This window comes from Bos javanicus, chromosome 29 (assembly GCF_032452875.1).
Source record: "Bos javanicus breed banteng chromosome 29, ARS-OSU_banteng_1.0, whole genome shotgun sequence".
Taxonomy (NCBI): domain Eukaryota; kingdom Metazoa; phylum Chordata; class Mammalia; order Artiodactyla; family Bovidae; genus Bos; species Bos javanicus.
In genome coordinates, this window is record NC_083896.1 from 3,682,256 (window position 1) to 3,754,344 (window position 72,089).

At 37.5% G+C, this 72,089-nt stretch overlaps 1 long non-coding RNA gene across 2 annotated transcripts; it reads left to right on the forward strand.

Moving 5' to 3' along the window:
- Positions 1–24,883: 24,883 nt before the first annotated feature.
- Positions 24,884–45,066, forward strand: LOC133241006 (uncharacterized). Of its 2 annotated transcripts, none has more exons than XR_009734478.1 (3): positions 24,884–25,049; positions 42,951–43,038; positions 43,797–45,066. It is a non-coding gene; the product is annotated as an uncharacterized LOC133241006 (long non-coding RNA). The 2 variants fall into 2 exon arrangements; XR_009734477.1 differs by lacking the exon at positions 42,951–43,038 and adding an exon at positions 37,911–38,164 and having other exon boundaries at positions 43,797–45,065.
- Positions 45,067–72,089: the final 27,023 nt, after the last annotated feature.

Genomic DNA, 72,089 nt, shown 5'->3' on the forward strand with positions numbered 1-72,089 from the left:
GTTAGATAATTTTTTATTGCCATATCTTTTCATTCACTCACACTTGTAACATCTAATCTGCTATTAATCCCATTTAATGCCTTTTTCATCTCAGATATTTTTGTTTGTATTTTCTTGAAGTTCTATTTGGATCTTTTCTTTTTAAGTATCTTCCATGTCTCAACCTTTCATCTAGCTTCTTAAGCAGATGGAATGCAGTTACAGTGATTATCTTAATACTTTTTTCTACTAGTCATATCACCTGCCATTTGTTTGGGTTTTGATTGAATTTTTCTCTTATATAAGGGTTGTATTTTCATACCTCTTTGCATACCTGGTAATTTTTTGTTGCTAAATATTGTAAATTTTTGGGTGCTTTATAATTTTGCATTCATCAGCTATTCTTGGCTTTTATTTCTGGAATTCCATTTAGTTACTTAGAAACACTTTCATCTTCTTGGGTCTTGCTTTTTAGTCTTCTAGGGAGAACCAGGGTAACATTCAGTTCAATTCAGTTCATTTGCTCAATCGTGTCTGACTTCTTTGCAACCCCATGAATTGCAGCATGCCAGGCCTCCCTGTCCATCAACAACTCCCAGAGTTCACTGAAACTCATGTCCATCAAGTCGGTGATGCCATCCAGCCATCTCATCCTCTGTCATCCCCTTCTCCTCCTGCCCCCAATCCCTCCCAGCATCAGAGTCTTTTCCAATGAGTCAGCTCTTCGCATGAGGTGGCCAAAGTATTGGAGTTTCAGCTTTAGCATCATTCCTTCCAAAGAACACCCAGGACTGATCTCCTTTAGAATGGACTGGTTGGATCTCCTTGTAGTCCAAGGGATTCTCAAAAGTCTTCTCCAACACCACAGTTCAAAAGCATCAGTTCTTCGGCACTCAGCTTTCTTCACAGTCCAGCTCTCACATCCATACATGACCACTGGAAAAACCATAGCCTTGACTAGATGGACCTTTGTTGGCAACATTAGTTAGGGCTAATTTTGCTCCAGTACTGTGGCAAAATCTTTCTGAGTACTAAACCCAATGTCTCATCAATTATATGATTTTCCACTACTGGTGTGATCAGGTACTATTACCAGTCATATGTGAGTGCTGGAAATGGTTTCCTCTAATCTTTCCAAGAGATTCCTTCTTGGGTAGAATCCTCACACAAATGCAGTGATTAGTCCTGAGATGAAGATTCTGCAGATCTCCAAAATTCTCATTCTGCACTGCAGTCTCCTCCCTGATACTCTGCCCTCTCAGCTCTTGCCTATTTTCTCCTAAACTCAGGGAAACTGACTGCTGGTTCCTGACTCAGGCCTCCAACTGGGTTCTACTTCTCCATGCCATTACTTGGCAACTGTCTCTAGGTAACAAGTCAAAGCAATCTAGGACTTATCTTCACATATCCTATTTTTCAGAGATCACTGTCCTTTACTTCCATATACTCAATGTCTTAAAATCTGTTGTTTCACACAGTCTGTCTTGTTTGTTCAGCTATTTCAGGCAGAAATATCCTTGTGAAAAGATTTTAAAATGTCACAATTCTGTGTAATAAAAATATTAATATACAGGTTATGTAGAAAAACTCCTACTTGTTATGAGGTTTCTTGCTGTTAAGCAATGTATGTTAACACTGAGGTCAGCATATCCTAAAGTGTAATTTGTTTCAGTTGCCCCAATCTCAAAATAAACTTGAATTTTCCACCACAATTTCTCCTCTTTCAATTTTCTTTCTAGCACAGGAAAAATTTTATCTTTGCCAGACTGGTTCCTAGAGCCTCTGTAATATAAAATTACAATTCATTCATTCATTTCTTCAACAATATTTATGAAGTACTCATTTTATGCTAGGCACTGTTCTGGGTATGTGAAACATACCAACTGAACAAAAGAGAAAACATTCCTGCCTTCACAGAATTTTTATTCAGCAAAGAGAAAATAGCACTACTCTATTAACATAGAAAATAAGTAAATTTTTTATCATAGAGGAAGAAAATGTGTAGATCAGAGAAAAAAGAAGAAAAGTCAAAAGTGACAGATCAACATGTTTAATAAACAGTTGGAAAAGAAGGGAGTAAAAGGAATAATTGTCTGGAAAAGGTTGAGAATTTATTGTGAGGGAGGTTCTTTACCTATTCAGGTATATAAACAAGATGTGCAAAAGAAAACAGAGACTGCTAAGAAGAGTTAGTGGATGTTATAAACTAGAATTACCTGAAATTCTCTCTGAAAGATTAAATATTGAATATTACATTAAATATTAGAAGGAGATGGATACCCATGCCAGTATTTTTGCCTGGAAAGCTCTATGGACAGAGAAACCTGGCAGGCTACAGTCCATGGAGTCACAAAGAATCAGACAGAACTGAGCGACTAACACTTTTTATGTTCATGATCTTTGAAATATTGGAATAATCTTCCTTGAAAGTTATATTATTTTCAGGAAAATGGAGGGCCCTATTTCATGTACAGTATACAAACGTGTTGCCATCATTCTTAACTTTTAAATAGTATGTTTTATTTTTGTTTTATAGATGAGGGAACTAAAGGTCAAAAATTAAAAAAAAAAAAATCTTGTTCAGCTAGCAAATAATAGCAAGAACTGGAGTCCAAGTTGGCCTGTTTCAAAAATCAATACATATGTTTGTACAAAAACTACTCTATAACCTTATTTATGATGTAGCAAAGGTACATTAAAATGGAAGATGTACAAACAAGTGCTTAAATAATGTTTTCATGACCTTTGGTCTGTCTCAGAGAATTATCTAGACCACTTCCCTGGCTAAGCATCTCTAAAAAATTTGTTAATTTTATAGTTTAGAACTTTTAGGTGTAAAGTCATAATTTTTAAGAGATTAAGAAATAGAGCAGAGGTCTGATAACTGTAGCTAATGGTCCAGAAATTAGCCCATCATATGCTTTTGTAAATAAATTTTATAGGAATGCAAGCTTGCTTATTTGTTTTATTATTGTCTATGACTACTTTCAGTAGACAATGATAAACATGAGAGCTGTAAAAAAGACTCTGTAGGATGAAGCCTAAAATATATACTTTTTTTTTAAACAGAAAAATTTGCTTAGCCCTGAATAGAAGATCTTACTTCTGTAAAGTCTTAGTGGTTCTTAAATGTGGGACATCAGATCTGTGCTGATCTTCAAGTCTGGAAGATTAATTACGTAATTTCCTTACTGCTACATCTTTTTATATTAATTTTATTGAAGTATAGTTGATTTACAATGTTGTGTTAGTTTCAGGTATACAGCAAAGTGATTGTTATACATATACATCTATGCATTATTTTTTGGATTCTTTTCTTTTATAAATTGTCCGAGAACATTGAATAGCGTTCCTTATGATATATAGTATGATCTTATTGGTTACTATCTTATATATAGTAGTTTTGTATTTTCATCCCTAGTTCCTGATTTACCTTCTCCCCATGTTTCCCCTTTGGTAATCATAAGTATTGGGCTTCCCAGGTGGCTCAGTGGTAAAGAATCTGTCTGCCAAGCAGGAGATACGAGTTTGATACCTGGGACATGGAGATCCCCTGGAGAAGGAAATGACAACCTCCTCCAGTATTCTTGCCTGGGAAATCCCATAGACAGAGGAGCCTGATAGGCCACAGTCCATGGGGTTGCAAAAAGAGTAGGCATGACATAGTGACTAAACAACAACAACAGCAACCTTAAGTTTGTTTTTGAGATTTTTAAGTTTATTTCTGTTTTATAAATGAGTTCTTTTGTGTCATTTTTTAAACTAGACTCCTCATATGAGTTATAGTATATATTTGTATTTCTCTGTCTGACTTACTTCACTTAGTATGATAATCCATAGGTCCATTCCTGTTGCTGCAAATGGCATTATTTCATTCTTTTTTATAGCTGAGTAATATTCCATGTATATATGTACCACATCTTCTTTATCCTCTCCTCTGTCAATGGACATCTAGGTTGCCTCCTTGTCTTTTTTATTGTAAGTAGCACTGCAATAAACATCATGGTGCGTGTTTCTTTTTTGGATTATGGTTTTCTCTGGATATGCCCAGGAGTGGGATTGCTGGATCATATGATAGTTCTATTTTCAGCTTTTTAAGGAACTTTCATACCATTCTGTATAGTGGTTATACCAATTTACATTCCACCAATAGTGTAAGAGGGTTTCATTTTCTCCACACCTCTCCAGCATTTATTGTTTGTGTACATTTTGAAGCTGGCCATTCTGGCTGGTGTGAGGTACTACCACGTTGTACTTTTGATTTTTATTTCTGTGATAATTAGTGATGTTAAGAGTCTTTTCATGTGCTTTTGGCCATCTGTATGTCTTCTTTAGCAGTCTTACTGCTACATCTTGAGGAATAAGAATTCTTGCAGCCCATCCTCAGAGAGATTATCAGCAGAAAATCCCCTGCAGCGTTCTTTCTTGAGGAAGTATTGCTCAGCCAACTGGCCAGTTGGCACATAATCTCCCCTGTCTTAATGATAGAGGTTTGAGAAGGCAGTCAGAGGCCTGCAAGTCTTTCTTACTATTTGTTCCCTAGTTTCTAGTATATCCTTTATTGAATGAAGTAACTTTAAGAATGACAATTCCATGGTTTTCAAAATATTTGGAACTGGACTTTTAATAACATCTGAAATTAAAACAAAGAATAGAGTCACTAATCATTTTATGTTGCTAATCATTTTATTACCTCATTTAAATAGCACATTCTGGTAAATAAAGAATTTGCATGAATAGCAACATAGAATTTTGTGTTGTGATTTTGGCATTTTAGAAAATAATACAGACTGGCTGTATGCAAATGTTGATATGTCATTACAGGATTGGGAAATGCTCATTTAAAGAAAATGCCCTTAAAAAAAAAGTCCATCTATTTTTAAAAACTATTTTTTAAGCTTCCATTTTCAATAAATTTTAGATTTATACAAAAGTGACAGAATAATGCAAAGGTCTTATATTCCCCCACTCAGCTTTTTCTAATGTGAAGATTTTACATAGCCATCATACAATTATAAAAACTAGTAATTAACATCTGTATAATGCTATTATTAACTTTATAATTCATTCTAATTTCACTAATTTTTTTTTAAGCAAAAATCTCTAATAAGAATCTCTTTTTTGTTTCCAGGATCTGATTTTGCATTTAATCCCCTTAAATCTGTGTCTGGTTTTTCATATCTTTCACGATCTTTACAATCTTGAAGAGTGCTGGTCAATTATGTTGACATATTTGTTTTCTTTTGTAATGATGGAAATCTGAAGTTCCTCCCCACAGGCAAAGAAATAGCCTGCAGATCTTTGGGGAGTTCAGATAGCAAGTAACTAAGCTCTTTAGCCCACTGGCTATGTCTGGAGGCTCTTCTCCCAAGCGGATCAAAATGGGAAGAGACAGGAAAGCTGAAGTTCTTGCTAATATTTACTCTGACACATTCTCCAGTATATTAAGATGGTAAGTCAGAAACTGAGCTATTTTCTACATCTGAGTTTAACATCTCAGTACCTATCTGAATAAAAAGTGAATAACATACACCTAAGCTGAAATGTAATAATTAATCTACTCAGAAAGCCTTTCTTTCACTTGAAATTAAGTTTAAAATGCATATGAAGATAATATGTTTACTTGTTCAGAGAATGACCCATCTTATTATATTCATAAGTCCCAAATAAATGATAAAGTTATATAAACCACTATCCTTTCAAGATTGAGATTTTAAAGATAACAATAATGATGAAGTACAGAGAGGTTTCCTCAAAGTATTGTAATCATATTACTATTGAGATAACATTTATTAAAAATAAATAATAGTCATAGAGTTTAAAACATATCAATTAGAGAAAGACTATTTTGTAGAAAAGAGACTATTATAAAAATACTTTTAAGGAACTTTCTCCCTTGAGTTAGTAGAGTAAATTATTATCCCATTGTTAACTATCTTTTGAGATAAAGCCTAAACAATTGAAGGAGGAAACAGACAGAAGAGGCTCCATCTTGAAAGCTGGACTCCATCTTGGGCCGGGCTGTGGACTTTGAGCTATATGCCCAGTATCTATGGAAACGACATACCAATTGGAAAACCAGACCTCCAGGATGGAAGAGCCCCAGGGCTTCTAAAAGCCTCTGCTGCTGCTGCTGCTGCTAAGTCGCTTCAGTCATGTCTGACTCTGTGCGACCCCATAGATGGCAGCCCACCAGGCTCCCCCGTCCCTGGGATTCTCCAGGCAAGAACACTGGAGTGGGTTGCCCCTAAACACTCCTAAAAGAATACCTTAATTATCTGTGTAACTGAATAGAATCATAAATTCTATTATGCTTATTGGGGTATGACCACAGGCCTATTGATAATTGTCCACTGTTAACTACCTAGGCTTAAGGCATATGAATCACGGTTAACTTTGATTATATCATTCTTTTCCTTTGTTCAGACTAGTTTCAGGGAATTTGGGGAGGTGAGTTTGGGCACATACACTTAGGGTATATAAGGTTTTCACAAAAACTGGTCAGGATCCTTGGTTAAGAGGAAACTCTGCCTTAGGCCCACTGGTGCAATAAACTGTGCTTCACTATCTGCATTGTCCTTCTGAGTGAGTTTGTTTCCCCGGAATGCTTGGCTACAACACAGTAATGTTTTCCCTAGCTTAATATAAAATAAATTGTTGCCTGAGGAAGCCTTTTTGCCTGGTAACAAACACTTTGCATTTTGTGTAATTAATCTTAATCTGTCAGGTGGGCCAAATTTCTTAGCCATTTTCCTACAGGGGAGCTGTAGGTGAAGAGAGAAACAACAGGATAATGTCACATCTCTCTCATTAATTTGCATTCCAGGTTGTCTGAAGAGAGATGCAGTAGAAAGCATAAAAGAAGTGTCTTGAAGATAGATTTTGTTATTTTATCCTACCCTCCCCAGTGTTGGTCACAGACAATAAACACATTTCTAAAAAGCTGTTGCCCCAGGCAATTGACAAATGTGGAACTTTCCCTGCTCTCGTGGCAGCTATAGTCAAGCAGGGGACACAGAATTTAAACCGATATGTTAAAATCTAAAAAAGAGGTGAGCAGTGTGATAAAGGAATACATGTTGGTTATGAGGAAAACTAGAGATTTCATCTCCAGATGGAATGAAATAGGGAAGGAATGCAAATGTGGTCAGGGGACACGGTGAAAGAACTCTGTCCTGAGCTCATGCATATGTATTTCTAGAAGAATAAAAATTTACTTATCACCAATGTTTAATTAAGAAGTCAAAATTTGTCAATGTCATGTTGACGTGGTTTGAATGAAATGTGATAAAATATTATCTAACGTTCTTTAGTGATCATAGCAGAACAGCCCAAACTTTAAGTTAAATAAAGATTTTGAAAAATCCCCAAACATCATCTAAGTGAGAACTCAAAAAGATTAAGAAATTTGTGAAAAAGTGAAATATATATTTAAACTATGTTAAAATCTAATTTGTCATGAGAGATTTAAGGTGTTAGGGGATTTTTTAAATACTCATTCAGAAAATATTTTTTAAAATAACCAGATTTAAAGCTGAAGGAAACACTGCTAAATATATTTGTGTAAAACCATTCTACCTAGCACTAATTACTATAGGAGAAAAGTCTAAAATAGAGAGAGAACATGTGCTCCTAGGTGAGCCTGTCATGCTAGCATCTGGAGGCAAAGAACCAAAAGCCGAAATCTTTAAATATTTTAATGAATTGATGGGCACTTAAATAGGCTCATGAAAACTCATAGTTTCTTCAAGTTGTATGTTCCATGTAGAGGATATGTTAATAGATTTCCCATAGAAATAAGTAATCTCTGATAGATAAGCTAGCTGGTCTTTATAAACATTTTGTCTATCACTAACATATGTAAGTTCTTTCAGAGCGATTGGCAAAGGTTTTTCGTCACTTTACCAAAGAGATTCAATCATCTCTATGACAGCAAATCATAAACTTTCTGCCTTTAACTAGTTTCTCAGTTTCTTGAGAATTTAAGCTTGTACCATACCTGTTTACGAGGTGTTACTAGTAGAAGGAAGATTACAAAACCAACTAACGCAGTTACAGTTTAGCAGTGCAATTTATAACCCATCTGTCTAAATGAGCCAACTGATATCCAAAAAATGGCTTCAAGGATAACAAAAGCTTGTTTTCTTTTCCAAAACAAAGTTGTGTTCAATCAAGAAAGGCATTGTGGCTCATTTCCTGAATAAATATTGGAATTCTGTGTCATATAGAATATAGCAGGACCATGTGTAGATTCTTTTGTCTATTTCCCAGGATTGAAATAATTACTTCAAGGGATATTAAATCAGTTCTTCAGTGACAACAAAAAAAAATTAGTTCACCTAATTATGCTATCTTAACTTCCTAACAAGTGCCAGGCGCATATCAGACCTGGGGATAGGAAGAAATTAATATATTAACCTTGTCTAGCAAACACTCTGTTTACTTCATACCTGCAACATGAGAGACTAAGTGAAATATTTTGTTAACCCAATTATATAGTGAAGGAAAAGCTATTACATCAATTTCTTAACCTAAAGGTATAGTATCAGATTTTAATGGCATGTTATTATCATTTTGTGAAGCATATTGCATGATCTTGATATGCAAAAGTCATGGATAAATATGAATCTATGTAATGATTATACATTACATATATTATATGCTGGGCTGGAAGAAACACAAGCTGGAATCAAGATTGCCGGGAGAAATATCAATAACCTCAGATATACAGATGACACCACCCTTATGGCAGAAAGTGAAGAGGAACTCAAAAGCTTCTTGAGGAAAGTGAAAGAAGAGAGTGAAAGTTGGCTTAAAGCTCAACATTCACAAAACGAAGATCATGGCATCTGGTCCCATCACTTCATGGGAAATAGATGGGGAAACAGTGTCAGACTTTATTTTGGGGGGGCTCCAAAATCACTGCAGATGGTGATTGCAGCCATGAAATTAAAAGATGCTTACTCCTTGGAAGGAAAGTTATGACCAACCTGCTGCTAAATCACTTCAGTCGTGTCTGACTCTGTGTGACCCCATAGACGGCAGCCCACCAGGCTCCCCCATCCCTGGGATTTTCCAGGCAAGACCACTGGCATGGGTTGACATTTCCTTCTCCAATGACCAACCTAGATAGCATATTAAAAAGCAGAGATATTACTTTACCAACAAAGGTCCATCTAGTCAAGTCTATGATTTTTCCAGTGGTCATGTATGGATGTGAGAGTTGGACTGTGAAGAAAGCTGAGCACCGAAGAATTCATGCTTTTGAACTGTGTTGGAGAAGACTCTTGAGAGTCCCTTGGACTGCAAGGAGGTCCAAGCAGTCCATCCTAAAGGAGATCAGTCCTGAGTGTTCATTGGAAGGACTGATGCTAAAGCTGAAACTCCAGTACTTTGGCCACCTCATGCGAAGAGTTGACTCATTGGAAAAGACCCTGATGCTGGGAGGGATTGGGGGCAGGAGGAGAAGGAGACGACAGAGGAAGAGATGGCTGGATGGCATCACCGACTCTATGAATATGAGTTTGAGTGAACTCTGGGAGTTGGTGATGGACAGGGAGGCCTGGCGTGCTGCGATTCATGGGGTCGCAAAGAGTCGGATACAACTGAGCCACTGAACTGAACTGAACTGAATGATTATAATTAGTGACATAGTGGGACTATCAATGTTCGAGAAATGAAAATGGATCAATCCCTTCATACTTCTGTAATTTCAGGGGGTACTAAGGCCAAGTGCATAAAAAATCAGAGCAAAGTTATTAGTATTTCTAATATGGTACATTCTTAAAGTTCAAAATTTCATCACAAGTTTTGAAATTGGTCCATATCTTGTTTCCATTAATATCTTTCACACTTGAAAAAAAAAAAAAAACAACCTGTCAATGCTACCTAATCTTGCCAGAATTCTGCCTCATGTCCTCACTTTCTAAACTTTGGTTTGTCAGAATAGATCATGTCATTCACTAGCTTTTACTGAAATCCATTGCACATCTTTTCCTTTATTTATTATTTTGTATATAGATGGTGTCTGGCTTTAAGTTTTCATGCTACTTTTTGGGAATGTTTGCTATCACTTATAAAAGTTTTAAACATAGGATATTTAAGTCATTTTAGAAAGGCTACTTTAGGGCTAGTCTTAGAAATAACCTCTGAAGTAGTATTATAGGCATTGTTTAATGTTTCCAAGACCTCTATAGAGTGGAAATACTACAATCATGTAGTCAAGAAATTGATGCTTTTGAACTGTGGCACTGGAGAAGACTCTTAAGAGTCTCTTGGACAGCAAGGAGATCAAACCAATCAATCCTAAAATAAATAAATAAATAAATAAAACCTGAATATTCATTAGAAGGACTGATGCTGAACTGAAGCTCCCATACTTTGGCCACCTGATGTGAACAACTGACTCATTTGGAAAAGACCCTGATACAGGGAAAGATTGAAGGCAGGAGGAGAAGTGAGGAACAGAGGATAAAATTCTTGGGTGGCATCACCAACTCCATGGACATGAGTTTGAGCAAACTCTGGGAGATGGTGATGGACAGGAAGGCCTGGCGTGCTGCAGTCTATGGGGTTGCCAAGAGTCAGACATGACTTAGCCACTAAACAACAAAGTCAAGAAACATATAAAACATCTAATAAAATGGTCCTTTGTATACCTAACACTGTAGAGAGAGTGTGTGTGTGTGTGTGTGTGTGTGTGTGTGTGTGTGTACACATTTCTGAAACTTAGGGAATGGAACAAGAAGACTACACCAAGGAAATGTCACTCCTCATCTATTTTATCAAGAGATTTTAGGTAACAGAAATATATTCAAGAAAAATACAGGGAAAGAGAGCACAATCACCAGGTTTTTATTTAAAAAAAAAAAAAAAAAGATGACTTCGAATGCTGCTCTGGCTACATCTAGTATGAATAGTATGCTGCTCCTGCTGCTAAGTCGTGTCCGACTCTGTGCGACCCCATAGACGCCAGCCCACCAGGCTCCCTGGTCCCTGGGATTTTCCAGGCAAGAATATGGAGTGGGTTGCCATTTCCTTCTCCAATGCATGAAAGTGAAAAGTGAAAGGGAAGTCACTCAGTCATGTCCGACTCTTCACGACCCCATGGAGTACAACCCACCAGGCTCCTTTGTCCTTGGGATTCTCCAGGCAAAAGTACTGGAGTGGGGTGCCATTGCCTTCTCCATGAATAGTATAGTCAAGCACTAGTTAAGAAAACAGAACTGTAGGAGGAAACAAAATAATGGTAGTTAGGCTTTTTTTCCCTTTATCTTTCTCTTCTGCCTTATTATTACTAAATTTTCAAGTTACAATGAAAAAAATCACTACATTAATGACTGAGAAGTCATTGTACTGTGGTGATGTGATAACCTTGGAGTCAGACAAATCTGAGTTCAACTTGAACTTTTTGTATAACTGTGGTGTGATGCCACATTGGAGATCTTCAATGAGCATATTATTCACATCATTGTGTAGTTCTTAATTACATTATCTCTAGGCATGTTCTGATCATGTGAGTTGTCTTTGCCAATGGAATATTAGCAAGTGTGATAAAAGAAGAGTTTTTCATAAGCCCTTGCATACTGAGGATTTTTCCCTCTGAAATACAAATCCCTGCAAGGGACATGTGTGAAAACCATGTGGATGTCCAGCCCCATATGGCATCTGATTATAAACATGAGACCCCAAAGAACAGCAGAACTGTCCTTTCCCAAGGCACAGAAACATGAGCACTAAATAAATAACTGTTATTTTAAGCCACAACGTTTGGAGCTAGTTTGACAGGCAGCAACATATAATTTAAGTAGTAGCCTAGATCAAATGACTTAAGTTCAACAAGTAGGCCTAGATTATGGCTTTACATTTAACAGATGAGGAAGAAAACAAAGCTGAGCCTGAATTACCTTGTCTTAAATTATATCACTGTTTTTTTCTTTTTTTTTAATTGAAGAATAATTGCTTTACAGAATTTTGTTGTTTTCAGTCAAACCCAAACATGAAGCAGCAATACGTATACACTTATCCTCCCCCTTTTGAACCTCCCCAACCCTCCAGGTTGATACAGAGCCCCTGTATGAATTTCCTGAGCCATACAGCAAATTTCCATTGACTAACTATTTTAAATATGGTAATGTAAGCTTCCATGTTACTCTTTCCATACATCTCACCTCTCCTCCCCTCTTCCCATGCCTATAAGTCTATTCTCTATGTCTGATTCTTCATTGCTGCCCTGCACATAAATTCTTCAGTACCATTTTTCTAGATTCCATGTATATGCATTAGAATACAATATTTATCTTTCTCTTTCTGACTCACTTCACTCTTGTATAATAGGTTCTAGGTTCACCCACCTCATCAGAACTGACTCAAATGCATCCCCTTTTATAGCTGAGTAATATTCCATTGTGTATATATTCCACAACCTCTTTATCCATTCATCTGTTGATGAACATCTAGGTTGCTTCCATGTTCTAGCTACTGTAAATACTGCTGCAATGAACAATGAGATAAACATGTCTTGTTCAATTTTGGTTTCCTCAGGGTATATGTCTAGGAGTGGTATTGCTGGGTCATATGGTAGTTTTATTCCTAGCTTTTTAAGGAATCTCTATACTGTCTTCCGTAGTGGCTGTATCAATTTGCATTCCCACCAAGAGTGCAAGAATGTTCCCTTTTCTCCACACACTTTCCAGCATTTATTTTTTGTAGACTTTTTGATGATGGCCATTCTGACAGGTATAAGTGAAATCTCTTTGTAGTTTTGACTTGCATTTCTCTAATAATGAGTAATGTTGAGCATTACTTCATGTATTTGTTATGCATCTGTATGTCTTCTTTGGAGAAATGTCTATTTAGGTTTTTTTCCCCCACTTTTTGATTGGGTTGTTTGTTTTTCTGGCATTGAGTTGTATGAACTGCTTGTATATATTTTGGAAATTAATCCTTTGTCAGTTGTTTCATTTGCTATTATTTTCTACCATTCTGAGTGTTGACTTTTCATCTTGCTTAGAGTTTCCTTTGCTGTGTGAAAAGTTTTTAAGTTTAATCAGATACCAGTTGTTTATTGGTATAAAAGGACCTACAAGATCTTTTAGAACCAACATCCAAAAAAGATGTCCTTTTCATTATAGGGGACTGGAATGCAAAAGTAGGAAGTCAAGAAACACCTGGAGTAACAGGCAAATTTGGCTTTGGAATACGGAATGAAGCAGGGCAAAGACTAATAGTTTTACCAAGAAAATGCACTGGTCATAACAAACACCCTCTTCCAACAACACAAGAGAAGACTCTATACATGGACATCACGAGATGGTCAACACCGAAATCAGATTGATATTCTTTGCAGCCAAAGATGGAGAAGTTCTATACAGTCAGCAAAAACAAGACCAGGAGCTGACTGTGGCTCAGACCATGAACTCCTTATTGCCAAATTCAGACTTAAATTGAAGAAAGTAGGGAAAACCACTAGACCATTCAGGTATGAACCTAAATCAAATCCCTTATGATTATACAGTGGAAGTGAGAAATAGATTTAAGGGCCTAGATCTGATAGAGAGAGTGCCTGATGAACTATGGAATGAGGTTCGTGACATTGTACAGGAGACAGGGATCAAGACCATCCCCATGGAAAAGAAATGCAAAAAAGCAAAATGGCTGTCTGGGGAGGCCTTACAAATAGCTGTGAAAAGAAGAGAAGTAAAAAGCAAAGGAGAAAAGGAAAGATATAAACATCTGAATGCAGAGTTCCAAAGAATAGCAAGAAGAGATAAGAAAGCCTTCTTCAGTGATCAATGCAAAGAAATAGGGGGAAATAACAGAATGGGAAAGACTAGGGATCTCTTCAAGAAAATCAGAGATACCAAAGGAACATTTCATGCAAGATGGGCTCGATAAAGGACAGAAATGGTATGGACCTAACAGAAGCAGAAGATATAAGAAGAGGTGGCAAGAATACACAGAAGAACTGTACAAAAAAGATCTTCATGACCCAGATAATCACGATGGTGTGATCACTGACCTAGAGCCAGACATCCTGGAATGTGAAGTCAAGTGGGCCTTAGAAAGCATCACTATGAACAAAGCTAGGGGAGGTGACAGAATTCCAGTTGAGCTATTCCAAATCCTGAAAGATGATGCTGTGAAAGGGCTGCACTCAATATGCCAGCAAATTTGGAAAACTCAGCAGTGGCCACAGGACTGGAAAAGGTCAGTTTTCATTCCAATCCCAAAGAAAGGCAATGCCAAAGAATGCTCAAACTACCGCACAATTGCACTCATCTCACACGCTAGTAAAGTAATGCTCAAAATTCTCCAAGCCAGGCTTCAGCAATATGTAAACCGTGAACTTCCTGATGTTCAAGCTGGTTTTAGAAAAGGCAGAGGAACCAGAGATCAAATTGCCAACATCCACTGGATCATGGAAAAAGCATGAGTTCCAGAAAAGCATCTATTTCTGCTTTATTGACTATGCCAAAGCCTTTGACTGTATGGATCACAATAAACTGTGGAAAATTCTGAAAGAGATGGGAATACCAGACCACCTGATCTGCCTCTTGAGAAATTTGTATGCAGGTCAGGAAGCAACAGTTAGAACTGGACATAGAACAACAGACTGGTTCCAAATAGGAAAAGGAGTACGTCAAGGCTGTATATTGTTACCCTGTTTATTTAACTTATATGCAGAGTACATCATAAGAAACACTGGACTGGAGGAAACACAAGCTTGCCGGGAGAAATATCAATCACCTCAGATATGCAGATGACACCACGCTTATGGCAGAAAGTGAAGAGGAACTCAAAAGCCTCTTGATGAAAGTGAAAGTGGAGAGTGAAAAAGGTGGCTTAAAAGACTCTGATGCTGGGAGGGATTGGGGGCAAGAGGAGAAGGGGATGACAGAGGATGAGATGGCTGGATGGCATCACTGACTCGATGGACGTGAGTCTCAGTGAACTCTGGAAGTTGGTGATGGACAGGGGTGCCTGGCGTGCTGCAGTTCATGGGGTTGCAAAGAGTCGGACATGACTGAGTGACTGATCTGATCTGAATTGTTTATTTTTGTTTTTATTTCCGTTACTCTAGAAGGTGGGTCTTAGAGGATCTTGCTTTGATTTATGTCATCAAGTGTTCTGCCTATGTTTTCCTCTAAGAGTTTTATAGTTTCTGGTCTCACATTTAGGTCTTTAATCCATTTTGAGTTTTTCTTTGTGTATGGTGTTAGGAAGTGTTCTAATTTCATTCTTTTACATGAAGGTGCCTAGTTTTCCCAGCATCATTTATTAAAGAGGCTGTCTTTGCCACATTGTATATTCTTGCCTCCTTTGTCAAAGATAAGGTACCCATAGGTGCATGGGTTTATTTCTGGGCTTTCTATCTTGTTCCATTGGTCTATATTCTGTTTTTGTGCCAGTACTATACTGTGTTGATGCCTGTAGCTTTGTAGTATAATCTGAAGTCGGGAAGGTTGATTCCTCTAGCTCCATTCTTCTTTCTCAAGACTGCTTTGGTTTTTTGGTGTCTTTTGTGTTTCCATATGAATTGTGAAATGTTTTGGTCTAGTTCTGTGAAAGATACTGTTGGTAATTTGATAGGGATTGCACTGAATCTGTAGATTGCTTTTGTTAGTATAGTCATTTTCATAGTATTGGTTCTTCCTACCCAGGAACATGGAATATCTTTCCATCTGTTTATGTCATCTTTGATTTCTTTCGTTAGTGTCTTATAATTTCCCATGTTCAGTTCTTTTGTCTCCTTAGGTAAGTTTCTTCCTAGATATTTAATTCTTTTTGTTGCAATGGTGAATGGGATTGATTTCTTAATTTCTCTGATTTTTCATTGTTGGTATATAGAAATGCAAGTGATTTCTGTGTATTGATTTTGTATGCTGAAACTTTGCTAAATTTAGTAATTCACACTAGTAATTTTCTGATGTTATCTTTAGGGTTTTCTATGTACAGTAACATGTCATCTGCAAACTGTGAGAGGTTTAGTTCTTTTCTCTTCTGGATTCCTTTTATTTCTTTTTCTTCTCTGATTGCTGTAGCTAGGTCTTCCAGAACTATGTTGAATAATAGTGGTTAAAGTGGATACCCTTGTCTTGTTCCTGATCTTAGGGGGGATGCTTTCCATTTTTCACCATTAAGAATAATGTTTGCTGTAGGCTTATTATATATGCCCTTTACTATGTTGAGGTAGGTTCCTTCTGTGTCCATTTTTTGAACAGTTTTAATCATAAATGGGTGCTGGATTTTGTCAAAGGTTTTTCTGCATCTATTGAGATTATCATATGGTTTTTATCTTTCAATTTGTTAATTTGGTGTATCACATTGATTGATTTGCATATATTGAAGAATCCTTGCATCCCTGGAATAAACCCAACTTGATCATGGTGTATGAGCTTTTTGATGTGTTGCTGAATTCTGTTTGCTAAAATTTTGTTGAGGATTTTTGTATCTATGTTCATCAGTGATACTGACCTGTAGTTTTCTTTGTTTGTGTTGTCTTTGTCTGATTTTGGTATCAGGGTGATGGTGACCTTGTAAAATGAGTTTGGAAGTGTTCCTTACTCTGCAAGTTTTTTAAAGAGTTTTAGAAGGAAAGGCATTAGCTCTTCTCTAAATGTTTGATAGAAATTTCCCGTGAAGCCATCTGGTCCCAGGCTTTCATTTTTGGGGAGATTTTGGGTCACAGCTTCAATTTCAGTGCTTGTAATTGGGTTGTTCATTATTTATATTTCTTCCTGGTTCAGTCTTGGAAGATTGAACTTTTCCAAGAATCTGTCCACTTATTCCAGGTTTTACAATTTATTGCCATATAGTTGTTCACAATAAGTAAGTAAGTGTTAGTCACTCAGTCATATCTGATTTACTACCCCATGGACTGCAGCCCATAAGGCTCCTCTCTCCATGAGACTTTCCAGGCAAGGAGACTGGAGTGGGTTGCCATTTCCTTCTCCAGGGGATCCTCCCAACTCAGGGATCAAACCCAGGTCTCCTGCACTGCAGGCAGTTTCTTTACTGACTGAACTACAAAGGAATCCTTTGTATTTCTGCATTGTCTGTTATAACCTCTCCTTTTAAATTTCTAATTATACTGATCTGATTCTTCCTCTCTTTTTCTTCTTGATGAGTCTGGCTAAAGGTTTGTAAATTTTGTTTATCTTCTCAAAGGACCAGTTTTTAATTTTATTAATATTTACTATTGTTTCTTTCATTTCTTTTTGTTTATTTCTGCTCAGATCTTTATAATTTCTTTCCTTATACTAATTTTAAGTGTTTTTTTTTTCCTTCTTTTTCCAGTTATTTTAGGTGTAAAATTATGTTGTCTAGTTGATGTTTTTCTTGTTTCTTGAGGTAGGACTGTTTTGCTATAAACTTCCCTCTTAGAACGGCTTTTGCTGCATCCCATAGGTTTTAGTAGTCATGTTTTCATTGTCATTTGTTTCTAGAAATTTTTTGATTTCCCCTTTGATTTCTTCAGTAACTTGTTGGTTATTTAGAATCGTGTTGTTTAATCTTCATATGTTTGGGTTTCTTACAATTTTTTTCTTTTAATTGATATCTAGTCCCATAGTATTGTGGTTAGAGAATATGCATGATATGATTTCAATTTTCTTAAATTTACTAAGGGTTGATTTGTGACCAAAGATGTGGTCTATCCTGGAGAATGTTTTATGTGCACTTGAGAAGAAGGTGTATTCTTCTGCATTTGGATAGAATGCCCTGAAGATATCAATGAGATTGATCTTATACAATGTATCACTTAAGATTTGTGTGTCCTTATTAACTTTCTGTGTTGATGATCTGTCCACTGGTCTGAGTGGGGTGTTAAAGGCTCCTACTATTATCATGTTACTGTCATTTCTTCTTTTATGTCTGTTAGTGTTTGTCTTATGTACCGAGGTGTTCCTTTTTGAATGCATAGATATTTACAATTGTGCTGTCTTCCTCTTGGATTGATCCCTTGATCATTATGTAGTGTCCTTCCTTATCTCTTATATTCTTCTTTATTTTAAGGTCTATTTTGTCAAATATGAGGATTGCTACTCCAGCTTTCTTTTGCTTCCCATTTGTATGGAATATATTTTTCCTTCCTCTCACTCTCAGTCTGTATGTGCCTTGAGGTTTGAAGTGGGTTTCTTGTAAACAGCATATATATGGGTCTTGTTTTTGGATCCATTCAGCCAGTCTGTGTCTTTTTCTTGGAGAATTTAATTCATTTATGTTTAAAGTAATTATTGATATATATGTTCTTATTGCCATTTTCCTAATTGTTTGGGGTTGATTTTGTAGATCTTTTTTCTCCTCTGGTATTTCTTGACTATATAAGTCCCGTTAACATTTGTTGTAAAGCTGGTTTGGTGGTACTGAATTCTCTTAACTTTTGCTTGTGTGAAAATCTTTTTTATTTCTCCATCAATTTTGAATGAAATCCTTGCCTGGTACAGTGGTCTTGGTTGTAGATTTTCCCCTTTCAGCCCTTTAAATATGTGCTGCCATTCCCTTCTGGCCTGCAGAGTTTCTGCTGAAAGATCAGCTGTTAAACATATGGGGTTTCCCTTGCATGCTACTTATTGCTTCTCCCTTGCTGCTTTTAAGATTCTTTATGTTTAATCTTTGTTATTTTGATTAGTATGTGTCTTGGTGTGTTGCTCCTTGGGTTTATCCTGTATGGGGCTCTTTGTATCTCTTAGGCTTGATTGACTGTTTCCTTATCCATTGGGGGAAATTTTTGAGTATAATCTCTTCAAAAATTTTCCCATACCTTTTCTTTTTCTCTTCTTCTTCTGGGACCCCCATAATCCAAATGTTGGTGCATTTGATATTGAACCAGAGGTCTCTGAGCCTATCCTCAGTTCTTTTAATTATTTTTACTTTATTCTGTTCTTCAGAAGTTATTTTCACCATTTTACCTTCCAGCTCACTGATGCGTCCTTATGCTTCAGATATTCTGCTATGATTCCTTCTGGAGTATTTTTAAATTTCGGTAATTGTGTTGTTTGTCACTATATGTTTAATTCTTCTAGGTCTTTGTTAATTGATTCTTGCATTTTCTCCATTCTGTTTTCAAGGTTTTTTATAATCTTTACTATCATTATTCTGAATTCTTTTTCGGTTAGTTTGCCTATTTCCTCTTCATTTTTTGGGACTTCTGTGTTTCTAGTTTGTTCTTTCATTTGTGTAGCATTTCTCTGCCTTTTAATTTTTTTTTTAAACTTATTGTGTTTGAGGCTTCCTTTTCCCAGGCTTTAAGGTTGAATTCTTTCTTCCTTTTGGTTTCTGCCCCTCTAAGGTTGGTCCAGTGGTTTATGTAAGGTTTGTATAGGGTGAGATTTGTGCTGAGTTTTTGTTTGTTTAAACCAAAATTAAAAGACGTTTACTCCTTGGAAGAAAAGTTATGACCAACCTAGAAAGCATATTGAAAAGCAGAGACACTACTTTGCCAACAAAGATCCGTCTAGTCAAGGCTATGGTTTTTCCAGTGGTCATGTATGGATGTGAGAGTTGGACTGTGAAGAAAGCTGAGCGCCGAAGAATTGATGCTTTTGAACTGTGGTGTTGGAGAAGACTCTTGAGAGTCCCTTGGACTGCAAGGAGATCCAACCAGTCCATTCTGAAGGAGATCAGCCCTGGGATTTCTTTGGAGGAAATGATGCTAAAGCTGAAACTCCAGTACTTTGGCCACCTTGTGCGAAGAGTTGACTCATTGGAAAAGACTCTGATGCTGGGAGGGATTGAGGGCAGGAGGAGAAGGGGACGACAGAGAATGAGATGGCTGGATGGCATCACTGACTCGATGGATGTGAGTTTGAGTGAACTCCAGGAGTTGGTAATGGACAGGGAGGCCTGGCGTGCTGCGATTCATGGGGTCGCAAAGAGTCGGACACGACTGAGCGACTGAACTGAACTTTGTTTGTTTGCTTGTTTTTCTTCTGATGGGCAAAGCTGAGTGAGGTGGTAATCCTGTCTGCTGATGATTGGGTTTTATTTTTGTTTGTTTGTTGTCTAGATGAGGATTCCTACACAGGGTGCTACTGATGGTTAGGTGATGCTGGGTCTTGTATTCAAGTGGGTTCCTTTGTGTGCATTCTCACTATTTGATACTCTGTAGGGTTAATTCTCTGGTATTCTAGGGCCATGGAGTCAGTTCTCCCCCTGCAAAGGCTTAGGGTTTGATCTCCTACCTGTGTTCTTCTGTTTTCCAGTAGGTGGCTCAGTAATAAAGAATCCACCTGGGAGGGTTGTTGCACAGGTCTCACAGTTTCATCCAGGAAAGCACTTGGAACAGTGGCCTCAGCCCCTGTGGCTCCTCCTTCAGCTCCTGCACAGCACTAACCACCAGGCATCCCAGTGGTGCAGGATGTCTATGTCACTGTTTTGTCATGCCCACTGTTCTTTCACTGTTTGGAGAAATAGAAATGTGAATAAGAACTCACCTTGGGACCAGTTTTTTCTTCTTCTTCTTCTTCTTTTTTCTGATGATTTTCTTGAGATATTTACTTGCATTCTGTAATCTGAGTTGAAAGCATTTAAAAATATATATGTATTTACTAAGTCAACATTTGTTGATGAAGTTGTCAGACATGGCTCCTGCCCTTATAGGAATTTGTAATCTATCAAGAGAGATGAATATTAAAGAAAAATACATACTATTGTGTATATTGTATATACACAATACTTTACTGAATGGGCAGATCTTGGTTGGACACATTAGAGTATAGCTTTATTTTTCTTTCACTACTGACATTAAACATATTCTGATGAACCAAACTTCCTCAGTCATTGATAAGAACATCTCAAGAAGATCCATAAATTTCACGTCTCTTTGAGCTAGAATAGTCTTATTTTATACATTAGAACATCTGATCCAGTCAAAATCTCAGATTCAGTTCAAATTCTCATATCTAATATTACAGGTAATAAAATATTTCTCCTTTTTTTTTCACTCGTGCTTTATTTTTAAAGTTTCCTCTTCTGCTTCTGGATCCTCTCAGGCCTAAACTAGGGAAAAGAGAATTTGAAGGGGAGGATCAACATCTTCAGTGACTACAGCTATCATAATTGAGCCTTTGGGATCCTCTCCCTTGTGGATTAGTGGTAAAGAACCCTCCTGCCAATGCAGGAGACTCAACTTCCACTGCTGGGTCAGAAAGATTCCCTGGAGGAGGGAATGGCAGCCCACTCAAATATATTTGCCTGGGAAATCTCCTGGACAGAGGAGGCTGGTAGGCTGCAGTACATGCAGTCACAAAAGAGTCCTGCATGACTTAGCATGCACATCATGGAGATTGTTTCTGGCTGTTTGTGACCCTATGGACCATTGTACACTAGGCTCCTCTCTCCATAGGCTTCTCTAGGCAAGAATATTGGAATTGGTTGCTATGCCCGCCTCTTATATCTCTTGCATTGGCAGGTGAGTTCTTTATCCTTAGCTCCATCTGGTAAGCCCAGTTTATGGAGACACTTTTCCCCAAAGAAGATTTTGCTTGCTTCTTCCAGGACAGTATAACCAATACAGGACTTCTTGAGCTCCTTTCAATGTTAAAAGTGTCAGGTTTAGCTCATTTGGCTTTCAGAGGCTTTTTAAACACCACCTGTAATTCTGATTTCAGCTCACATTATTTTCTGTTTGTTTCATTTGTTTGCTATTAGATATAGGTCTTATACCCCAATGTTCATTGCACCACTGTTTACAATAGCCAGGACATGGAAGTAACCTAGATGTCCATCAGCAGACGAATGGATAAGAAAACTGTGGTATATATACACAATGGAATATTACTCAGCCATTAAAAGGAATGCATTTGAATCAGTTCTAATGAGGTGGATGAAACTGGAGCCTATTATACGGAGTGAAGTAAGTCAGAAAGAAAAACACCAATACAGTATACTAACACATATATGTGGAATTTAGAAAGATGGTAACAATGACCCTATATATGAGACAGCAAAAGAGACACAGATGTAAAGAACAGTCTTTTGGACTCTGTGGGAGAAGGTGACGGTGGGATGATTTGAGAGAATAGCATCGAAACATGTATATTATCATATATGAAATACATTGCCAATTCAGGTTCAATGCATGAGACAGGGTGCTCAGGGCTTTTGCACTGGGATGACCCTGAGGGATGGGATGGGGAGGGAGGTAAGAGGGGGGTTCAGGATGGGTAACACATGTACACCCATGGCTGATTCATGTCAGTGTATGGCAAGAACCATAACAATATTGTAAAGTAATTAGCCTCAAATTAAAAAAAATAAATTAATTTAAAAAAAGAATGTTACATAAATGGGAAAAAAAAAGAAAAGCATTTTTTAAGTGTATTTCATTAATGATTCATTTGTATTGCAGTACATGTTGCCTTCTAAGTATATAATTTCTTTAATCTTGGAAATCATCAAATGATCTTTTAACTCCACATTTTGACTTGGAATTATGGAAAAACACTACTCCTTTACAGAGAAGGAAGAAAATCTATGCTCATTGGGTCTTAAAATATTTCCCCCCCCCTTTATTTCTTTTCTTCCTCTACTTTTTGCCCCTAGAGTTTGGTGAAAAATGTTGATGGCTGAAGAACTAATATTAATATTTTTAATATGTCCTCCTTTCCTTTAGAATGTAAGGGTACAGTACCCTATGTTCATATCCAGGCTTCAACTGAAACTTCATGGTAAGTACCATTGAATATCATTTTATATTTTAATGTCACAAAGGTTCTGTGAAATATTGTAATGAGAAAGATTTAATTTACATTGTGAGGCTAGAAAAAGACTTTCTCAAGAACTAACATTTGATTTGAGAGATGAAAGGTGATTTAGAGTTATCTGGGGAGTCTAGTCAAGGCTATGGTTTTTCCAGTGGTCATGTATGGATGTGAGAGTTGGACTGTGAAGAAGGCTGAGCACCGAAGAATTGATGCTTTTGAACTGTGGTGTTGGAGAAGACTCTTGAGAGTTCCTTGGACTGCAAGGAGATCCAACCAGTCCATTCTGAAGGAGATCAGCCCTGGGATTTCTTTGGAAGGAATGATGCTAAAGCTGAAACTCCAGTACTTTGGCCACCCCATGGGAAATGTTGACTTATTGGAAAAGACTCTGATGCTGGGAGGGATTAGGGGCAGGAGGAGAAGGGGACGACAGAGGATGAGGTGGCTGGATGGCATCACTGACTTGATGGACATGAGTCTGAGTGAACTCCGAGAGTTGGTGATAGACAGGGAGGTCTGGCGTGCTGCAATTCATGGGGTCGCAAAGAGTCGGACACAACTGAGCGACTGAAATGACTGAACTGACTGAACTGACTGAAGGAGTGAATGGGAAGAAGAGATTGACTACACAGGGGAGTTGTAATGTGGGAGGAAAGAGTGATATGAAAGATAATTTTTAAAAACAACTCAGGCTGCTAAGTGCAGAGGGAATGTAAGCAGTATATCCAAATAGGAAGCTTTTCTAATCATCTAGATTAGAAGTATAAAAGGTGTAGGTACAATGGAGGCTAAGACAACTGGTTAGATTCAAAAATATTTTTCATGTAGAAATGAAGAGAGATGCAGTGGAATGGATGTGGGGCATGAAAAAGGATGTATGCTAGGATAACACCCAGATTTCACAATTTGACAATGGGTAGATGAAGTTGCCACTTACTGAGATGATCAAAATAGGAGGAAAATAGAAAGAGCAAGTTGTAGTAGGTTGATAATTTGGTTTGCAAGCACTGTGAGTCATTCAAATGATGGAAATGAGGCAGAGCTGTAAATTGTTACCTATCCGCAATGGGTCCATGACCCCTTAATGGGTCCTTTACCTGGAGAAACAAATGCAAGTCAAATAAATCAGGCTCAGTATACCAAAGCACAAATTTTATTCACTGATTGAGGAATAGAGAAGGAAGAGCTTGTATTCTAAAAATGCCTTCTCCCCAAAGGAAGGGGAGAAAGGGAGTTTTAAAGGGTAAGAAGTACATCTGTCACCAGGGCTCTAGAAAAGAGGCAAAAATTTTCAGGGGCAGCCAGGGGCACCCTGGTGCATCTGGGGCACATGCAGTCTTCCAGGCTTATTTGCACATGGCAGAAATTGTGCCCAGCAGAGTATGAATCTGAGAACTTAACATGGTAATGCAGCCAAGGTAACTTACAGATACCATCAAGTCTCCTCTGTACAAGCACCTCCTCTGATCAAGTCAAAGTCAGTTTAGGGCAGTTGACCACTGCAAATCTCTTAAAGCATGACTGCAAAACATCTGTGTCAAATAACAGTACTTTTGAAGCAGAGATAAATCAGGAAAAACATCCTTTGGCTCTGAAGGGCTAATATGGGTGACAAAATGAAAATTTGAGACCATGAATACACCTGAGTAATTCTAGTAATTATTATTTAAATAGAAAGGAGTTGATAAAGGCAACTGAGGATGAACCATTAGAAGAAACAACAGAAAACCAAGATTATGGCATGATATTAAGAGTACAAGATAGGAAGAGAACAGTGTTAATTGGACTTGGCAATATTGAGGTCAAGAATGGTTTTATGGGGATTTCATTAGGAAAATTAATCAGTTAATGTAAGAAAGAAGTGGAAAATTTCATTCATGCCAAGTTGAGTATTATAACCTAGGAACAGCATCTCAGAAAGCTCTGAGAACTCTTTTGCCCATTAGAAGTCAAGGCATAGTTATGTTTTTTGAGAAAGAGGGCTGTACATTAAATGACATATTACTGACAGTTTATATAATCAGATCTGCAAGTACAAAGTGGTAGGTCATCGTGACCACTTACAAGATCAAGAAGGAATGTTACCTTTTAAGGAGTTTTCTTGTTGGCACTAGGAGAATGTTATTCTTTATGGCTGAACAGACATTTCTGCCAATGGGGAGATTTGTTTACACAGAATGATACACAAGGGATAAAAGAGGGGAAAGAGGAGGACCAAAGGCAGAGAACATTTTTTATTTAAAAATTTTCCTTCACATAAAGTATGAATTTTATTTCACAGGGAGCTGATTGGATAAATGGTGGAGAAGGAAATCTGTTGCTCCTGAAGATTGGAGTTTTGGAAGCTGCACTGCTGACGCCATGGTAAGTTCTTTATGATTCTTTCATTGAGGAAAATTTTGAAGCAAAAGGGAAACTCAGACACTTCATAAATGTACAGGCTAGATTTCATGAAAGGGATAATAACTCCTGAAAGATCAACGGCAATCTGCATTTTATATTTTCTCTGAGTGTACTTTAAATACAGGTGTGTTTATAACATGTTAATTTTTGTTTCTCTTTGTATATAACATGTTAGCAATGGACTGAAAGACTGATATGTTGTTAAATGTCTACTAAATCCCAGTAAAAGTAAACTGGAATTTTCTAGGACTTACATCCATAATGTTGCATTTATCCAGATACTTCTCAACCATAGGAAAAATAATATGCTTCATTTACTCCCTTAATTTGCTCAGAAGGATGAGAGGGAGCACTGAAGTGCCTATCCTTCTCCAAGTTAGTAAAGCACATTATACAACTTCAAGAAAAAATAATCTACTGTCTTGCCCTCTAAACTAAGTCTTTGGATTACGATCACCAATTACAATCAGCTGGGTGTCCAAGAATTCAACAAAATAAGTCCTGACAGTATCAATCCACAGATAGCATCACACTCCACAGATAAAGGGCCCAACACGAGACAGCCCTTCACTTCAGACCCAGTCGCAATCTCAGTCTGTTAACCTCTCGTTACACATTAGAGGTTCCCAGGCTCCCTTCCTTGGATTTGATTGATTTCCTAGAGTGTTTCATAAAACTTGGGAAACCTGTTTACACACTAGATTACTGGTTTATTACAAAGCATGTTGAAGAACAGAAATCAACATCCAGATGAAGAGTAAATAGGGTGAGGTTACAACTAAAGGAGCTTCGTCCTTCTGGAAGCTGAGACCAACACGGTGACATATGGAAGTGTTCAGGTTTCCCAGCCTGGAAACTCTTTGAAGCCTTTGGGGTTTTATGGAAGCTTCATTACATAGGCAAGGTTAATTAAATTATCAGCCACTGGTGATTGACTCCATGTCTAGATTTTCTCCAGTCCCTGGAATCCAAGGGGTTGAACTGAAAGCCCCAACCCTCTATTCCTGGTTGGTTTCTTAGCAACCAGTACCTCTCCTAGATGCTTTGCAAAAGTTTCCTCATTAACATATACACAATTGCAGTGGAAAAAAAGGAGGTTTCTTATGAATAACAAGAGATATACTCTGTCTTTATGGTTCTAAAGCATTTCAGCAGCTGAAGACAAGAGAGAAAATATTATTTTAAAAAGATGATTTCTTTGCTCTTATCACTGAAGAAATCCCAAGGATTTGAGGAGCTGTGAATCAAGAACAATGAATGAAGATCAAATATATTAAAAATATAGTTTAGTTATCTGAATGACCAAATATGTATTCTTTACAGTTCCTGAGTGCTTGTAGTTGAATGGATTGTCACTGCTTTAAAGGTATGACAAGGTCACACACACACACACACACAAAATGCTAGCTACGCAAAACCAAAACAAACAAACAAACAAAAAATCAAAATAACCCTATGAAGACTAGTTAATGCACAAAGCTGTCAGTGATAACACCATGTTATCCCAATAGTTCTGTCCTAAAACTTACTAATGAATGAAGGTGTTGGTCCAGAAATGTGCTTGAAGTTGTGAAGAGAAAACTAGGGTATATTTTATAGTTACAATCCTTTTTTATTTTTACAGGTCTAAACAAGTCTGAAGAGACAGTTTCATGTTTTATTTTATTCTTTTCTTACCTGGCCATGTGGCTCCTGGGAAGTAGGCCTTTCTGTGAACCTGTTTCTTTGGTTATAGGACACAACATTCAGTCTCCATGACCTTCCTGAGTTCTAGTGTGCATATTCAAGCAGCTGTTAATTAATGAAGAGAAGGAATACAAGACCAGGGAGGAAGAGTAAAGAGCAGCTTTGGGACAAGGTTCTAGTTCCCCATCAAAGCATACACACAACAATATCTTTGAGCTATTTTACAGATACTGAAAGTCCCTCCAGGTGGGATAAGTTAATGGCTAATGATGGTATGCTGCCCACAAACATATAGACCCCAGATCAGTTGGATCTGAAGGCTGATGATGCTGACTCCTACTTACCTCACCACCAACTCATCAAAAGAATGTCCACAAGCTGATCACGCCCTTTTTGAACAATTACTATAAACATTTTCAGTCTTCCTCAAGTTGGGACATATGGTTTTGAAGGCGTTAACCCACTGTGGCCCCCTTTGCCTGGCAAAGTGATAAAGATATTCTTTCCTATTCAGAAAGCTTATGCCTCTGAGATTGGATTGGCAATGGTGTACAGAGAAGCCAAGCTTTTGGCATCAATAGATCTGTCCTAAAGTGCTGATACAGAGGCTTTGGAGGCAGCTAGATCTTGGTCTTCCATGCTTTACTAGCTGAAGGATCTCAGTCAAGTGAATCAGTTCAGTTCAGTTCATTTCAGTCGCTCAGTCATGTCTGACTCTCTGCGACCCCATGAATCGCAGCACGCCAGGCCTCCCTGTCCATCACCAACTCCTGGAGTTCACTCAGACTCACGTCCATCGAGTCAGTGATGCCATCCAGCCATCTCATCCTCTGGCGTCCCCTTCTCCTCCTGCCCCTAATCCCTCCCAGCTTCAGAGTCTTTCCCAGTGAGTCAACTCTTCACATGAAGTGGCTAAAGTATTGGAGTTTCAGCTTTAGCATCATTCCTTCCAAAGAAATCCCAGGGCTGATCTCCTTCAGAATGGACTGGTTGGATCTCCTTGCAGTCCAAGGGACTCTCAAGAGTCTTCTCCAGCACCACAGTTCAAAAGCATCAATTCTTTGGCGCTCAGCCTTCTTCACAGTCCAACTCTCACATCCATACATGACCACTGGAAAAACCATAGCCTTGACTAGATGGACCTTTGTTGGCAAAGCAATGTCTCTGCTTTTCAATATGCTTTCTAGGTTGGTCATAACCCTCCTTCCAAGGAGTAAGCGTCTTTTAATTTCATGGCTGCAGTCACCATCTGCAGTGATTTTGGAGCCCAGAAAAATAAAGTCTGATACTGTTTCCACTGTTTCCCCATCTATTTCCCATGAAGTGATGGGACCAGATGCCATGATCTTCGTTTTCTGAATGTTGAGCTTTAAGCCAACTTTTTCACTCTCCACTCTCACTTTCTTCAGGAGGCTTTTTAGTTCCTCTTCACTTTCTGCCATAAGGGTGGTGTCATCTGCATATCTGAGGTGACTGATATTTCTCCTGGCAATCTTGATTCCAGCTTGTGCTTCTTCCAGTCCAGTATTTCTCATGATGTACTCTGCATATAAGTTAAATAAGCAGGGTGACAATATACAGCCTTGACGTACTCCTTTTCCTATTTGGAACCAGTCTGTTGTTCCATGTCTAGCTCTAACTGTTGCTTCCTGACCTGCATACAGATTTCTCAAGAGGCAGATAAGGTAGTCTGGTATTCCCATCTCTTTCAGAATTGTCCACAGTTTATTGTGATCCACATAGTCAAAGGCTTTGGCATAGTCAATAAAGCAGAAATAGATGTTTTTCTGGAACTCTCTTGCTTTTTCCAATAAACCTTCTCAAAACTTTTTCTTCACCTGTAATATGGGGACAGCAATAGTTCTGTTGCAGGAAGAGGGACCCCTTCCAGGGCCCGAAACTGGGCTCTTGTCTAACACTCAGAAATGAATTGTCTGAGGAGACACATGTGCTGACAAAGGAAGAGATTTTATTGGGAAAGGGCACCTGGGTGGAGAGCAGTAGGGTAAGGGAACCCAGGAGAACTGCTCTGCAGCATGGCTCGCAGTCTCAGGTTTTATGGTGATGGGATTAGTTTCTGGGTGGTCTTTGGCCAATCCTTCTAATTCAGAGTCTTTCCTGGTGGCTTACTTATCTCTCAGCCAAGATGGATGCTAGTGAGAGGGATTTTGGGAAATGGACAGACATCTGGTGTCTCCTTTAGACTTTTCCGGAACTCTTCCGGTGGGTGGTGGCTTATTAGTTCCCTATTCCTTATCAGATCTCCTGTCATAAAACAACTCATGCAAATGGTTACTATGGTGCCTGGCCAGGGTGGGCGGTTTCAATCAGTGTGCTTCCCTTAACAGTTCTAGATATTTCAACAGATTGCTGTGAAAATTTAATGACTTGTAAGAAAACAGTTTATAAAACGTGAAGGAATAAGTATAGCATATGATGAAGGAAATGAGATGGTGATCAGCTTGATCAGTGTTTGAACACCGTCTGAATCAAATGCAGGTTGTGTGAACTGTGAAAGTTTACATAATACATTTGAGAATTTTTCCTAAAGTGAATTGTTATACCAATATCTGCAGCATAAGACTATTAAAATGTTTAAATGAAATTATGCATCGAAAGTGTCTAATGCCATTTAGTATGTGCACATATTATATTCTGCATCAAAATAATACACTTTGGCCCCCTTGTGGAGGAAGGGAAGGTGACCCATCATGCCTTCCTACGATTTAAATAATCCTTCCTTATTTCTAGGGAATAGTTCTTAAAGACAATTTATCTCTATTTTCCTAAAAGGAAAAAAAAAAAAGCATGAAACTTTTGATCTGCTAGTAGTGGTACCATTATTGTTTTCACAGAATGGCTTTACTATAAGGAATATCTTGATCTTCCCAACTCAGGGATTGCAAGAACCTGTGTCTCTTGCATTCCAGGCAGATTTCTTACCATCTGAACCACTGGGGAAGTCCATTTAAAGAGATACTGTCCCTTAAATAATGTAAAAGAATCACAAAGATTTACAGGAAATCAGTGAGATAAACTTAGAAAAGACAATTTTGACATGTCCTTCAAATAGCATGTCTGTTATTTCATTTACATATAAGAATGATCATCTTAAAAGAACATGTATGTATGCCTTCAACTGTCTTTTCACAAAACACTTCTTTTCACCTCTGCTATACCTGGAAAAATGACAAGGAGTCAGTTTACCTAAAATTATTGCTAAGGCAGGGAAATCATCTCCTTGATCCTTCCACCACCAACATTATCCCTAAAAAGCAAAACAAAAGAAAAATAGAATCATTTTCCCTCAGGGAATGATTCTGTCAGAGGCAATCCAATCCCTTTACTGAAGCAAAGGAGAGTACTTGTGATTAAGTTAAAGGGGAAGAGATTAATTAACTTGGAAAGCAATCTTTAAAGACTCCCTTGGAGGAGGGTGTGAAACTCTCTATTGCTTGGATGCAAATGAATCACTCCTATTAATCTTCTGGGTCTAAAAAGGAAAGCCCCTATCCTGGATGAGATTTTAGAGCCTGGAAAGGTGGAGAACCCTGTAAATTCTTTAAGAGCAGATAATCTAATCTGATCCAGTACCTATGAGAATGGCTGTATGCTTAACAAGTAGATATAAAAGTTAGTTCTTGCAAAATGCAGCAGGGACAGCTGAGTGAGCAGACTCTCAGGAAGCCAAATCTCCATAGAATAACCTCCTATAATGGACATGCCGTGTTCTGGGAGCCAGGCCTGAAAGACTTGGCTGCAATTTGTATCAACCAGTAAGTCAGATGGTGGAAGATCAGCATTCAACAGTGACACTGGTTCTGGACCTTCTCTCAACTTGACAAGTGGGCTCTCTAGACCACTATAATTTAATTTGATAAAAAAGTAATACATTACAAAAAATTTGCACTTTAAAGTTATAAAGTAATTCTTAGCAATTTCCAAGACATTCAACTATTTAGAACAAGATATTGATCGCTTGGGGTTTCTTATCCATCATAAAGTTTTCTCATCCCATGAAACTTCACTATCACTTTAAGCAGTTAAAACTACCTTTCATATTTATGTAATTTTTTTTTCAAATTCACAGTTTGGAATGACTAAACCGTGCTGTTCAGGTGGACAATTGCATGATTAATTATAAAGATAATAAGTGAGTTTTATCTAACCTCAATACAAGGAGCATCTTCTAAAACTGCAGAATATATGCACAAATTGGTCAATCCTTCAAATATGGACAGATGAACTCTGGGAAGAAGACTGCTGCTGCTGCTGCTGCTGCTAAGTCACTTCAGTCGTGTCCAACTCTGTGCGACCCCAGAGACGGCAGCCCACCAGGCTCCCCGGTCCCTGGAATTCTCCAGGCAAGAACACTGGTGTGGGTTGCCATTTCCTTCTCCAATGCATGAAAGTGGAAAGTGAAAGTGAAGTTGCTCAGTCGTGTCCAACCCTCAGCCACCCCATGGACTGCATCCTACGAGGCTCCCCTGTCCATGGGATTTTCCAAACAAGAGTACTGGAGTGGGGTGCCATTCCCTTCTCCTAAAACTAGGCATAGCTAAATGTCTGAAGAGGGGCAAAAAGATAGGGAAAGTAAATATCTCCTTCAGCTATTAAAATAAACAGAGGTATAAAGTTCACAGAAACAAAATTCTGTGCTTTCCTATCAACAACCTCAAGTTATTGAGTAACTGAACTGATATTAAAAACCTGTATCAGTTGATGTTATAATTTACTCCTTAAAGAAAGTGCTATAGGCCATTCAGGAAGGGACCTGTAGAGAATCCAGTCTCATAGCAGGTTGGTAGATCTATCCTTACTCAAAGATAAGCAAACAGGTAAAAATGATATCAAATTAAAAAGTTGCATGTACAAATATATATTCAGAGCATCTGGAGTATGAGAGCATATTTTATAATGTTTTATTGATGAAACAAAAATGTTTGCCAAGATAACGCTCTTAAATGGAGCCAGGAGGTCATTAAGAAAGTGTGACTTGTGCATATCTCAGCCTGGATGGAATCAGGTCTTTTGACCACTTATTTTTCTAAAGAAGTCATCCAGAACTTCTGTCAGAAACACAAGATACTTATTGAAACTTCCATCGGAAACAATGGAAACAGTGACAGATTTTATATTTTGGGGCTCCAAAATCACTGCAGATGGTGACTCCAGCCTTGACATTAAAAGATACTTGCTCCTTAGAAGAAAAGGTATGAACAAGCTAGACAGCATATTAAAAAGCAGAGACATTACTTTGCCAACAAAGGTCCATCTAGTCAAACCTACGGTTTTTCTAGTAGTCATGTATGGATGTGAGAGTTGGACCATAAAGAAAGCTGAGTGCCTAAGAATTGATGCTTTTGAACTGTGGTGTTGGAGAAGACTCTTCAGAGTCCCTTGGACTGCAAGGAAATCCAACCAGTCCATCCTAAAGGAAATCAGCTCTGAATATTCATTGGAAGGACTGATCCTGAAGCTGAAATGCCAATACTTTGGCCACCTGATGGGAAGAACTGACTCATTGAAAAAGACCCTGATGCTGGGCAAGATTGAAGGCAGGAGGAGACGGGGACGACAGAGGATGAGATGGTTGGATGGCATCACCTGACTCAATGGACATGAGTTTGAGTAAACTCTGGGAGCTGGTGATGGACAGGGAGGCCTGGCATGCTGCAGTCCATGGGGTCGCAAAGAGTCGGACACCACTGAGTGACTGAACTGAACTGAACCCTAAAATAACTAGTAATAGCCTATCTGTGTATCAGACCCCTGTCTAAAAATACTCATGACTACTTAAGGACAAGTATTTCCTCACTAAAGTCAAGAGTCAATCACAGTTTTCTCCAGGCAACTTTTAACAGCCAAATGGCTTCTTGTCTGTATAACCCCCAACACTTTCTCTTCCCTGGAGCACTCTTTCAGTTCTACCTGAACCTGTGTCTTCTGAACAGTATTTCTTAAGACCTCAAATAAACTCTTGTCTTATCTGCAGCCTTCTGCAATGTATTTAGTTATCACATCAAAGAAATACTTGGGAAAGCAATTTTTATTCTCAAGAGAGTTAAAGAAAATAACACACTCATGTTCATGGTAGTACTATTCAAAATAGCCAAAGGTGGAAGCAGACCAAATATCTATTAATGAAGAGGTAACAAATGTGGTATATACTCTAATGGAATATTATTTATCTTTCAACAAGAAGAAAGTTCCAAGGTACAGGACAATATGGATGAACCTTCAAGAGATTATACTAAGTACAATCAGTCAGTCACAAAAAGCCAAATGCTGTGTGATTCCATTTATTTAAGGCATCTAGAGTAGTCAAATTCATGGAAAGAAAGTCCCTGTCCATCACCAACTCCTGGAGTCTACCCAAACCCATGTCCATTGAGTCGGTGATGCCATCCAACCATCTTATCTCTTGGGACTGGAGAGAGTGGGAATTGGAATGTTGTTGCTTAAATTAGATAAATAAGCTGTGGAGATTAGTTGCACAAAAATGTGAATATACTTAACACTACTTATATATTTCTTCTTAGAAAGTGTCATGATTCTGGCATCTTTTGGTGAGCTCTCGCTGGCCCTTGACAATCCGGGGTGGAAGGTGTAAATTTCGTGCTGGGCCATTCCCATATCCACAATAACAATTAAGAATACATTTTAAAAAAGAAAATTAATGAAAATAAGAGCATGATATAGCATATAACAGAAATAACTATCAATTTTAATCAGAAAATGTGAAGAATTGCTACACAGAATTTAAAATACAATGAGTGTACCCACTGCAGTATTCTGGCCTGGAGAATTCCATGGACTATATAGTTCATGGGTCATAAATAGTCTGGCACAACTGAACTATTTTCATTTCACTTCAAGAGTAGAATCTAGACTACTCAAAGTCAAATCATTAACAGCAAAAAACAAGCAAATTTCCAGATTTTAAAACAACATTTAAAAATTCTAACAGCATTCAGAGGACAAAGAAAAGATGATATAAGTGATTAAAAACAAACAAGCACAAAAGAACCAAGTTATTTAAATAGTTGACATGCAACATGCAACGAAGGAGTAAACAGAACAAAAATAGGAAAAAAAAAAAAGCTAAACTGAAGAAAAGCCTGAGTCTGCAGATCAAAAAGGCTCATAGAATAGTTACTGAAACAAGGTGTAGGCCCTTCCTTGGCAGTCCAGCCATCAGCACTCTGCCTCTCAGTGTGTTTCCATCCCTGGTCAGGGAACAATGATCCCACGTGCCACGGGGCAACTAAATCCTGTATGTTACAAGGAAATATCCTGCATGATGCAAGGAAGATCCTGTGTATTGCAGCTAGACCTGATGCAGCCAAATAATAAATAAATATTTAAAAAAAAACACAAAACACAGAAGCGTTTACCCAAAAGTTGCACTCAAAATGCACTAAAAATAAAATCCAAAAATGCAAACTAAAAAACAATGAATAGCTAGATATGCAAAGATGAAGTTGTTGAATTTTTAGGGTTTAGAATAGGGAGATATTGCAAGTATTCAGGGAAAATAAAACAGAAGTTTAGAAACAATTTAACAGTAACAACAGAAAAAAAAAGAAAAAACAACAACAAAAGCCTTTTTACTTAAAAGTATGGGAAATCTTTGCCTCTGCAATGTTAAGTTACAGAAAAAAAGGTATTTGAAGGTAGGGGATATGACCTAAAATCGGTGTACCTAACCTAGCTGAATGTGAACCAAATCTGTAGGTATAATGTATAAATGTATATGGACTTAAAGTTGAATTTAAATTTTGTTCTGGTGTTCTAATTATCCTAGGCTAGCATTGATGAAATACATGAATTTGTGTTGTGTAGTGATGAATTATCAGAGAAAATGGTTTCTAGCTTAAGTCCCTAAATCTTAGAATAAATTAATACTGTACTTCTGCACTCAAAAATAAATAAATTGAACTGGTATCTATTTGAAAATTATCCCATATTTATCATTACAAGGGAAAATTATTTTTTAAATAATTGGTAAACATTAACTCCACAGTAATAAATTGGTACTTGTGATGCTGAGTTGGTGGATTCCAAAATTCTTTGAATTTGAATATATGACCAGAGGTAATTTTTATAAATGCTTAAATTATTTTTTGATTTAAGAGGATGATCTCCTAAATGATAGATAACACATTTATCTACTGTTGGTTGACATGATTTCACTATTTCTGACAGTTCTTCAAGAGTAGAGTCCTGAAGCCAATTAGGAAAGCTGGACAAAGTCCAGGAAAGAGTAACAAGGATGTTTAGAAAAGCTAGCTTCACAGATGTTGAGAAATCGACCAAGTGGAAATTATTTACTATAGAAAGGAAAGAGGATATCAGCATCTCAAAGATAAAACCAAAAGATGCAAAATGGAGAACACAACAATAATTCATCTTTGTCCAGAGACAATCCCAGAGAGGAGGCTAGAGGACTGGCCAGATGGATACAGGTAGTTCTTAAAGGATACAAAATCTAGAAGAGCAATCGAACCTAGAAACCACTTAGGAGAACAAATGGGCATTTAGCTACATTCCAACACTGTTTTATTTGAAGTTGGTCACAGTTAATATTTTATAAGAGAATCATAATTTCCTAACATTTGAAGTCATTCAGAAAAGGGAATGAGTCTTCATCAGGGTTGGTTGTGTTTGGGTGGCAGGTGGTGAGTGACTTCCTGCAAAGCAAGATGATATCCACCTGTTGCAGAGAGAGCATGTTTTCCTCACAGTTCCCTCTGGCAGAAAGCCTTGGCCACTGCCAAAGGCAGGTTCAAAATCTATCAAGAGTTTAATCCCATATGTCATCTCCTATGCCCATAAATTTTAGGACTTGAGATGAGGCTGGCTTTGGATAAGAAATTGAAAAATCCTGGGTCATAAAACTACTGTCAACACAGCCGTCCAAGAACAGAGCATGCAATTATAAGTTTGAGAAGAGGAGGTTGAGGGTGGAAGAGATGACGAGTCAAAGTTGAGATTTCAATCTGTTTCCCTCAGACTTGAAAGAAGTGTAATTCTAAAAGCAGACTTCTTTCACTAGGAAGGACATATATTGAGGAAGTGGGTGGGAAAAAAAGGGGAAAAAAAAAAAGCAGCAAAGACACACGGGGGAATGATCAGCAGCAGTGGGCTGTCATTGTTCACAGAAACTGAGTACCATATTTTTGAAATGGAACTTTAACTAATGTATAGAATGGGTTATGCTGTCCTGCTGTAATTCCTAATTAGCACAGGGAAATGTGATGATCGCTACCCAGGACCCGTCTGCTTTAATTCCATTGTCCTACTGATAGATATAGTCCTTCATAGGAAATAGCTTCATTATTTAGCTGGGAAGACCAACCACTTAGAGAATTATATCTTAGTATAATTATTCTGTAAATAGTATACAAACTAGTGTTTGTACAACCTAGTATAACAACTTAGAAGATAACATCTTCATATATCATAAATAGCATTAAAAACTAGAATATATGACACGTACCTTAACAGAAGGGCAATGGAAACCTGCAAAAAAATGCTTTCTCTTAAAAATAGTCACTAAGAGATAATGCACTTATTCTAAAATCGAAATACAAATTCTAATGTAGAAACATATTCAGAACTTAAGCTAAACTTTAAAAAAATTGAGTATGTGTATGTGTGTATGCATCTCATTCATGTGTGTGCTCAGTCATGTCTGACTCTGCAGCCCCATGGACTGTAGCCCATCAGGCTCCTCTGCCCATGGAATTTTCCAGGCAACAACACTGGGGTGAGGTGCCATTTCCTACTCCAAGGGATCTTCCAGACCCAGGGATGCAATCCACATCTCCTGTTTCTTCTGCATTAGCAGGGGTATTCTTTACTGCTATCTTCTCCTGGGAAGCACCATTACAAAGACTTTAAAAACCACAACCTATCTTGAGGGGATAAACCCAAGCTCTCCTGGAGAATTCTCTCATTAAGTTCTTCACATGCTTTTAAATGCCTCACTTTTCACTGTACTTGCTTTTGTACCCTCAATGGAAGTCTTGATTTGTCTTTGCATCCTCAGTGTTGTGTGTGTGTGTCTGTGTGTGTGTTACTCACTCAGTCATTTCTGACTTTTTGCAACATCATGGCCTATAGCCCACCAGGCTCCTCTGTCCATGGAATTCTCCAGGCAAGATTACTGGAGTGAATCGCCATTCCCTTTTCCAGGGATCTTCCTGACCATCATTATAATATCATGCAAAGTATTTTCATTTTCCTAGAAATCCTCCATGCCTTCCCCCATTCATCTTTCCACACTCTGTTAGCCCCTGGCAACAGAGATGACTTTATTGTCTCTATACATCTGCCTTTTCCAAAAGGTCATGTGGGCTTACCAGGTGGCACGAGTGATAAGGAACCTGCCTGCCAATGCAAGAGACTTAAGAGACATGGATTCAACCCTTGGGTGGGAAAGATCCCCTGGAGGAGAGCAAGGCAACTCACTCCAATATACTTGCCTGAAGAATCCCATGGACAGGCTACAGTCGATATGGCCCCACAGAGTTGGACACAATTGAAGTGATTTTGCATGCACACAGGCCATATAGCTGGGATCATACAGTATATAACGTTTTAAGATGGGTTTGTTTCACTTCATGTTATGCATTTAAGTTCCCTCCATGTTTTTTCATGGCTTGATAGCTTAATTCTTTTTAGTATTAAGTGCCATAATATTGCCTGTGTATACTACAGTTTATTTATCCATCCACCTACTGAAGGACATGTTGGTTGCTTCCAAGCTTGGCAATTATGAATAAAGCTGTTATACATATGTGCATGCAAGTTTTTGTATGGGAGTGTTTCCAGCTCCTTTGGGTAAATACCAAAGAGAATTATTGCTGGACCTTGTGTTACAGATTTGACCTGCCAATGCAGGAGACCCGAGTTCCATCCCTGGGTTGGGAAGATTCCCTGGAGAAGGGAATGGCAACACACTCCAGTGTTCTTGCCTGGGAAATCCCATGGACTGAAAAGCCTGGTGGTCTACACTCCATGGGGTTGCAAAAAGAAATGGCCAAACTGTCTTCCGAAGGGGCTGTCCCATACCATTCACTTTCCCGCAAGTAACAAGTGACAGTTCTCGCTGCTTTACCTCCTCGCCAGCATTTGCAGGTGTCAGTGTTCTGGAATTTGGCTGATGCAAAGAGCCAACTCATTGGAAAAGACCCTGGTGGTGGAAAAGATTGACTGCAGGAGGAGAAGTGGGAAAAAGCGGATGAGATGGTTGGATGGCATCACTGACTCAAGGGACATGAGTTTGAGTAAACTCCAGGAGATAGTGAAGGACAGGGAAGCCTGGCATGCTGTAATCCATGTGGTTGCAAAGACTTGTAAACCTAGCTACTGAACAATAATCCGTGAGTATAGGTATCTCATTGCTGTTTTGGTTTTCATTTTCTTAATGATTTATAATGTGTGATATTTTTTCATATACTCCTTTTTCATCTTAAGATTGTCTTTGGTGAGGTGTATGTTGAAGTTTTGGGCTATTGTTTAATTGGATTTTCTGCTTTTGCCAACCTCTTTTTATCTTTTATAATTTTCACAACAAACCAGTCAGAGATTACAATGATTTCTACCAAACGTTAAGTATTTTTCCTAGAGCCACTGGGATGTCAGTCTTTTTGGCCTTTAATATTTTGAATCTAAATCCTAAGTCGTTTGCCCTATGCCCTGATAACTCAGAAGAAATTGGCCATCAAAAGTGTCTTGAATAGTGAAATTAAGATTGGCCTAACGTTTGCAAATTCTTGTTCTGATATTTCATCCTCCATATGCCATAGAGAAATCTGGTCTATTGGAAACCATGTGGTATAGGCTCCTGGTTGTGTTTAATGATCCTTCTGCTCAGGCTAGGGAGATCAGACATGCATATTGTGCTTTATAAAGATGCCACTGGGAGTCAGGCTGGAGTTCAGCGGTTCCAGCAGAGGAAGCAAAACAGCTGTTGTGATGCCTGCAGCTTGGGGCAGAAACAGAGTTATAAGAGCTGTCAAAGAGTGCCCCATGAGCTCTGCTTTTCATGGCCTGCCTTCTCACACAGTGCCTCCTGATCTCAGAGGCTTTATTATGATGATGATTCTATTTCTAGTGAGCCCAAAGAGCGCAAGGGAGATTATTATAAGAAAGCACTATAGGTATATAGGACTTATCCCTTGGAGGACCATTTCAAAGGTTTTGAGTTTCAACCATTCTGATGCTTTAAAAATAATCCAAGGATTTAGAAAGTCTGAAAACAGAGTTGTGCTCTAGATAACAGTATGGTACACAAAGTCTTTGATTTATCACAAAAGACAGCAAGAGGTCAGGGCATATTTTCATCCCTGAAGTATAGATTTGGATCTACAAAAGATAGTTTATGGCTGGGGTTTTTGAAGTGTCTGGTGTCACAGAATATTTACAAAAAAAAAATTTTAAAGAAAACTTTAAAAAAGAAACTCGATCTTCTACAGAGCAGTGAATGACAGTTTAATATTTTGTGTAAAATAATATGCAATAAAGAAAATTTATAGTATTTTGCAATAAAAATATTTGTAGTAGACAGTTTCTCATTTCTTAAAAATCTTTATTTAAAAAATTGATGATAATTGTTTTACAATGTTGTTTTGTTTCCTGCCCTACAGCAAGGTGAACCAGTCATAACTGCATGCATATATTCTCTTCATCTTGAGTCTCCCTCTTACCCACCCTCAATCCCACCCTTTAGGTTGTCACCGAGTGCCAAGCCAGGTTCTCTGTGATATATAGCAAGTTCCTGCTAGCTGTTTTAAACATGGCAGCTTATGTCTCAATGCTATTTTCTCAATTTGTCTCACCATCTCCTTTCCCCAAAGAAGATGTACAGAGTAAGATGGTAGAGATGGCAGAAAGTGAAGAGGAATTAAAGAGCCTCTTGATGAAGGTAAAAGAGGAGAGTGAAAAAGCTGGCTTAAAACTCAACATTCAAAAAATGATGATCATGGCATCCGATGCCATCACTTCATGGCAAATAGATGTGGAAAAAGTGGAAACAGTGACAGACTTTTATTCTTGGGCTCCAAAATCATTATGAATTGTGACTGCAGCCATGAAATTAAAAGATGCTTGCTCTTTGGAAGAAAAACTATGACAAACCTAGATAGCATATTAAAAAAACAGAGACATTACTTTGCAAACAAGGCTCTGTATAGTCAAAGCCATAGTTTTGGCAGTAGTCATGTATAGATGTGAGAGCTGAACCATAAAGAAAGCTGAGTGCCTAAGAATTGATGCTTTTGAACTGTGATGTTGGAGAAGACTCTTGAGTCCTCTGGACTGCAAAGAGCCCAAACCAGTCCATCCTAAAGGAAATCAGTCCTGAATATTCACTGGAAGGACTGATGATCAAATTGAAGCTCCAGTACTTTGACCAACTGATGCGAAAAACCAACTCATTAGAAAAGACCTTGATGGTGGGAAAGACTGAAGGCTGCAGAAGTGGACAACAGATGAGTGACTGGATTGGCATCACCAACTCAATGGACGTGTCTGAGCATGTTCTGGGAGATGGTGAAGGACCTGGAAGCCTGGCGTGCAGCAGTCGACGGAGTCGCAAAGAGTGGGTGGGACTGAGGGACTAAACAACCACACAAAAAGTGTGAGAAATATTCTAATAAGAAACGTAGGCATTTACTAAAAATCATTTTAATTAAAATAAATGAACTCTCTTTTCAATAGTAAAACACCACCATGTTTCCAAAACACAATTCTTAAAAAAAAAAAAAAAAAAAAAAGAAAACTGGTTATAAGTGAACACAAGAAGTACAAAACAGGTAATAAAAATTAGAGAATGTATTACATATCAAATGTATTAACATTAAATCTATAAAAGGAACAATTCTCTAAGTAGACTTCTAGAAAAATTCACACTGAGAAACATTCATATTGTAGAAGTTACACAAAATTTCTTCAAGAGATCTGGAATCCCCATCAGGAAATAGACTTTGTTATATCTAACAGATATTAAGAACCTATGTTTTGTGTGTGTTTTAAAACAATTTTTCAGGTTTGCTATAATTATAGATGCTAAGGTTTTACTTTTGCAACAAAACAAACACTTCAGAAAAAAGTGATAAAGGAAAAGAAAATATAATCAAATTAGGTGAAATCTCCATACCCAAAGGCTATTACAGTAAGTTAAAAAATCTATATCATCACTTCGGTTATTGTATCCATCCTATAGAAACATAGTTTATTCAATGACATTGTTAATACTGAACCTGAGTTTGCTTGCAACATTTTGTTCCATCAACACTGCAGCAAACATACTTGTGTGTATGTATGCATATTTGACTTTGCCTCCATGTATATATTATTTTTCAACTTTATTTTGGAAAACCTTTATTTGAAAGTGTCAAATTTACAAACCATTTAAAAGAATAGTCCTATGCATAATAACATGTTTGTCCTTTCCTTTGCTTCACTAACTCTTTAAAATTACTGTATTTGCTTTCTCTCTGTTAATTATTTTATTATTCTCATTAACACATATTCATACAATTTTTTCTTAACTACTAAAGAACACCTTGCACACTTCATGAATTCCCATCCCTGTTTCAGTGTGTATCTCCTAAAAATAGTATACTCTTATGTGCTGCTGCTGCTGCTGCTAAGTCACTTCAGTCGTGTCTGACTCTGTGCGACCCCATAAACGGCGGCCCACCAGGCTTCTCCATCCTGGGATTCTCCAGGCAAGAACACTGGAGTGGGTTGCCATGTCCTTCTCCAATGCATGAAAGGGAAAAGTGAAAGTGAAGTCGCTCAGTCGTGTCCGACTCTTCACGACCCCATGGTCTGCAGCCTACCAGGCTCCTCCATCCATGGGATTTTCCAGGCAAGAGTACTGGAGTGGGGTGTCCATGGGATTTTCCAGGCAAGAGTACTGGAGTGGGGTGCCATTGATCATGGTACAAATACTAGATTCAGAAAACTAATTCAAAAAGTCAAACCAATTGTCCAAATAAGTTTCTTAATGGTGTTAAAAAATATCCAGATGCAATGGACTTCTCTGGTGGGACCGTGGATAGGAATCTGCTAGACAGTGCAGGGGACACAGGTTCAGTCCCTGGTCTGGGAAGATTCCACATGCCGTGGAATGACTAAAGCCCCTGGACCACAGCTACTGAGCCCTTGCCCTATAGCCCATACCTGCAGCTGCTGAGCCTACATCCTGAGCTACTGAAGCTCTCACACCCAGAGCCTGTGCTCCACTAGAGAAGCCACTCTGATGAGAAGTGAAGACTGGCCCTGCTCGCTGCAGCTAGAGAAACTAAGCAAAGAAGACTCAACACAACCAGAAATAAATAATTTTTAAAAATTCAGATGCAAAACACCCACTAATTTAATTTATCATAATCTGCCTTTAGCAGGAATTTTATATAGATTGATGTGTCCTTGTCAGTGTATCATACCAGAAGACACATGATTTCAGTTTCTCCTATTACTGGCAATAATAATTTCATCACTCAATTAAGGTGGTGTCTGTTTAATATATATTGCATTTATTAAAATAAGTTTAATAAAAGTATTATTATTAATATATGCATTAAAATTTTAAATATAACTTTTTCCACTGACAGTTTAAAAAAATGATCTGTGATACTTTGAGTTCTGTGAATATCCTATTCACCAACAAAACTTCATCCAGGTAAAGGTGTTTGATTAGTGACAGATAAATATCTATGTATGTTTCATGGATGTTGATGAATCTCATCCATAGGTTAATACCATTTTGTACTCCCAGCAGCAATCAGGAGCACAGACTCACCAACAGAGAATATTGTTAAGCTTTTGCATTTCTGTGAATCTGGAGAAAAATTATTTTAGTGTAGTTTGTTTCCAAGTATCAGCTTTATTGCTTGTAAAATTTGATTGAATTACATAACTGGAATCTACAGCTAGTGCTGTGCTAAAGCTGCTATATGGTTTGCAGGAGTCAAGCAAGCATCTCTGCCCAGCTTCACATTCAGTGATATCATTTTGGTAACTTAAAACTGGACACAGTTGGTCTATTTAACCTGGAGAAATCAGAAAACGTCAGAGCTCAGCCAGGTCCTCAAAAATCCAGTAATAAAGCATTTTTTCACTAGTGTTTGTAACCAAAATGGTTTTCTTCACACTCCTTAGCCTCCAACTCAAACCGGAAATTGGGACCTACCTGTGGGATAAGTCAGCAGTCAGCTGAAAAGAGGATCGTGATTTGAAGCACATCGAGGTGAGAGCAGAGAGCCCTTAGAGGAAGAGTCTCCTTTGCAAATGGCCTTTAGCATATTACTCTCCCTGCTGCTGCTGCTGCTAAGTCGCTTCAGTTGTGTCCAACTCTGTGCGACCCCATAGACAGCAGCCCACTAGGCTCCTCTGTCCCTGGGATTCTCCAGGCATAGATGGCCATCAGCTTCTTGCCATTTTAACAACTTGATAGATTATTCTTAGTGCCTGTGGGGAGAAGCCAGTAAAAATTCAAGAGAGGGTAGTTAGTGGTTTCTACTGATTATTTTCAAGAGAATAGAAGCTTCTATTTTACTGTGTGGCAAGAGAGGCTGGATGGCATCACTGACTCGATGGACATGAGTCTGGGTGAACTCCAGGAGTTGGTGATGGACAGGGAGGCCTGGCGTGCTGCGATTCATGGGGTCGCAAAGAGTCGGACACAACTGAGCGACTGAACTGACTGACTGACTGAAGAGAGACTTCCCAGGTGGCTCAGCGATAAAGAATACACCTGCAATGCAGGAGACAATGCAATGTAATGCAGGTTCAATCCCTGGGTCAGGGAGATCCCCTAGCAAAGGAAATGGCAATCCACTTCAGTGTTCTTGCCTTGGAAATCCCAGGGACAGAAGAGCTTGGTGGGCTACAGTCTATGCGGTCACAAAGAGTTTGGCTTGACTTAGTGACTAAACCACAACAAAAGATCACAGGGAGAAGTAGTATATAGATTTCTTTCTATTCTGCTTTTTTCCAACTTAACAGGTGAAGAATTTGAGACTCAGAAGAATTAAAGTGATGATTTGGAAGCCACACACCAAATTAGGACCAATCCAGAGCTGGAATCTTGATCTCCCATATCCTAGCATGGCAGAGGAGAAGAGAGAGTGGAGCCCATGAGGTCAAACCTCTTACGTAATAACCAGAGCAAGCACACCGTGAGCTGCCATGTTACTTGCCCGAGAACAGACTGCAAGTAGGCGATAGAGCCAGAATCGCAAATACAGGTCTCCTGACTTGCAGTTCGGTGGTATTTTTAGTACCCCACAGGAATCACCTTCCTAAACTTGTGATACATTTGCTCTTTGATTTTTAGAACGGAATTTGAAGATTCCAATTCATCCATCCATGAAGGAGAATTAAGTGGTAACGTCCGCTTGCATTTTGTGCACACGGAAAGAGATGAAAATTAAACAAACAAAAGCCACTATTGCCCAGAATACACACTAAGGCCAATCAAAATAAAATCTCTGAGAGATTCCATTGCTGATCTTTTTTATTGTAATATATTTAATCAGTTATTTTATTTGAAACTAATAAAATTTACTTTTGTGTGTGTATAGAGTTCTTTGGTTTTGACAGTTCCTTGCAATCGTTTAACTGCAAACACTTTGTTGTGCCTTTGTGTCAACCCACTCCCCAAATCACAGATATGTTTTCTGTTACTATGTGCATACGCGTATGCTAAGTCACTTCAGTCCTGTTCCACGCTTCGCAACCCTATGGACTGTAGCCCACCAGGCTCCTCTGTCCATGGGACTCTACAGGCAGGAATACTAGCGGGAGTCGCAGTGCCCTCCTCCACGGGATCTCCCCCACCCAGAGATGGAATCCACCTTTCTTGTCGCCTGCATTGGTAGACCTGTTCTTTCACTGCTAGCGCCGCCTGGGAAGCCCCTCTGTTACTTCAGTTTGCCTTTTACTGAAGTTCTATGAAAGGATTCATTCGGCATCTAGTCCTTTGAGTCTGGCTTCCTTCACTTGCAACAATGCATACAGATTTTTTGCATGTTTCAGTAAATTCCTTTTTGTTATTGGATATGTATGACTATCACATTTTGTTTATCCATTCATAGTTGAAGGATATTTGGGTTGTTTCCAGTTTGAGGGATTATGAATAAACCCCTGATAAACAATCATGTACAAGTTATTTCTTTTAGGTAAATAAGAAGCGTGGAATTGCTGGATCATATAATAAGCAAAGTTTTAGTGTTATAAGAATGGCAAACACTAAATTGTTTTCCAATATGTCTGTAACATTTTTTTTTACACCAATATGATGATTCTTCCCTAGCATTTGTACTGTCAAGTATTTTATTCTTTAATTTTATCCATTTCAATAAGTTGTAGAAGTATATCTTTATAGATGTTATTTGCTTTTCCTTGATTACTAATGATGCTGAACATCTTTTCATGTGCTTATCGACCATCAGTATATTTTATTTGATGAAGTATTTGTTCAAATCTTTTTCAGTTGTTTTTAATTTTTAAAACTCTCTTTTTACTGAATTTTACATATTCTAAGTAGAAGTCCTTTGTCAGATATTTGTTTTGCAAATACTTACTTATATTTTGTAAACTTCTCCTTTCATTCTTGCCATCGTGATTTCACAGAGAATTTTTTAATTTTGATGAAGTTCAATTTATATGCTTTTTTCCTTTTATGAATTTTTACTTTTGGAGGCATATTCAAGAAATAGGTGCCTAATCCAAAGTCTCTCTCTCTCTCACACACACACACATACACACACACACACACACACACACACACATGTTACTGGTTCTTTTTCTGGAGAATCTTCACTAATACAGGCGGTTAACATCTTTAAAATATTGTGTCTTCCAGACCATGAACACTATCATTCTCTTGATTTACTTAAGCCTTTGAATCATTTTTTATCTTTGCTTTGTAATTTCTAGCATTCATATCTTGCACATAGCTTGTTAGGCTTATATCTAAGTATTTCATAACTTTAATGCTATTTTAAATGATATAATTTCTTTAATTTCAATTTTCAATTATTTTTGCTAGTACATAGAAAAAAAAGCACTTCATCTGTATAGACCTTGAAATTTTCAACCTAAATATATTAATTTCATGAGCTTTGTTGTTGTGGGTTCCAAGGGATTTTCTATATAGCTAAACTAATATATATACATAAATCATTTCACATGGTCAATTATGTTGACTGATTTTTAAATTTTGAAACAGTCTTCCTTTCTCTGAAAATTCCCATTCATTCATGACATTTAATTTATATTTCCTGGATTGGTTTGCTAATAATAAATTGAGAAAATTTGTTTCTATATTCATGAGAAAATTGAGTCTGTACTTAATATCCTTATCTTGTAATGTCATTGTCTGATTTTGGTATCAGGAAAAATCTTGCCTCATAAAAATAAATTAGGGAATATTTGATTCTTTTCTATTTTCTGGAAGAGTTTTGACACAATTGGTATTATTTCACCCTTAAATATTTGATAGAATTTATGGATAAAATCATCTGTGCCTGGAGGTTTCTTTATTGAAATATTTATAGGTATGAATTCAATTTATTTAGTGAATATGGTATTATCTAAATTATTGATCTTTCCGAGTTTTTATAGCTTGTGTTCTTCAAGAAATTAGCTAAGTTTATTTACATGAATTTATGGTCATAGAATTATTCTTAAGAATCCCTTATTACCTTTGTAATGTCTTTAGGATCTGTATTGACATTGCCTCCTTCATTCCTTACATTTAAAATTTGTGTCATTTTTATTTTTTATTCCTTTACCAGTCTGGCTAGAGGTTTATCAATGTTATCCAACTTTTTAAAAGCTGCTTGGTTTCTTTGACTTTTTGTTGTTTTTCAGTTTTTAATTATATTACTTTTATTACTTTCTGCTCTTTATTTCCTTCCTTCTGTTTGCTTTGCATTTCATTTGCCCTCTGTTGATTTCTTTTTTTAATTGGTGTATAACTGATTTACAATATTATATTAGTTTCAGATGTATACTCTAGTGAGTCGACATTTATACAGATTATACTCCATTTTAAAATATTTCAAAAAAGGACATGTTTTCCTGTGTTGTATAACATATCTGCATTGCTTGTTTATCTTATACATAGTAATTTGTATCTATCTCCTACTCCATTTTGTCCAGCCCCTTTTCTCTCCCTACCGGTAATAACTAATTTGTTCTCTGCATCTGTGAGTCTATTTCTGTTTTGTAATACTCATTCATTATTTTATTTCTTATATTCCACATATGTGATAACATAGATTATTTATTTCTCTCTAACTTATTTCACTAAGCATAATGTCCTCTACATATAGTCAGGTTATTGCAAATGGCAAAATTTTATTCTTTTCCTGACTAATATTACATTGTATGTATGCATACACACACAGACACAGACACACACACACACACACACGTAATATATACACACACATATATTAATTCATTAAGTATAAATATTACATTAGTAATTAGTGATAATTCATTAATGTTATTGAAATACATTAATTATGTAATGTATTGATATTATAGTAGTGATTATTAATTTATTAATAATATTATTAATAAAATATGTTTTATCACTAAATAGCCGCTTAAGAATTTCAATTTTGAATGTACATAGGTTTGGTCATTATGTTGAAAAGGGACAGCTAAGGAATTTGTCTTTATATTAAGTTCACCTAATAGGAACAATACTTGACTTATATTGTATAAATTTAATTAACATGGTTTAGTGGACCTGTTGGATATTTAACAAAACAAAAACTCTTCCTGTATTCAATTCTACTCTTGCTTCCATTACTGACTTCTGGTAGATTGAGACCAAAGGAGGTTTTTGTGATTTGAAATAAAACCACTCCACAATGATTTTGAAATATCAGCTGATGTGATGAATTGTTTAGCATTCTTTATACACATTTAGGTACAAGTTGAATTCTATATTCATATGTAGTTTATCATTAACCTCTTTTTTTGGTTAAATAACACAACTTTGCTTCTAAAATATGTTTTATTTTTCATTTGTAGCAGCAGCACAATGTTTCTGATATATAACATGATACTATTTGATATATAATGGAAAATATTTTAGAATTCTATCGACTGTGGAAAGCCATTTCTGCTATCAGCATAGCTGGTAAGTAATATATTTGAAAACTGATAGTTATTTTATATGCTGTTAAAATATGTAGAAAATCAGTTCTTTTATGTTAATAGAGTAAGCCTTTGGTTATTTCAAATAAAAACACTGGCATTATCATAATTTTCTGTGAATCTAGATTTTTCTGCTATGAATGAAATATTTAGCTCTCTGTGTAGTATCTGTCACTTAATATGTACATATCAAAATCTCAGTGTTAGCCACAGTTATAAGAAAAAAATCCAGTAAGCTGTAAAAATTTCCTTTGCTTGTAGCTAATATAAATTAATAATGAATATGACAAGAACAAGTATTTTAACAGTTATCCAAATTCCCCATCATGCCAAATTATACTGCATTAACAAAACATCAAATTGCAAATGCCAATTTAAAATGGCTTAAAGGCCAAATTTCCTATAGTCCGCAGAACTTGTGATACTGAAGACCAAGCAGAAGATAGTATATTTGTACACTTAACAGAGTGGCCTAGGAATGACTGGTGGTGGTGGTGGTGTGTGTGTGTGTGTGTATGCATGTGTCTGTGTAGAGCAAATAGGCAATCTAATTCCATAGAAGTCAATGAGCCTTTGGAATGCAAATTTCAACTGTCAAATCTTAATTAAAAAGTACCAGTCAGCATTATTTAAAAATTGGAAGAGAACTAAGTGGTGGGTTGTTAGAAAATGTGCAACTTGCCTTCTAAATAGAGTAGGTAGGCTGACAGGTATATAATTAACATCACATCAGGTGAAGGACAGGGAGCTGACTGCAGTTCCTTGAAGGGAGGAGCTTCAACGATTTTCAAGGAAAGGAAAAGGTTCTTCAATCAGAGTTAATTTATAATTCCTTTTATTTCTAAAGAGAATCTGCTTTTTTGTATTGAACTTCCCTGAACCTTAGAAAGCAGTGAGATTTGCAGAGTTGAGATTTTATTTTAAGAGGTTAATATAAACATAAATGTTTAGGCTCCTCATGTCAGTTAGAACAATTTTCTAGTCTTATTGGACTTCTGATATCTTTGGGTCACTGTGGTCTTTAATTCAACTTTTTTTTTTTTGCTATATTGTTTCCCTCTTGCATAAGAAGGTGAATTAAGCAAGTATCATTTGGAAGAGAGATTTCAGACCTTAGTGTTCTTTCCTATAGAGAGAAGTTTGAGTACTGAAAATTCGCAAAAGCTAGGATATATTTTGGAGAAGGTAATGGCAACCCACTCCAGTACTCTTGCCTGGAAAATACCATGGACAGAAGAGCCTGGTAGGCTGCAGTCCATGGGGTTGCTGAGGGTCAGACAGGACTCAGCGACTTCACTTTCACTTTTCATTGTCATGCAGGAGAAGGAAATGGCAACCCACTCCAGTGTTCTTGCCTGGAGAATCCCAGGGACGGGGGAGCCTGGTGGGCTGCCATCTATGGGGTCGCACAGAGTCGGACAAGACTGAAGTGACTTAGCAGCAGCAGGATACATTTTGAACAATAATATAATTAAGAGGTTAGTGTGGCCCTCTTAAGAGGATCCTCAACTCACATGGGCTTGCAGAGGACAGTAGAATACTGCCTAGTTCATGGTTACTGTTAAAACTGTGCATTAGTGTGAAAGTTTCTGAAAAGAATATTCATGAAAAATGTCTCTTCGGATAGTGATCAATGGTTAATCCATCACAAGAGAAGACATTTAAAATTACTTTCAAAAGAAGTCTTGTAACAGTTATCTCATGGCTAGAGACACTTTGGCAAAGGGCTGGGAGAACCGGATCATTTAAGAGAGTGAATGGTTATTAAGATTCTAGGTATGGAATCCTGATGAGAAGTGAGACTTGAAATGAGTAGAAATTGCACAGCTACAGAGGAAGGAGATAAGCACATACTCTGATAACATCCATCACTTTGGACACACAGGAATTTCAGGCATCCTGCGGGGTTAAAAAGAAAAAATGTAATTCATAAACATCTGGTTTAGAAGAGTGCTTTTGCTTTCTGACTGATTTTGCCTGTATTTCCAGCATTTATAGAGAATTTTGACAACTGATAACTTTGATACACAAAGTTTAAGTTTCTGATTGCAAATTCATGACAAAAGACGGCAAACCATGCCTCTATAGCAAAAACAAACAAAAACATGGCAAACCATGTTTCCTATGGCACACAGTCTGTTAAAATAGCACACTCTGGTGCTGGCATCTGTTATCTACCAGTGTGTAACTCCTCACTTGTAAGAACATATCGTTATTGAACTAAAGGTTTGAAAAAAAAAGATGAAGCATAAGCAAGAAACTCACCACAAAACCACCATATTTTCCTATTTCTCTTGCATTTTTAAACTAATGCTGATAAGTAGAGCAAGTAATGAATGATTTTCTTATTTTAAACACTTCCTGTGGACAATGATCAAGGAAAATATCAGTGTGTTACCTCCAGCTGCTAATTCCTACACACTTCATTAATTACTCAGAATTCAGAGAAATGAGGTATTTAATTACCTCAATTATCTGAACTTTCTCAAATGCAAAAAGATAACAGTCAGCCACCATGTGAATCCACATTATAGTTGTAGCATGAGTATTTTTGACAGAAATCCTGAAGGCAGTAAAATGTCAAAACAAAACCTTTTCCAAACAAAACCATTGTGTGTAACTGCCCACTGTAACCTAAAATTTTAAAATTCATCTACCACAAAGACCTTAAAAAAGGAAATGGCAACCCACTCCAGTATTCTGGCCTGGAAAATCCCATGGACAGAGGAGTCTGGTGGGCTACAGTCCACGGGGGTCACAAACAGTCGGACCTGACTGAGCACACATGCTACCACCAAGAGCCATGTCTAGTGAATGATGATCTGATTTGAGAGATCCATTTGGATTTGCTCATGCCAAGAATCGGAGAGAAGCTACCTGGCTCATTTGTACCTGGATGTCCATCAGTGCTATCTTTGCAATCACTGTACATCCCTTATTTTCCTTCTACAGCACAGAAGCTCAGTGGAAGGTGGATTAGATTGCTTTTTTGTGCAGCCTTTTCAAAACTGTCGTGCCTTCTAATGTGTTAACGTGTATGCTCAGCCATATCTGACTCTTTGCAACCCTTTAGACTGCAACCCACCAGGCTCCTCTGTCCATGGGATTTTTCAGGCAAGAATACCAGAGTGGATCTTCCAGGGGATCTTCCCAACTCAGGGGTCAACCCTGCGTCTACTGCATTGTGGACAGATTCTTTACTCACTGAGCTATCAGGGGAAACTCCCAGAAAATTAATTATACTCTAGAGGGCAGAGACTGTGGTGGATAAGGGCTGTACTCAAGTTTTTGCACTGAGAAAATGTTCTTGGGAAAATTTCATACATGGTACGCCGCCAATTGTGAACAGTTTTCTCTAGAGCATCTTGGGGTGGGCATTGAAATGCAATGTAGTTTATTCAATCATTCATTCATTAAGTTAATTACTAATTGATTCATTCAGCAAATATTTACTAAATTCTTATAGTTATTTGTGCTAGGTTCTGATGAAAATAATGAAATAGAAAAGATGATCTTTGTCCTTGGAGATCTTAAAATTCTTGATAAAAGGGAGAAATTGAGGTCAGAAAGATTTCCAGGCAATTACAATGTAGTGTGATAAATGGTCATATGTGAGAAGACAGTGAGTATAGGGTATACAGAATACAAGGGGAGATAGTTAACTTAGGGTTGTGTGTTATGAGGGCAGCTAGTGTTAGGGAGGATTTTCAAAGGTTAAGGCCTGAGGAAAAAGTGAGATATAGTCATTTTGATGGACGAGGGAAGAAAGTGATTAGGCAGTGCAAACAGCATTTTTAATGGCTTGAATGTGAAAGAAAAGAGGTTTTATACCAGTCAGTATACTTAAATTTGCCCAATAATTAGATACATTCTGAATGAAATTGAAACAACTTTACATGTAAAATGATAACAAAAGTAGCCCCATATCATTCTAAAACATCTTGAAAACGTTGACATCTTTAAATACCCTATGGAGACTGAGTTGGGCATATAAAACTATGTTATGCATGTAAACTTCCTAAACGTTCTCTTGATCTGTTTCTTTGGCCTATTCTGTATTTCCTTTTCTGCTCTAAACATTTTCACCTGCTTCTCTTGTCCACTCATATAAATAACTTTAGTTTATTTAAACTTTTGTGAATTTCTCATATCTAGTTCAGTAAGCCAGTAGCTGAAGTATGAACTGCTGGAAAACTGTGAAAGAAAAATAGAAATACTTACCAATGAAATACTCTGAACTGACATATTCTGTTATCAAAATTTGACAATCTAGGGAACACGGTAATTTATGGCTGTGGCATATTGAACATTGATCTATAGGCCTACCAAGAATTGATGGTACTTATTCCCTAAACTGTTTATGTTAATTGTATTGTAATTGCATGATTTGATTGATAGTATCTTTGTCCCTGGCATATAAATAAGGACTGACAAGTGATCATTGAATCTACTAACAAAATGTTTCATTTGAGTGAGGGAAGTAAAAACCAGGCTATAATAAATTTCATGAATAAATGTTAGACCAGGAAGCAGTGACTGTGAGAATAAACAACTCTTTCAACAAACCAGACTGTGAGGAGAGAGAAGCGGAATAGTGGGTAGTGGTCAAATGGGGTCAAGGGAGCTTTTTGTCATTAAGTGAGAGATTTAAGTAAGCAAGTTAAATATAGATGAACAGAGCCTCAGGAGACATGCTGAAAACATGGGAAGGAATTGGTAGTCATGAATATCCACATGAAAAGGTCTGGAGGAAAATCATGGTCTTGGTGATCATATACATGTAAGTTTACTTAAAAGCTCTGTAACCCATACTCATCATTAAATTTCTTAGTCTTCAGTGTCTCAGTTTCTCATTTGGCAGTGGGGACAAATAGTGACATTTAGTGAGTATTACTAAAGTTAAATTAAATATGCAATTAATTATGTGTGTATGTTTATTCTTTGTTAATAATTTAACTTCAAGAAGGATGAGAAATTTTTGGTAACTGCTATATCCCTAAAGACAAGAGCAGGAGCAGTAGCTTGTGTTAGTAAATATTTGCTGAGCAAATATTGAACAAACGAATTAATGAATATACACTAGTCTCTTAACTGCTTATCACAGATTAACCAAAAATATTGAAAAATAAAAGTTAGACAACTTTACCACTCTATCACAAAAAAGGGGAAAAAATCTGCTTGTGGGTTTCCTTCCAAAGTGCTATATCTTTGAAATCCAATGTTCTGAGTTTTATTATTTAACTTACATGTTGGCAACCTGTTAAGAGATAGAACTTGAAGGTATGGGTCTTTACACTTTAGTTTAATAATTAGATCAAGTTTTTGATCAAAGTTAATCGAGATGATTATTGCTTAAGGATGAAAGTAAGACCTCTGAGTGGAGAGAAAATGGCACAAATACAATAAACTAGATGTTCAAGAAAAATTTTTCCTATAATCATACAGTAAAGATATGCATATCTTTATCCTAAATCCTGAAGACACTAAAATAGCAAGTCAAGCCCAGAAGCAAAAACTTTGAGGAAAAATACAAAATAGCTTATTGCTTTGTATAAAATTATAAAATAAATTCTAATTTCTCTCAGTATTTAATTCCTACTGTTTACAAAAACAAATGCTAAGAAATCTGCTTATACAAAAATGTTGGGCATGTACAAACTCAAATCTCTTCAAAGTAAGAATGTTTATTCTTATTTTAAATAGAAATAGAATTATGAAAGATAGAATGCCATACCTGAAGTCACCCAGGGAGGTAGTAAAGGTTCTGTACTCAAACTCAGGCATCCCAAAGGCACAGTCGTCTTTCTGTCTTCTCTCACAAGTTTGGTTTTTGTGTCTAAGTGTCACTCCAGTGTTCATAGCAGCATTATTTATAATAGCCCAAACATGGAAGCAACCTAAACATCTATCAACAAATGAATGGATAAAAAAGATGTGATATATAAATATATATATAATAAAATATTCAGATCAGATCAGATCAGTCGCTCAGTTGTGTCCAGCTCTTTGCAACCCCATGAATCGCAGCACGCCAGGCCTCCCTGTCCATCACCATCACCAACTCCTGGAGTTCACTCAGACTCACGTCCATCGAGGCAGTGATGCCATCCAGCCATCTCATCCTCTGTCGTCCCCTTCTCCTCTTGCCCCCAATCCCTCCCAGCATCAGAGTCTTTTCCAATGAGTCAACACTTCGCATGAGGTGGCCAAAGTACTGGAGTTTCAGCTTTAGCACCATTCCTTCCAAAGAAATCCCAGGGCTGATCTCCTTCAGAATGGACTGCTTGGATCTCCGTGCAGTCCAAGGGACTCTCAAGGGTCTTCTCCAACACCACAGTTCAAAAGCATCAAGTCTTTGGCGCTCAGCCTTCTTCACAATCCAACTCTCACATCCATACATGACCACAGGAAAAACCATAGCCTTGACTAGATGGACCTTTGTTGGCAAAGTAATGTCTCTGCTTTTGAATATGCTACCTGGGTTGGTCATAACTTTCCTTCCAAGGAGTAAGCGTCTTTTAATTTCATGGCTGCAGTCACCATCTGCAGTGACTTTGGAGCCCAGAAAAATAAAGTCTGACACTGTTTCCACTGTTTCCCCATCTATTTCCCATGAAGTGATGGGACCGGACGCCATGATCTTCCTTTTCTGAATGTTGAACTTTAAGCCAACTTTTTCACTCTCCACTTTCACTTTCATCAAGAGGCTTTTGAGTTCCTCTTCACTTTCTGCCATAAGGGTTGTGTCATCTGCATATCTGAGGTTATTGATATTTCTCCCAGCAATCTTGATTCCAGCTTGTGTTTCCTCCAGTCTAGTGTTTCTCTGCATATAAGTTAAATAAATAGGGTGACAATATACAGCCTTGATGTACTCCTTTTCCTATTTGGAACCAGTCTGTTGTTCCATGTCCAGTTCTAACTGTTGCTTCCTGACCTGCATACATATTTCTCAAGAGGCAGATCATGTGGTCTGGTATTCCCTTCTCTTTCAGAATTTTCCACAGTTTATTGTGATCCACACAGTCAAAGGCTTTGGCATAGTCAATAAAGCAGAAATAGATGTTTTTCTGGAACTCTCTTGCTTTTTCCATGATCCAGTGGATGTTGGCAATTTGATCTCTGGTTCCTGTGCCTTTTCTAAAACCAGCTTGAACATCAGGAAGTTCACAGTTCACATATTGCTGAAGCCTGGCTTGGAGAATTTTGAGCATTACTTTACTAGCGTGTGAGATGAGTGCAATTGTGCGGTAGTTTGAGCATTCTTTGGCATTGCCTTTCTTTGGGATTGGAATGAAAACTGACCTTTTCCAGTCCTGTGGCCACTGCTGAGTTTTTCAAATTTGCTGGCATATTGAGCGCAGCACTTTAACAGGATCATCTTTCAGGATTTGGAATAGCTCAACTGGAATTCTATTACCTCCACTAGCTTTGTTCATAGTGATGTTTTCTAAGGCCCACTTGACTTCACATTCCAGGATGTCTGGCTCTAGGTCAGTGATCACACCATCGTGATTATCTGCGTCATGAAGATCTTTTTTGTACAGTTCTTCTGTGTATTCCTTCCACCTCTTCTTAATATCTTCTGCTTCTGTTAGGTCCATACCATTTCTGTCTTTTATCGAGCCCATCTTTGCATGAAATGTCCCCTTGGTATCTCTAATTTTCTTGAAGAGATCTCTTGTCTTTCCCATTCTGTTGTTTTCCTCTATTTCTCTGCATTGATCACTGAAGAAGGCTTTCTTATCTCTTCTAGCTATTCTTTGGAACTCTGCATTCAGATGTTTATATCTTTCCTTTTCTCCTTTGCTTTTCACTTCTCTTCTTTTCACAGCTATTTGTAAGGCCTCCCCAGACAGCCATTTTGCTTTTTTGCATTTCTTTTCCATGGGGATGGTCTTGATCCCTGTCTCCTGTACAATGTCATGAACCTCATTCCATAGTTCATCAGGCACTCTATCTATCAGATCTAGGCCCTTAAATCTATTTCTCACTTCCACTGTATAATCATAAGGGATTTGATTTAGGTTCATACCTGAATGGTCTAGTGGTTTTCCCTACTTTCTTCAATTTAAGTCTGAATTTGGCAATATTACTCAGCCATACAGAAGAATGAAATAATGCCAATTGCAGCAACATCAATGAAACTAGATATTGTCATACTAAGTAAAGTCAGTCAGAAAGAGAAAGATACATGGTACCACTTACATATGGAATCTAAAGTATGATAAAAATGAACTTATTTACAGGGAAGGGATGGACTCATAGATGTAGAAAACAAATTTGAGGTTACCAAAGGGGAGAATGGATGAAGAGGAATCAATTAGGAGTTTGGGAATAGCATGTACTGACTACTGTGTATAAAATAGATAAACAGGGACTTCCATGGCAGTCCAAGGGTTAAGACTCTGAACTTCTGTTGCAGTGGGGCACAGGTTTGATCCCTGCTCTGGGAACTAAGATCCTGAATGCCACTTGGTGGGGCCAAAATGAAAAAAAAAAGATAAAAAAACAAAACATAAAACAAGGTTCTACTAATTGGCATTGGGTACTATATTTAATAGCCTATAATAAACCATAAGAGAAAATAGTATAAAAAATAATTTTATATATATATATATATATATATGAATCACTTTGCTATACCCCAGAAACTAGTACAACATTGTAAATCAACTATACTTCATTACAAAATTTTTTAAATAATAGAAAATAGAATTTTTTGAGAGAAAATAAAAATAAAAAGATAGTTGCTATTGGTGATATAAAAAACATGATCTGACATTATTCCTAGATTCAGGAAACTGAAGGTCCATTGATTCTCAAAATACTATTTTCAAGAAGAATCTTTGTAAACTTTGACAATGATTATGTAGGAGTAACTGGTTGATTTAGTTCAGAATTTGGGGATTAAGGTTGAAAATAGAGAAGACAAGGTTACTAAAAATTAATTTTCTTATTTAGTATGTTTTCAGCTCTTTTTTCTTTTCCCTAGGGAAAGAAGTTCAGGTAAGAAAACCATAATTCTCATGGATTTAGAGTATGTGTGTGTGCATGCTTGTGTGTGTGAGAAAAAAATTAAATCCATATTATATCTAGATGAAAACCACCTTTGCATTTATTTTTTATTACTCAGTTATATTTTGATTAATTCATTAATGGAAAAATACCTATTAAATTTCCCTACTTTGCACAAAACAGACAAAAGTGAGAATAAAGTTATCAAATCACTAAAATATAAGGAAAGCAATGAAATTAAAAATAGTGTAATTTTAGCATACTTGACTTTTCCTACACCAAACAATTTAGAAAGTTAGAGGGTTTTGAAAATCATTAAACTTACTTTCAGTGAAATGTGTGTAATTGTGTAAATAAGAAAAAAATTGAATATTTTTTAACAACTCTCTTGAGGTCTCCAGTTCAGTTCAATTCAGTCACTCCATCGTGTCCAACTCTTTGTGACCCCATGAACTGCAGCACACCAGGCCTCTCTGTCTATCACCAACTCCCGGAGTTCACCCAAACCCATGCCCATCAAGTCGGTGATGCCATCCAACTATCTCATCCTCTGTCGTCCCCTTCTCCTCCTGCCCTCAATCTTTTCCAGCATTAGGGTCTTTTCAAATGAGTCAGCTCTTTGCATCAGGTGGCCAAAGTATTGGAATTTCAGCATCAGTCTTTCCAATGAATATTCAGGACTGATTTTCTTTAGGATAGACTGGTTGGATCTCCTTGCAGTCCAAGGGACTCTCAAGAATCTTCTCCAACATCACAGTTCAAAAGCATCAATTCTTCAGTGCTCAGCTTTCTTTATAGAAAGAAATATATATGAGACATCCTTGAGGTCTCAGGGAACAGAAAACCTGCTGGCCTGAAAAAAAAAAAAAAAGAGGCAAACTCTGTAAGTAAATTCAAATAAATTATTCAAAGACACATAAGATCAGTTAAGTAGAAAAGTCTCTGAGGGAATTACAGTCCTTGGTCTCAGATACGCTAAGTTGCCTCTCACGGGTAAGAAATTTAATGTATTTTCAGAGTCAGTACATTTTCATACTCAGCCATTAAAGCAGTGATTTGCTTATAATAAGCTTATACTTATGAGATGTAAGAAAATCAGGTAATCATGTGGATATGTTTCTTAGATGAGTACTCTCTTTATTTTTGCCTTCTGGATCATTTGTGAGCCTTTGTAATCTGACTTTCACCAGTCTCTTGAAATAGACCCTAATCATTATATGCCATGGTGACAGGATCCCAGAATCTAGCATGAAGCTTGTCAAATAGACAATTATAGATATTTGGTCATTCCAGGCACCTTTTTACTTCCTGAAATCAAATCCAATCCTGGCCTCCAGTCATGGTACTTTATCTTGGTTCTTCTTCCACCTTCTCCTCTTTTTAAGAGTTTTTTTTTTTTTTTTTTTAATTGCCAAAAGTGACAGCCAAATCTAGTGCAGTCCTTTGGAGATTTCAGTCATTCCATGGTATCACAAGAGATGGATTCATAGTGATATTTAAACTCATGTGCCTCTCATTTCCATGAGTCACGTTCGAAATCCCAAACAGAATTTTGTATTTATAATATTCCTTTAGTTTTCTTAAAGATGCCCTCCCCATAAATTGATAAATTTCAGGCCACAACACCTGTGTCTGTCCATACATTTTTATGTACGTGTAGTTTTTTATACCGATATCTTCTCTGAGTTCTATGCCTTGTTAGAGTTCACTGGCTTCTCCCATTTAGTGTGATTAAAACCAGCTGTTCTTCCTTCACATTAGCCCCTGCTTCTGACTTACATGTTTCTATTAAGGTCAATGCAGCGCTCTCAGTCATCCTAAGTAGAAAACTGAGAGCGGTGATTAAACATTCCTTCATCCATATCCCATATTTACAGTTAATAAGCCCTATCCATCTTCATTTAGTTCAAACCCTTTCCTTTCTATTAAAGCCAAACCAAGTCAGGTCCTTGTTACTACGTCTCACCTCATCCACTGCTGGATCACTTCTGTATTTTAACCTTTTATTATTTCAGTGGGTCTCTTGTCTTCTATTTGTGCTCCACTCCTGTCTGACAGTCTATTTTCAACATATCAGTTATAGTTATTCTTTTTTTCTGTCTTATAATTTTATTTTTTTCAATTTAATTGCAGTGTAGTTGCTTTACAATATAGCAAAGTGAATCAACCAGACATACATATATATACCCTTATTTTTGGATTTCCTTCTCATTTAGGAGTATTGAATAGAATTCCCTGTGCTATATAGTAGGTTCTTATTAGTTATCTATTTTATCGGTCAGTCAGTCATTTCAGTCACTTGGTCGTATACGACTCTTTGTGACCCCATGGACCACAGCACACCAGGCTTCCTTGTCCATCACCAAATCTCAGAGCTTATTCAAACTCATGTCCCTTGAGTCGTTGATGCCATCCAACCATTCTTCTTCTGTCAACTCCTTCTCCTCCTCCCTTCAGTCTTTCCCAGCATCAAGGTCTTTTCCGATGAGTTGGGTTTTTGCAACAGGTAGCCAAAGTATTGGAGCTTCAGCTTCAGCATCAGACCTTCCAATGAACATTTAGGACTGATTTGCTTTAGGATGGACTGGTTTGATCTCCTTACAGTCCAAGGGACTCTCAGGAGTCTTCTCCAACACCACAGTTCAAAAGCACCTGTTCTTTAATGCTCAGCTTTCTTTATGGTAACTCTCACATTCATACACGACTACTGGAAAAACCATAGTTTTGACTAGACAGACCTTTGTCAGCAAAGTAATGTCTCTCCTTTTTAAAATGCTGTCTAGCTGCAGTCAAGGTTCACAGCGATTGGAGACCAAGAAAATAAAGTCTGTCACTGTTTCCTTTGTTTCCCTATCTATTTACCATGAAGTGATAGGACTGGATGTCATGATTTTAGTTTTTGAAATGTTGAGTTTTGAGCCAGTACTTTTACTCTCCTCTTTCACCTTAATTAAGAAGCTCCTTAGTTCATCTTTGCTTTCCGCCATGGAGTGGTGTCATCTGCATATCTGAAGTTATTGATATTTCTCATGGCAAACTCGATGCCAGCTTGTGCTTCATCCAGTCCAGCATTTCTCATGATGTGCTCTGCATAGAAGTTAAACAGCCTAAACTTGACCTACTCCTTTCCCAATTTGGACCCAGTTGTTTATTCCATGTCCAAGTCAAACTGTTGCTTCTTGACCTGCATACAGATTTCTCAGGACACAGGTAAGGTGGTCTGGTATTCCCATCTATTAAAGAATTTCCACAGGTTTCTGTGATCTACACAGTCAAAGACTTTAGCATAGTCAATGAAGCAGAAGTAGATATTTTTCTAGAATTCTCTTGCTTTTTCTATGATCCAACAGATGTTGGAAATTTTATCTCTTGTTCCTCTGCCTTTTCTAAATCCATTTTGGACATCTGGAAGTTCTCAGTTCACATACTGAGAAGCCTAGATTGGAGAATTTTCAGTATTACTTTGCTAGTGTGTGAGATGAGTTAAATTGTGAGGTAGTTTGAACATTCTTTGGCAGTGCCTTTCTTTGGGATTGGAATGAAAACTGACCTTTTCCAGTCTTGTGGCTAATGATGAGTTTTCCAAATTTGTTGACATATTGAGTGCAGCACTTTAACAGCATCATCTTATAGGAGTTGAAATAGCTCAACTGGAATTCCCCACCTCCACTAGCTTTGTTCATAGTGATGCTCCTAAGGTCCACTGACTTTGCACTCTAGGATGTCTGGCTGTAGGTGAGTGACACCATCAAGGTTATCTGGATCATCAAGATCTTTTTTGTATAGTTCTGTGCATTCTTGCTGTCTCTTCTTAATATCTTCTGCTTCTGTTAGGTCGTCTCAAATCCAATCTCCCAGTTCATCCTACTACCCCCTGCTCTTCCCCTTTGATATCCATATGTTTATTCTCTACAACTGTGTCTCTATTTCTATTTTGTAAATAAGATCACCTAAACCAATTTTTTGAGCTTCCCAGGTAGCTAAATGGTAAAGAATCTGCCTGCCAATGCCAGAGCTGCAGAATATTTGGGTTCGATCCCTTGGTTGGGAAGATACCCTGGAAGAGGAACTGGCAACCCATTCTAGTATTCTTGCTGCTATAATCCCATGGATAGAGTTCTTTTAGGCTGCAGTCCATGAGGTTGAAAAGAGTCAGACATGACTGAGCCTGCATACATAGCAATATATTTAGATTTTACATAGATGTGTTGGGCTTCCCTGGTAGCTCAGCTGGTAAAGAATTCGCCTGCAATGCAGGAGACCCCCGTTTGATTTTTGGGCTGGGATGATCTCCTACAGAAGGGATAGGCTACCTACTCCAGTATTCTTGAGCTTTCCTGATGGCTCAGATGGTAAGTAATCCACCTGCAATGTGGAAGACTTGGGTTTGATACCTGAATTGGAAAGATCCCCTGGAGGAGGGCATGGCAACCCACTCCAGTTTTCTCACCTGGAGAATCCCCATGCACAGAGGAGCCTGGCGGGCTACAGTCCATAGAATCACAGTCAGACAAGAGGGAGCAACTTTCCTTTTGCATCCAACTTCCATTCTGTGGCAGATTAATTGTTCTGTAGCTCAACTTTATTTGTATAATTTTGTTTAAATCCTTTAATAGCTTCAAATTTCCTATCACAAGAAATTCACTTCTTGACATGCTACTCAACACCCTTCACAGTCGGTCTGCAAGCTTCCTTTCCAGTCTCAGTCACTGTGATTCATCTACAATAACCTCTGCCTGACCCCTCATCTCTAAATATTCCTATTTCCTGTCATTTTACTTTGGTTTTTCATTCTTCATTGCAGGTCTTTAACCTAAAACTGGTCATGGAACTGTTGCATATACTTTGATGAGCTCTAACAAAGATACCATTGTCTAAAAAACAAAAATTTTCAGCTCAACTATCAGTGTTCTTTCAAGTTTGAAAGCGTATTAATTGGGAGCAAATTTTATAAGGCTTCCCAGGTGGCGCAGTGGTAAAAAATCCACCTGTCAATGTAGGAGATGCAGGGGACGCAGGTTCGATCCCTGGGTTGGGAAGATCCCCTGGAGAAGGAATGGCAAACCACCCCAGGGTTCTTGCCTGGAGAATCCCATGGACAGAGGCTACATCCATAGGATTGCAAAAAGCTGGACATGATTGAGCAGCTGAGCACACACACACATGCCCACACATACACAGTTTTATAAGTGATCAATTATTTAGTAAATTTTTTCATGTCATGATAGCTTTTGTTTGTAATTTTGTAGCTCTTGGGAAATGAATAATGAAAATCAGATAAATACTTCTATTTCCAGCAACTAGCAGTTCAGTCTATGATAAAATTAAAGTGGAAATATTAAAACACATATGCAAAATAAGTTAATGGATATTTCACCTACTAGTCTATAAACTATAATTGCTTCAAAATATCTCAAGGATCTAGAGAAGCCAGTTACATCAAAAAAGCTGCGGCTGTTCAGTATATATACATTAATAGTGTAATAAGATGTTCCCTAGTGCTACTGCAAAATATAAAGTATTCACTCTGATATTATTTGATTTAATTAAAAGCTCACATTTTACCCTCAGACGTGATGGGATGCTCATTTTTTTTTCTATCTTTATCAAGATTATCAAATATATGTTAACAAAATGTGCAAGCTAAGTTGCTTCAGTAGTGCTTCAGTCATATCTGACTCTTTGCCACCCCATGGACTGTAGCCCTCCAAGGTCCTCTGTCCATGGGATTCTCCAGGCAAGAACACTAGAGTGGGTTGCCATGCTCTCCTGCAGGGCATCTTCCCGACTCAGAGATCAAATCCACATTTCTTTACATCTCCTGCATTGGCAGGTGGAATCTTTACCACTGGGAAGCACCACCTGGGAAGCTCTATGTTAACAATAAGATTTTTAAGAGCTATTTACTAATTATATGTTTTCCTTGAAGCAGACATTTTGGAGAGTTTTACAAAATAATTTTGAAGGAATTTTTATTTTAATAATAAAAAGGGGAATTGGAGGAATTTGTTTTAGTGTTTACATAAAAGTAATAAAGTTTTCAAATATTTTTAAGACTAGTTTGAGTCTCAGGCAGATTTTTTCCAAACATATGGAATTGTGAAATTTTACTCCTATGTTGAAATAAGCAAAACAAGAAAGGAAAACTAAGCCAAAAATAAAAACCCCAGCTACTGAAATTAAAGTGTTTTTTATGGTAAACTGATTTTTTAATCAGGTTTGCAAGGTAATAGTTCACATTGACTTCTGTGTAAAAAGAATACAGGCTGTATTATGTAAAAAAGAAAAAAAATAACAAATTTGAAAAGTAAAGGCTATTCTAACATTTTAGTCTTAAGGGCCAAATCACACTAATTTCATAACATTCTATTAAGAATTCTATGCAAGAATTGTTCAACAAAAGATATTAATTGAGGGGATGAAGTTGAGGAAAGAAAACAATCAAAAACTAGTTGATCTCATGGCTACATTTGAACTCAAAAAATATTAATATCGGAATTGTTTAGCTCACAATCGCTTAGGAGTAGGTAAAGTGGGCTGACATTTGTTAAACTACTTAGAAAAGTATTTGAAACATCATTAAAGTCTGGAATAAATGCCAAGCAATTGAGGAAAAACAGACAGTACAAAACTTCAAACAGAAGACAGTAATCAGTGTGATATGATATGTGTAATGTCAGTACTTGTTTTTTATTTAAGTCCAGATATTGAAAGGGAATCTATAAACACCCCCAGAACAAATAGACTAAGTAAAATGGCTATACGGACTTGTAAAAAAAAAAAAAAAATTATGCCAAATTTTGGATCTGCTTGTGGAAGGACAAAGTTAGTAGCACTGTGAAATGTGATCTATGTTTTATTGGGGAAACAGTGGAAGCATTTAATGGGGTGTCCCAGAAAAGCTAGTATTCCCACCTGTTAGAGGTTGGCTTGGATATGAGCACCGTCACGTCATTCGCTGCGCTGGCTGAGCCAGTGCAAAGGGAGGTGGTGATGAATGGGAGTGTGTCCAGTTGCGAGGAAGCGGCTAGTAGGGGGGCTGCAGGGGCTTTGGCATGAGGTCAGGTTTTATTTTCCATCTTTATTAATCATCTCCAGGGGGGAATAAATTGCCTGCTAATGAAATTTGCAGATAGCACTAAATTTTGAGGTGTTGCCAACACGGTTAACAAAGGAGAAATAAATATAAATGGACTTAAGCATGCTATTTATCATTTATTTGGACTTAATCATAATTGTTCCCAGGATACATTTATAAGCAATTCCCACAAATTAAATTTTAGAAGGGGAAATCTCCATCACATCGCAAGACAAATGGGCTGATGGTAGGGTCATCCTCTGCATTCTGCTTGGTTAGAAGAAAAAGGATATTCCATAGAAAAAATGCACTGGTTAGAATGTCTTCTTTCCATGTCTGTTGATTTCCAATTTGGAAAATAGGCAGATTTCCAAGATTTGAAAATCTGTTTTAAGAATTCAGCCAAAGCACAGAGATGAAGAATAGCATTTGTCTTCCTTTTGTCTTCTTATCCTAACTTGGCCATCCCCAGAAAACATTGTTTTCTCTGGAATTCTCTTAAGGGAGAGATGTTATTATTTTTTTTTTTTTCTTTCTCCATATGTCCTATGTCAGTACAGGACCTGGAGGTAAGTTGGATATTCACATTGTACGTGCTGATTCAAGTGACCTTCTCTAGACTGAACTGAACTGAACTGATTAAAACAAATAAATAGAGATACATAAATTCTTATTTACCCACAAATATGCATAAAACACTAGCTCTTTTGAAGTTTGTTCTATCAGATAGTTTACTTACCTACGATCCTCATAATTACTCCCTCATTCAGGAAAATTTCAATATTTTACTTGCTACTTTCCCTTTATCACTATAGTCATTGTGGTATTGATATCCATTAATCCAACACTCTGACTTCTCAGCTTCTAGGTCCTCAGTTTCTGATCTCTTTGCTCATTCTATGTAGCCATCCACTCCCTGTTTCTTATTAAGGGTAGCTGTACCATTATCCCTACATCTTGATACTCTTCTTTCCCACTGTCTGATCTTCTCCTCTTGTTCTTACAGTTTTCCAATTTTAATAATTATTTGACTCACAACTTGAACACCAATAAAATTGTCCCTTTCAGGTTTTTACTAATTCCTCATGTTCTCTTTCTCATTTTGTGTTGCTTAGACTCCATTTTTCTGTAACTATATGTACTCCCTGGTATAATCATCAATGTCACTTTTCTCCATTTTTGACTCTTCCTTTGTAAAATGCCGACTTGGTTCAATCCAACTGTGTTTCTCATCAGTACAGAGAGGCTGAATATGAATGTGCATAGCCATCACTACTTTACGTTTATGATGGTAAAGCTGAAGGATGGCCTTGGCACTATTTACTAATATTACCCATTAATCAATTTATTGCATTCTTTCTGAGAAGGTTATTTTACTTTCTTCTGTCTTCAACTTCATTCGTTCTTTTTTAAAATTTTAAAATTAGCTGGAGATTTATCTCTGTATTTTATGGGGAAAAATACAAGCAATGAGAGGCTAATCTCCCTATCTGCATACCATCAAATATTACAACTGTTTCCAAAAACTCTGCTTTCCCTCCAGTTAGGAGAGATGACCTGTTCTCCTACAATTCAAACCTGCCCTTTGCATTGGGTGTAGTTCTTCTCACCTTGAGAAGGGCTTTGTTACAGTTATCGTCTTCTTTCCTACATGATTAATTCTCTGCTTTCTGCAGTCATTGCTATCATCATAAAAATAGTTTAAACAGCATCCAATGAGAAAATGAAGCAAGCAAAAAAAATGTTTCCTTAATACCTCATCCCCTGTAACTACTCTTCGTTTCTAGTTCTCTCATGGCAAATCTCCTTCAAAACTTCTCTGTCCTTTCTGTTTCTACTTCAGCTTCCATGCGTTTTCTTTTGGATCGACACCAGTTATTCTTTCAACCCCAGTTGCTGCTGCTGCTAAGTCGCTTCAGTTGTGTCCGACTCTGTGTGACCCCAGAGACGGCAGCTCACCAGGCTCCCCCGTCCCTGGGATTCTCCAGGCAAGAACACTGGAGTGGGTTGCCATCACCTTCTCCTTTCAACCTCAGTACTCCTCTGAAATCTCATTTGTCAAGGTCATCAAGGAATGAGTAATGATACGTCCAGTGGTTAATATCAGTCCTTATTTTACTCAGTCTCTCTGTAACATAACAAGGTGGATGAGGCCCTTGTCTGGGGGGAAAAATTGTCTTGGCTTGCAGAATATTATCCTTTTCTGAATTTTCTCCTCTTGACCATCCAATCTCTCTCAATATATGTCTTTTATTTACTCCTTTTTTCTAAAAATGTGAACACCCTTGTTCCCTAAGACTTAGTTCTTAATCACTTTTCATCTGTTTCTATAACTCTCCTTAAATGGTCTCACCTTCATGCAGAAGATTCCAACATTTGTTTTTTCCTCCAAATATGCCTCACCTCCAGTATTTCCAATTTCAGTAAAGGTACTATTATTTACACAAATTATAGGACCCTGGTTTTATTATTTCTTTAATCACATATTACTGAGAAAAATATCAGTTGTACTGTTTGGGGGGAGTACTCTGCAGAGGTCTCTTAGATCTATCTGATGTATACTTCTGTCAGGTCTTCTATAGCATTGTTGATGTTTTTCCTAGCTGTCTTATCTGTTACTGAAAGTGTGATATCAAAATCTCTATTATTGTGCTTTGTCTATTTCTCTTCAGTTTTTGTTTTGTGCATTCTTGTGCTCTGTTATCAGGTATATATGTGCTTATAATGATTGCATCTTATTTATGAGTTCACCTTTTTGTCATTATGAGATACCCATCTTTATTTCTAGTAACATCTTTCTTTGGTGGTAAAATTTATTTTTCTTGATATGGGTATAGCCAGTCACATTTATGGTTGCTGTTTGTTTAGAGTGTTTTTCCCATCTTTTCCTTTCAGTCTTTTGTATTTTTGAAAATACAACTTGCCTGTTCTAGACAGCACAGACTTGGATGTTATTGCTTACTTATTTGTTTGTTTCTTTCTACTCTATTGCTTCTTTTTGATTGGATAGTTTAATCCATTCATACTGATAAGGTTAGATTTCCTTCTGCCATTTTAACCTTTATGTATTACTAAGCAGATAGACGTGCATTTTCTTATTTAACTTTCTTATTCATATTAAAGTTAATGTGTTACACATATGATATTCCAGTTACATTTTTCCACTTAACATATGTTATGTATATTTCAAATTTGACTGTTTTCTCATGACTTTCACTACTACCTCTCTGGTCCAGAGACTTAATGTCTTAATGATTGTTAATGATTATTGTTATTTATTTTTTATTTTTAATAGATAATTTTTAAATTGAAGTATAATGATAAAAATCTGCCTGCAATGCAATAGACATGGGTCTGAGCCCTGGGTCAGGAAGATCCCCTGCAGAAGGAAATGGCAACCGGCTCCAATGTTCTTGCCTGGGAAATCCCATGGACAGAGGAGCCTGGCAGGCTACAGTTCCCTGGGTCACAAAAGAGTCAGGCACAACTGAGTGACTAAACATATATAGATGATTTACAGAGTTGTATTAGTTTTAGGTATAGTGCTAATTATTGCTCTTAATCTAGCACTAGCCTCTTAACTGCCCCACCAAGCATTCAAAGTGATATATTTAAGTGTTAATGTCTTCTGATCATGTGCAAAAGAAAATCAAAACACTTTATCATAAACTTCCTAGTCACACATAATTTCATAGGTCTGCCTTGCATAACTCTAACCTATTCCATATCACTAACCCTGTCCTTCATTTTTTTTCCTTGAATAGGCCATGCATAGTATCTTTGTAATTGCTGTCCCGTTGGCTGGAATATCCTTACCTTGAATCCCCTCATGGATTACCTCAACTCACCCAGCTCTAATCTCCTTAAAGAGCTCTTCCCTCTTTGCCTTGAGCCCCCTAAAATCAGATCAATATTATCAATTTTAAAGATGCTTTTCTTAAGTCACTCATCAGAATTTTACATAATCTTATTGCTATTATCTCCTACTTAAAAGCATTCTTCTGCAAAATAAGACCTTCTTATATTCAGTACCATATTTCCTGAACCTAGAAGACACCTGTCATGAAGAATGTGCCTGTAATTAGTCTCTCAGTCATGTCCCACTCTTTGCGACCCTGTGGACTGTAGCCCACCAGGTTGCTTGTCCATGGGATTCTCCAGGCAAGAATATTGGAAGGGGTAGCCGTGCCCTCCTCCAAGGGATCTTCCCAACCCAGGGATTGAACCCAGGTCTCCTGAATTGCAGGTGGATTCTTTACCTCTGAGCCACTAAGGAAATCTATCATAAAGAATAGGTAGTCAACAATTTTTATTTAATAAATGTGCAAATTAATTACATATATATCTTAGGAAGTCAAAACTGGCTTCACAAGGGTGCTCCATACAGAAAATCAAAAGTACACTATATCAATAAATAAACATTTCTCGTATAGCAAGGGGCTAAAAAGAGTCACCACAAGCTGAATAAGCAGTAAATAGTTTGTCTAGAACAAAGGTATGCTCCTAATTATTATATGTATATTGATTTGAAATTAAGTATGGACAAATAAAATAATTTAACTTGATGCTGGACATAGGTCTCCGTCTCTTTACCATCATTATTGTTTTGACATCTTTCTTAATATTTGTATTCTTAAACTCTTAAGAAGGGCTGGAAAGAATGTCTTGCTGAGATATTTTGGCTTGGCTTTGGCTGGAAAGGTATACACAAAATGCACATGGTCAAGAGAATTCAGGCCTTCTCGTGAGCAATGTGATTTTTTTTTTTTTTTTGGCAGGGTGCCACAAAAGAGAATTTTAGAAAGATATATATATATATATAACCTAATTTTTAAATTACACTTATTTTCTACAGCTATTTTTTTGGAAAATATAAGGAAGCTTTCTGTCATAAAAAATTAATACCATTCATATATAGGTGAATAATTGCTGTTTTGCATAAAATTTTTGTCCCACCTTTGTAGCAGACAAGGACCCACCAGATTATAAAGTGATTAATTGTTGATCTGAAAAGTTGATTGGGAGTAATCATTCTACCTTTACAAAATTAATTACAAAAATTGTTCTAACTCATCAGATATTTTCCTTTTGCAAATTTTCTGACTGTTAACAAGGAATTGTGTTTGAAAAATGAAAACAGCATGGCTGGTATTACAATGGTGGGGATAATTAGCAAAGAAAGAACTGTAATACTATCATAAAATAACTGTGTTCCATCATGGGACCTGACGCACTTTACTTTAAACTTGCGCCTGCAGTCTCGTGCTTGGCGATTCCTGGTTTTCTGATTTGGAAACCAGGTTGGCTGGAGGAGTATTCCCTGGCCAGGAGCAAGCTTTCTTCAGAAGGTTCAAGAGAAATTGAAAGAAAGGAGGAAGGTGTAAATTTGGGGAGACAGGGGCAGTGAGGAGGAAACGGTGTGGCAAATCCGACCACAAGCCTCCCCTTACACTTGGAAACACACATAATTTGCATAGCTACAATTCTCTCACTTTTGTTGCCTTTTCTGAATTCTGAAATGAGGATGAGTATTTTGCCTAAACAAAGCTGTTCTTCACTTACTCTAGTTTTCTCTACTGGCTTTTCCCCTATTAGGTCTCTCTTGTCTTGAGTGGCCTGTTCCTGTTTCCCACTTCATTAATCAAAACTTGCTCTCTGGAAAGAAGTTGACAAATACAGTCACACAAAGGCAAGAATAATAAATAGTATCCTCACCATTCTTACCCATTTCCAGACATTATCATCCATCTTGATAATCGTTATCACTCATGCTGGCTGTGTCCTCAAATTCCCTCTCAGCTGTAAACATCAGGCAAATTATGTTTCAATTGTTCATAGTTGGTGCTGAGGAGAAAGTCTATTTCCTAATTGTGCACTAAAATATAGTTATATTTTAAAGCTAAATGGCATCTTTTCCCTGAGGAATTTTGAATTTTTATTGGGAAAAATGCTGTCCCATTTATAGATGATTGTCATGCGGTAAGGAGGTAAAAGAGGCCTGTATACAGGATGAGAGATTTACCATTCCTCCTGAGCAATGAATGACGGACACCCCTCCTTTAGACAGATTTAAGAAAATTTTAAAAAATGTATTCAGATGAATTTCCTATGTGCTTCTCCAGTTAGTTTATGTCTGTAAGAATGGTCTTCTCTAATTTGAAGATTATTGAGGATAGGAGTCACTGTTGATGTCCCTTTACCCTCTTTGGCTCTGAGCCCTGTTCAGTTCAGTCACACAGTCCTGTCTGACTCTTTGCAACCCCATGGACTGCAGCATGCCAGGCTTCCCTGTCCACCACCACCTCTCAGAGCTTGCTCAAAATCATGTCCATCAAGTCTGTGATGCCATCCAACCATATCATCCTCTATAATCCTCTTATCCTCCTGCCTTCAATCTTGCCCAGCATCAGGGTCTTTTCCAATATCAGTTCTTCGAATCAGGTAGCCAAAGTACTGGAGTTTCAGCTTCAGCATCAGTCCTTCCAATGAATATTCAGGACTGATTTCCTTTAGGATGGACTGGTTGGATCTCCTTGCAGTCCAAGGGACTCTCAAGAGTCTTCTCCAACACCACAGTTCAAAAGCACCAATTCTTCAATGCTCAACTTTCTTTATAGTCCAATTCTCACATCCATACATGACTACTGGAAAACCATAGCTGTGACTAGACGGACATTGGTTGGCAAAGTAATGTCAGAGCTTTTCTTCCAAGGAATAGGTTCTTTTAATTTCATGGCTGCAGTTACCATCCATAGTGATTTTGGTGCCCCCCAAAATAAAGTCTGCCACTGTTTCCATTGTTTTCCCATCTATTTGCCATGAAGTAATGGGACTGGGTTCTATGATCTTAGTTTTTTGAATGTTGACTTTTAGTCAGTTTTTCTCTCTCCTTTCACTTTCATCAAGATGCTCTTTAGTTCCTCTTCACTTTCTGCCATAAGGGTGGTGTCATCTGCATATCTGAGGTTATTGATATTTCTCCCACAATCTTGATCTAAGCGTGTGCTTCATCCAGCCTGTTATTTCACATGATGGAATCTGCCTACACGTTAAAGATGCCAGGTGACAATATGCTGCCTTGAAGTACTACTTTCCCGATTTGGAATTAGCCTGTTGTTCCATGCCTGATTCTATTGACCTGTATACAGATTTCTCAGGAGGCAGGTAATGTGGTCTGGTATTCCCATCTCTTTAAGAATTTTCCAAAGTTTCTTGTGATCTACACAGTCAAAGGCTTTGACATAATCAATAAAGCAGAAGTATATATTTTTCTGGAATTCTCTTGCTTTCTCTATGATCCAACAGATGTTTGCAATTTGATCTCATGTTCCTCTGCCTTTTCTAAATCCAGCTTGACCATCTAGAAGTTCTCAGTTCACGTATGTTGAAGCCTGGCTTGGAGAATTTTGAGCATTACTTTGCTGGTGTGTAAGATGAGTGTAACTGTGTGGAAGTTTGAACATTCTTTGGCATTGCCCTTCTTTGGGATTGGAATGAAAACTGACCTTTTCCAGTCCTATGGCCATTGCTGAATTTTCCAAATTTGATGGCATTGAGTGCAGCACTTTCACAGCATCATCTTTCAGGATTTGAAATAGTTAAACTGGAATTCCATCACCTCCACTAGCTTTGTTCATAGTGATGCTTCCTAAGGCTCATTAACTTTGCATTCCAGGATGTCTGGCTGTAAGTGAGTGATCACACCTTCATGATTATCTGGGTCATAAAGATCTTTTTTGTACAGTTCTGTGTATTCTTGCCACCTCTTCTTAATATCTTCTCCTTCTGTTAGGTCCATGCCATTTCTGTCCTTTATTGAGCCCATCGTTGCATGAAATGCTCCCTTGGTATCTCTAATTTTCTTGAAGAGATCTCTAGTCTTTCCCATTCTACTGTTTTCCTCTATTTATTTGCACTGATCATTGAGGAAGGCTTTCTTATCTCTCCTTGCTATTCTTTGGAACTCTGGCAGCAAGAGAAAAACAACAAATAACACACAAGGGGATTCCCATAAGGATAACAGC